General features: G+C 46.4%; 1 protein-coding gene across 1 annotated transcript; it reads right to left on the bottom strand.

Moving 5' to 3' along the window:
* Positions 1-29,701: 29,701 nt before the first annotated feature.
* On the bottom strand, positions 29,702-51,161 carry LOC142298886 (solute carrier family 2, facilitated glucose transporter member 9-like). The gene is made up of 12 exons (XM_075341797.1): positions 51,138-51,161; positions 49,460-49,558; positions 44,848-45,008; positions 42,998-43,122; positions 39,748-39,877; positions 39,251-39,399; positions 38,126-38,313; positions 36,757-36,867; positions 32,265-32,366; positions 31,473-31,548; positions 31,256-31,383; positions 29,702-29,893 (listed from the first exon to the last, which is right to left on the bottom strand). The coding sequence occupies exons 1-12, from the start codon at positions 51,159-51,161 to the stop codon at positions 29,702-29,704; spliced, it is 1,485 nt and encodes a 494-aa protein (XP_075197912.1).
* Positions 51,162-72,089: the final 20,928 nt, after the last annotated feature.

The following is a 72,089-nucleotide window of genomic DNA, read 5'->3' as shown; positions in this document are numbered from 1 at the left end:
TCCTGACACCATCTACTGCCCTGTACCACATTTGTAAATAAACTTTGAACACTTTTTGCAAACTACTTCTGAGTGTGCGGTGATTAGAATTATTGATTAAGCCGGTACTCTGACATTGAGTTCTCTTCAAGTGAGTTCATAAGAGTTCACCTGAGGTGAGTTCACTGAGGTCACAGCTGGGGTACTGTAGGAATCGACAGCTGTGACCTAGGGTGAACTCACTGACATCTCTGCTCACAGCTGCGGCTCCATTAGTGTGTCCCTGATTCCACAGTGATTGGTCATGTTTTCTAATGTAATCACACACTGCGACCTCAGATGTAGCAGAGAAGTCATGTCTGCAGATTACATTGGACCTGCAGGCATGTTTTGGGGGTTAATAAAATGAAGAAAGAGGGTTTTTAATTTTTTTAAATAAAGGATTTTTCTGTTTTGTGTTTATTTTTTTTATTTACTTGATTAGTATTGGAGGGGGTCTCATAGATCCCTTTGCATTAGTAACCTCGTTCTTGATGACGGCTCTGAATTTTTAACAAATCACAGTTGTCATTATCCCTTTATATTACACCGATTGCCACTGCACCAGGGAAATTGGGATGAGTAGGGTAATGGAGGGCAGCTGCAGGCTGCTATTTTTAGGCTGGAGAGGGCCCAATAACCATGGGACTCCTCAGCCTGAGAATAGCAGCCCCAAGCTGTCTGCTTTATCATGGGTGGGTATCAAACTTGAAGGTGATTACATGACATTTTTAAAAATCATTTATGTAAGTAATTAAAAGAAAAGCCACAAAGACTCTTGTATTTTGATACAGAGCCAAGATAGCACACACAGCTGGTGGCTTGTGAGATATAGAGCCTGAAAGTCAAAAGTTCAAAAATTGTTACCCTTTTGCCTCTCAGTGTACATAAATGCAATGATAATGTAGTAATTAGACCATAGGAGGAGCGGCATCATTCCTATAGAATACAATCTCTGCCATTGGTCCATTCTGTAGAAGAAAGACCGCTGACTCTGGCTCCTTTACATTATGTAGCACCAGACCTTCTTCCCATTTCTGCATCCATGTAATTAGGGTTTGGACCTTTGCTGGCCTGCCTGTGTAGTATTGACAGATATTCTGTTTTTATCACTACTTAACTTGGCCTTTCTACATTCTCTTTTTTTTTTTATTAACTATTCTTATCATGCATTTAAAAAAAATTACCACTAATGCAAAGTTTTGGAATGTACAAATATCAGATATCAAGAAAATCACTGCCAACTATGAGATACAAAAGAGGGAGAAAAGAAAACAACTTAAAAAAAAAAGAATAGAAAATAAGAATTATAAGTGAGAGGACAACGTAACTTATCTGTAGCCATTGGACCATGTTGTAAAACGCCTACTGTGTATCTGAAATTGATTCTAATATCATTTAAAATTTTCTCATGATAAATACATTTTAATGGAAACTTAGCCAGGCAGACATCCAAAGACATGAAACTACATGAAAATGTAGATTGTGAGTCTCGATGGGGACAGTGATGATGATTAGTGATGAGCGAGCATGCTTGTCACTACTCGGTACTCGCACGAGTATCACTGTACTCGGGCTGCTCGGCGGGGACCGAGTAATCTCGCGATACTCGTGCTTTACTCGTGGTCTTCATTTCTGCATGTTGGCGCTCTTTTGAGAGCCAGCCCTCATGCAGGGATTGGCTGGCAGACCACTGCAATGCCACAGCCCTGTTAGTTGTGGAATTGCAGTGATTGGCCGGCCTGCACAGCGTCACCGAGCCTTTATATCGGCCGGCGCGCTGTGCTCTGCTCACAGCTATTCTGACAGTGAGTGTAGGGAGAGTGTCGCTGATTCAGGGAAAGCTTTGCGGCCCTTTATAGCTTTTTCAGTTGCAGGGCTGCAAACAGTGTGACCAAAAGTCCTTCTCAGGACTATTCTAGTTGTATACAGGCAGGCAGGGTATAGCCAGGTCGGAGTACAGTAGCAGAGTCCTTCTCAGGACTATTGTTGCTATATACAGGCAGGGTATAGCCAGGTCTGAATACAGGCTAGTGACCAAAAGAGTCCTTGTCAGGACTATTGTAGCAGTATACAGGCAGGCAGGCAGGCAGGGTAGTGGTGACCGTATACCAGCCTTCATATCTGGGGCTGGTGTACACAGTGTAAAACAGTCCAGATAGTGTCTGACTTGTCTGTACTGTAATTGTCGCTCCCCAAAAAAACCTGTTAGTAGGTTATTATTGCGTCCGTGCTTGGTTTTTAAAACCGCACGTGTGTGCCTGTTGGTGGCAGCGTACAGGTGCACTGGTGTGCGTTTACCAAACTATTATATAACGCACAAGTGTAGTGTATAATACACGTCAGTCAGCAGTGGCTGATAGTGTCAGAGTTCTTAATTTTTGCTCCTAAAACCTGTGTTAGGTTATTATTGCGTCCGTGCTTGGTTTTTAAAACCGCACGTGTGTGCCTGTTGGTGGCAGCGTACAGGTGCACTGGTGTGCGTTTACCAAACTATTATATAACGCACAAGTGTAGTGTATAATACACGTCAGTCAGCAGTGGCTGATAGTGTCAGAGTTCTTAATTTTTGCTCCTAAAACCTGTGTTAGGTTATTATTGCGTCCGTGCTTGGTTTTTAAAACCGCACGTGTGTGCCTGTTGGTGGCAGCGTACAGGTGCACTGGTGTGCGTTTACCAAACTATTATATAACGCACAAGTGTAGTGTATAATACACGTCAGTCAGCAGTGGCTGATAGTGTCAGAGTTCTTAATTTTTGCTCCTAAAACCTGTGTTAGGTTATTATTGCGTCCGTGCTTGGTTTTTAAAACCGCACGTGTGTGCCTGTTGGTGGCAGCGTACAGGTGCACTGGTGTGCGTTTACCAAACTATTATATAACGCACAAGTGTAGTGTATAATACACGTCAGTCAGCAGTGGCTGATAGTGTCAGAGTTCTTAATTTTTGCTCCTAAAACCTGTGTTAGGTTATTATTGCGTCCGTGCTTGGTTTTTAAAACCGCACGTGTGTGCCTGTTGGTGGCAGCGTACAGGTGCACTGGTGTGCGTTTACCAAACTATTATATAACGCACAAGTGTAGTGTATAATACACGTCAGTCAGCAGTGGCTGATAGTGTCAGAGTTCTTAATTTTTGCTCCTAAAACCTGTGTTAGGTTATTATTGCGTCCGTGCTTGGTTTTTAAAACCGCACGTGTGTGCCTGTTGGTGGCAGCGTACAGGTGCACTGGTGTGCGTTTACCAAACTATTATATAACGCACAAGTGTAGTGTATAATACACGTCAGTCAGCAGTGGCTGATAGTGTCAGAGTTCTTAATTTTTGCTCCTAAAACCTGTGTTAGGTTATTATTGCGTCCGTGCTTGGTTTTTAAAACCGCACGTGTGTGCCTGTTGGTGGCAGCGTACAGGTGCACTGGTGTGCAATTTCCAGAAACTTTGATATAACGCACAAGTAGTGAATATACACGTCAGCAGTGCACAGCATTGCAAAATGCGCAAGGGCATTGGCAAGGAACAAGGAAGTGGACGTGATGGTGGTGCAGGCAGAGGCCGAGGTCGTGGGCAAGCTCTAATTTCGCCACAACAAAGGGCCACATCTAGTCGCTCGCACGTCCTGTCCCAAATTCTTGGGGACCGCAGCAGTACACCGCTCTTGAACCAAGACCAGTGTCAACAGGTTGTTAGTTGGATAGCGGATAATGCTTCCAGTCAGATTGGCACCACCACAAACACTCTGTCTTCCACACGGTCAAGTGTCAGTAGCCGTGATACTGCACCGCACATTTCTGAACCTGATCCTCCTTCCTACCACCAGGCTGAGTACACGTCCTCCTCGGACATTAATGATCCCACACTTGGACACTCGGAAGAGCTGTTCACGTTTCCATTCACACATTCTGGCCTCTCGCCAGCTCATATTGAAGTGGGTCATGAGGAGATCGTCTGTACAGATAGCCAAATATTTGAGCAGCCACGTTCTCACGAAGTTGGCAACGTGTCTCAACAAGTGGTGGACGATGATGAGACACAATTGTCAGCAAGTCAGGAGGAGGAGCAGGGTGCGGAAGAGGAAGACGACGTGGTGGATGATCCAGTAACTGACCCAACCTGGCAGGAGGATATGCAGAGCGAGGACAGCAGTGCACAGGGGGAGGGAGGCGTAGCATCACAACAGGCAGTAAGAAGCAGGGTGGTGGTCCCAGGCAGAAGTCAGGCAACCGTTCCCCGTAACAACACGACGACACAAGGTGCCTGTACAAATGTTAGGTCTTCACGAGTCTGGCAGTTTTTTAAGTTGGATCCAGATGATTCAAAAAAGGCCATTTGCAACACCTGCCGTGCCAGCATCAGCAGGGGTACCAAAACTAGCAGCCTGACCACCACCAGCATGATCAGGCACATGTCAGCCAAGCACCCGACTTTGTGGGAAGTACAACAGAGTCGAGGAGCAGTGCTTGCTGATGTCACTGCTACGTCTTCGCTGGTTGTGCATGCGAGCCAATCCTCTGTCCATGCTGCCTGCGAACAAGCCTCCTCCACTCCTGCACCTGCAGTTGCCTACGCAGAAAGAACACCATCATCAAGCACGTCCTTGTCCCAGCGCAGCGTTCAGTTATCCATTCAGCAAACCTTTGAACGCAGGCGCAAATACACTGCCAACACCCCACATGCCACAGTTCTAAATGCTAACATTTCGCGACTGCTTGCGCTGGAAATGTTGCCTTTTAGGCTGGTGGAGACAGAAGCATTCCGTGACCTGATGGCGGCAGCTGTCCCACGTTACTCGGTCCCCAGCCGCCACTATTTCTCCCGGTGTGCCGTCCCCGCGTTGCATAACCACGTGTCACAAAACATCACACGTGCCCTGAACAACGCTGTTTCACCCAAAGTCCACCTAACCACAGACACGTGGACAAGTGCTTGTGGGCAAGGCCGCTACATCTCGTTGACGGCACACTGGGTTAATATTGTGGAAGCTGGGACCCAGTCTGAGCGAGGGACGGAACACGTCCTTCCCACACCAAGGTTTGCAGGCCCTACCTCAGTCAGTGTTTCACCCACACTCTACAGCTCCGGAATGTCATGCTCTTCAGCCTCCTCCTCCTCCTGCGCATCCTCATCCACTGTGCCCTCCACACCAGTCACAAGCTGGAAGCACTGCAGCACTGCCTCGGCGAAGCGGCAACAGGCTGTGCTGAAGCTAATCTGCATAGGTGACAAACCCCACAATGCAGAAGAGCTGTGGACAGCTCTGAAACAGCAGGCAGATCACTGGCTCACACCTCTGAACCTAAAGCCAGGAAAGGTCGTTTGTGACAATGGCCGGAACCTGGTGGCGGCTTTGAGGCGAGGCCAGCTGACACATGTTCCATGCGTGGCCCATGTGCTCAACCTCGTTGTTCAGCGGTTTATAAAGTCATACCCAGAGCTGTCTGATCTGCTGGTAAAAGTTCGCCGCCTGTCTGCACATTTTCGAAAGTCACCTACTGCTTCAGCCGGCCTTGCCGGCTTTCAGCGCCGTTTGCATCTTCCGGCTCACAGACTGGTGTGTGATGTCCCCACGCGTTGGAATTCAACTCTGCACATGTTGGTCAGGATATGTGAGCAGAAGAGGGCAGTTGTTGAGTACCTGCATCACCTAAGCCGTCGGGAAATGGGTCAAACTCCACACATAACACCTGAGGAGTGGAGATGGATGTCAGACCTATGTACCATCCTCCAAAACTTTGAGGACTCCACCAAGATGGTGAGTGGTGATGACGCCATTATTAGCGTCACCATACCGCTACTCTGCCTTCTAAAACGGTCCCTTTTGAAAAACAAACATGATGCATTGCAGGCGGAGCGCGATGAGTTGCAGCAAGAAACAGTAGTGGGTGTGGGTGATAACACACAGCCCAGCCTCGTCTCATCACAACGTGCAGTGGAGGACTATGACGAGGAGGAGGATGAAGACATGGAGCAACTCTCCGGCCAAATTGAGGATATGACATGCACACCAGTCATATCCTCGATTCAGCGTGGCTGGCCAGAGGACAGGGTAGATGAGGAGGAGGAGGAGGAGGAGGAGGAGGACAGCATGTTCAGTCATCTTGTTGGTCAGGCTACTGAAGTCCTGGCTGTTAAGAGTCTGGCGCACATGGCTGACTTTATGGTAAGCTGCCTGTCTCGTGACCCTCGCGTTAAGAACATCTTGGCCGACAATCATTACTGGTTGGTAACACTGTTAGACCCACGCTACAAGGAGAACTTTTTGTCTCTTATTCCCGTGGATGAGAGGTCAACCAAAATGCAGCAGTTTCGGAAGGCCATACTCACGGAAGTAGGCAAAGCATTCCCCTCACAAAACGCTAGCGGCATAGGTCAGGAATCAGTGGACAACCGAGGCGTACAGCCGAGAGAGGCACAAGTCCAATCCGCCAGAGGTAGGGGAACAGTCTTTAAGATGTGGGACAGTTTTCTCAGCCCCTCACGTACCACAGCCCCTGAGGTGCGGGGTAGTGCCACAAGAAATCCTAAGTTTGCCCAGATGCTGAAGGAGTACCTTGCAGATCGAACAACTGTACTCCGACATTCCTCTGTGCCTTACAATTATTGGGTATCCAAGCTGGACACGTGGCATGAATTGGCTCTCTACGCCTTGGAAGTCCTGGCCTGCCCTGCTGCTAGCGTTTTGTCAGAGCGTGTTTTTAGTGCCGCAGGTGGAATCATTACAGATAAACGCACCCGCCTGTCAACTGAAAATGCTGACAGGCTGACTCTGATAAAGATGAACAAGGGTTGGATTGGGCCAGACTTCACCACACCACCAGCAAATGAGAGCGGAATTTAAAGTTTGCCATGTACCTCCACTCACCCATGGGTACACTTCTCGACTTTGGATAATCGCTGGACTGCTCCTCCTTCTCCTCATGCGCCATCATGATGACCGTTACAATAGTTAGGTCTTTGTTTCAGGTATACCCCCAGTGGTAAATTTTTTCGCCCATTCTTTGCAGAATGGACATTACAACGACAGGAGACCCGCTCCTTTGCAATGGGAACAATGTTTTGAGGCCCTCATGCACGTCTCTACCCAGGGACAACGTGTAGCCTCCCAATTTTTGGCTGCCCTGCCTAAGGGCTATACTGAAATACACCCACTTCCTTAAAATGGACACTTAATGTTTTGAGGCCCTCATGCACGTCTCTACCCAGGGACAATGTGGAGCCTCCCAATTTTTGGCTGCCCTGGCAAAGGGCTATACTGAAATAGACCCACTTCCTTACAATGGGCACTTCAGGTTTAAAGGCCATCATGCACGTCTCTACCCAGGGACAATGTGGAGCCTCCCAATTTTTGGCTGCCCTGCCTAAGGGCTATACTATAATACACCCACTTCCTGACAATGGACACTTAATGTTTTGAGGCCCTCATGCACGTCTCTACCCAGGGACAATGTGGAGCCTCCCAATTTTTGGCTGCCCTGGCAAAGGGCTATACTGAAATAGACCCACTTCCTTACAATGGGCACTTCAGGTTTAAAGGCCATCATGCACGTCTCTACCCAGGGACAATGTGGAGCCTCCCAATTTTTGGCTGCCCTGCCTAAGGGCTATACTGAAATACACCCACTTCCTTAAAATGGACACTTAATGTTTTGAGGCCCTCATGCACGTCTCTACCCAGGGACAACGTGTAGCCTCCCAATTTTTGGCTGCCCTGCCTAAGGGCTATACTGAAATACACCCACTTCCTTAAAATGGACACTTAATGTTTTGAGGCCCTCATGCACGTCTCTACCCAGGGACAATGTGGAGCCTCCCAATTTTTGGCTGCCCTGGCAAAGGGCTATACTGAAATAGACCCACTTCCTTACAATGGGCACTTCAGGTTTAAAGGCCATCATGCACGTCTCTACCCAGGGACAATGTGGAGCCTCCCAATTTTTGGCTGCCCTGCCTAAGGGCTATACTATAATACACCCACTTCCTGACAATGGACACTTAATGTTTTGAGGCCCTCATGCACGTCTCTACCCAGGGACAATGTGGAGCCTCCCAATTTTTGGCTGCCCTGGCAAAGGGCTATACTGAAATAGACCCACTTCCTTACAATGGGCACTTCAGGTTTAAAGGCCATCATGCACGTCTCTATCCAGGGACAATGTGGAGCCTCCCAATTTTTGGCTGCCCTGCCTAAGGGCTATACTGAAATACACCCACTTCCTTAAAATGGACACTTAATGTTTTGAGGCCCTCATGCACGTCTCTACCCAGGGACAATGTGGAGCCTCCCAATTTTTGGCTGCCCTGGCAAAGGGCTATACTGAAATAGACCCACTTCCTTACAATGGGCACTTCAGGTTTAAAGGCCATCATGCACGTCTCTACCCAGGGACAATGTGGAGCCTCCCAATTTTTGGCTGCCCTGCCTAAGGGCTATACTATAATACACCCACTTCCTTAAAATGGACACTTAATGTTTTGAGGCCCTCATGCACGTCTCTACCCAGGGACAATGTGGAGCCTCCCAATTTTTGGCTGCCCTGGCAAAGGGCTATACTGAAATAGACCCACTTCCTTACAATGGGCACTTCAGGTTTAAAGGCCATCATGCACGTCTCTACCCAGGGACAATGTGGAGCCTCCCAATTTTTGGCTGCCCTGCCTAAGGGCTATACTATAATACACCCACTTCCTGACAATGGACACTTAATGTTTTGAGGCCCTCATGCACGTCTGTATGCAGGGGCATTGGTGAACCTCACAATTTAGGACTGCCCTGGCAAAGGAAAATACTACAAAGACTCACTTCCTCAAAATGGGCACATTAGACTCAAGAGGCCTTCATGTACGTCTCTTCTCAGGGACATCGGAGTGCCACACAATGTTTTCACGTAAAATCTTTCATGTATTGATCTCAAAAAGTAACATACACCAGATCTATCTCACTATTGGGTATGTGCCCTTAACATTTCCGCCATGAAAAATCATTTTGGGGTCATTTTGGAAGGTTTTCTGGTGAGTCCGTAAAAATGGCGTAAAACGCGGACAAAATTGTTCACAGCTGTGACTTTTGAGTGATAAATGCTTCAAGGGGTCTTCCCCATGCTGTTGCCATGTCATTTGAGCACTCTTCTGAGACTTTTGTGACATTTTTAGGGTTTCTCCATGCTGCCGGGAGGTCATTTCACAAAAATACTCGGGTCTCCCATAGGATAACATTGGGCTCGTTGCTCGGGCCGAGTACACGAGTATCTTGGGAGGCTCGGCCCGAGCTTCGAGCACCCGAGCTTTTTAGTACTCGCTCATCACTAATGATGATGTCTGTAAAGTGCTGCGGACTATAACAGTCCTAAATAAGCATAATAAAAAAAATAACAATAATAAATCTTTACTTGGCAATGGTTACTCTGACAAATCTATGAATTAACTGAAACTGTTTTAAACTTTTGGAAAAACAAATTTTATTAATTCTCCTTTTTTTAACATAATGACCCAGTTTTCCACAGCAAGAAGTGTTGAGTATTTGGGGAGTTTTAACCTCAGTATTTGTAGTCAAAACCAGGAGTGGGTAAAAAATGCAGAAGTGGTGACGTGCTTCTATTAGGCTATTGTGGCACCCCAGGGTTGCCACAGTAACAACACAAAGGGTTAACTCCCCACACACAACACCAAGACCTCCTGGCCAGAAGGGGGAGACCAAGCTGCTTCCCTGTACATTCTGCTGGGAGGGAGGAAATGGTCAGAAGTAGTTTCAGAGTAGTTTCAGTTTGGAAGTTCAGTGCAGAGCACTGAGGAGAAAGGATCTGTAGGTTGGAAGCTGGCTTTAGCTCACCTCAGGATCCACTGACCAATTCCAGGCCTAGCTGAGGGTCTGAGGAAAGGAGAAAGCGTACACAGAGGAACATTCCTGGGAGGCAGAGCATTGCAGAGCTCATCCCCAGTGGAGCACACAGAACGGATGCTGGATCCGAGACTGCAGGTTACATACTGCACAGTGAACACCAGAGAAGTGAGGATTCCACATTCTCTATCTGTACCACAGACACAAGCAACAAACGCAGAGTTCAGGAACATACTAGTAAGGACTCGAGTTGCCTGTCAGGTCGGTACATAGGAGCAGAGCAGAGCACAGCCGGCTGCATAGTTCACACAGCGGCAGGGCCACAGACACACAGTGCAGGCAAGGAAGCCAAAACGGCCCGGCTGGGTGGGAGAAACCCTGAACCCCTCACAGACTCCGTGGACAGTACTCTGCTGAATACCATCATCAGTAAAGGACAAAGAAACTGCAAAACCGTGAGTCTGCCTGTTTATTGTGCTCGTGTCCTGCACTCCCCCCATAGACTAACATACTGCCCCGGGGAAAAGGCTCTACCCGTGGGGAGCCGTCCCATCTCAAGCTGCCTTCCATCACCCCGGAGGTTCTGCAGCAGCGGTGGTCATCTCTGATCACATTCCACGGGTGGCGTCACGAACATAACCCCCCTTTTTATTGTGGAACCAGGGAGCACAGACCGGGTCACGACACCGTGATCCCCTTTCCAGAAGCGACCCCTTGGCCCGGTTCTGGGTATCCCCTTTACCCCTGGCGACACAACTTTGGCGTCACGAACAGGATGCGGACTGGACCCGGCTGCAACCCGGGTGACGTGTGCCTGTAAAGACTTATTGCATCGCATAAAAGACTTGCACTGTGAATTGTTGCAACAAAGAACGGACTTTAAACTTTGCAAAGATACCTGGAAAAATCCAAAAACATCATTGGTAAAATTTTCCAGGCGCCATCTTTAATCACGCCATTACCTGCTACGCGCGGGAAAACATCGCGCCTAAACTAAGACTCCGCCCACTGCTTGCAGAGGAGGTGCGCTCGGTGCTGCGACCTGAACGAAAACGCAAAAAAGTGTCCCAGGCTTGCTGTCAAGAAGACTGGTGAAATTAACTAAGGGGGCGCAAAGATGTCGCAGCAGGGAGACGCTGTTGTACCCGGCGGTGCAGCAGCACCTATCATGCCGTTCCTGATGCCGTACACCCCGGGTGCAGTGTGGCTGCCGCAGTACTCAGGTGAGCCCAACACACTTAATGACTTTATCGGAAAGCTAAAAATCTACTTCAGCATGTACCTCCTGACAGAAGCTCAGCGTGTTGGTATGCTTATGGGACAGTTAACCGGCAATGCCCAGCGGGAGGCTACATCCTGGCCGGACGATGCAAAGGACACTGTAGAGCATATAATAGCTGGACTAAAAGCAGCTTTTGAATCCACTGCTGGCAGCCGGGCTAAAATGAGGTTCTTTTCATGCAAGCAAAAACCTAGAGAGAGCGCAAGAGACTTTGCCTTAAACTTACAGGAGGCGCTCAGAGCACTTAAAGTAGCAGAACCTGCCTTAGCCCCTGGAGCAGATAAGCTGCTGATAGACCAATTCCTGGATGGACTCTCATCCCCTTCCCACCGGGGACAACTGAGCATGATGGTGATCCAGGATCCAGGACTAACATTTGCCCAGCTAAAGGATAGAGCCATCCGCCTCCAGCAGGTGGAGGAGCCGCAGGATATAGACTCTGTTCAACACCTTACAGTGGCACCCCAGCAGCCAGTAGTGCCGGTGACATCGGCCATGTCAGCGGCTGCTGCTAACCACCTGGAGCCGATCACTAATGAGGCTCTACATCAAAAGCTTGAAGCCCTTACAGACACTGTTGCTTCCATGGCTAGAATCGTCCAGGAGCTGCGTGGATCCAAGTCTGCACCCAAGATTGAGCTGGCGACCAGCAAGGAGGATGTCCCATGGATGAGGCCTAGGAGATACCAAGCGACGAGAGGACGACCCAGCGACCGCTACCAGCCGGATGGACAGCCCATTTGCCGCCGTTGCAATGAGCCAGGTCACTTTGCCCGTGAATGTGCTTTAAATGGGGATCCCCTGGGGAGGCGGGCCGCTCCTCAGGAATGAACTCTCAAGGTCCTTCACCCTGGCACGACAAGTATGTGGGGGGACGTCCAGTCATCCCCATCGTGCTGGATGGCATTCCGCTCAACGCCTTGCTGGACACTGGTTCCCAAATATCATCAATTCCGCATGTCCTTTATAAGAGGTACTGGGCTGATTCAGACATTAGCAGTGGTCCATCTAATGTTGCATTGAATATATGGGCTAGCAATGGTGAATTAGTACCACAGGTTGGTTTCAGAGAAATGACCATTAAGATTGGGAGAGTAGAATTGCAGAATCAGGGTATTATCATTGTTGATGTTGACCGACGAGAACGTGAACCAACTATGCTGCTAGGAATGAATGTAATTGAAAATTGTTTTGCAGAGGTAATTACTGTCTTGCAGCAGATCGTCGAGACTGCCAAACCTGGGCAACAGAGACTCCTGCAGAAGGAAATTAAAGCCTTGATGCTGAAGCAACAGGTAGAAATGTCAGGAGGTGAAATTGGCAGTGCAAGGGTAAGTGACCCAATACCTATTGTAATTCCTCCCAAAACTGAAATGCTGGTCTGGTGTAGAGCCGCAATAGGCATCAGAGGGCGAGACTATCAGGCCCTGGTAGAACCCGTGTACTCAGACAGTAGGCCCACTGTACTGACGGCCAGAGGAATAGTTGAGGTACATCGGGGAAGAGTGCCAATACGCCTTCTAAATTGTGGGGAAGATGAGGTCACCCTACCAAAGTATGCTACCATGGCTAAGCTATATACGGTTGATAACAACGCCATCACCACCGTTGAGCCCTTGAAGCCGTCAAGTCAGGCGGAAGACAATGGCTCAGAGGGAAAGCTGGAGGATTGGTGCCAAAAGCTACATGTAGGTACCGATTCTACACCCTCCCACCAAAAGCATGGAGTATACCGAGTAGTGAAAGAATATGAACAAATATTCAGCAAACACCCATTAGACTTTGGGCAGATCAAAGGGGTAGAGCACACTATACCCACAGGTAACCATCCACCCATAAAGGAGAGGTATAGATCAGTACCACCGGCTCACTACCAATGCGCCAAAGACATGCTCAAAGGAATGAAAGAAGCAGGGGTAATAAGAGACAGTTGTAGCCCCTGGGCAGCCCCACTAGTGCTAGTTAAGAAAAAAAATGGGACCATGAGGATGTGTGTAGACTACAGACGGATCAACCGCATTACACACAAGGATGCATACCCATTACCTAGGATAGAAGAGTCATTGGCTGCATTAAAATCCGCTACTTACTTTTCCACCCTAGATCTGACTAGTGGGTATTGGCAAGTTCCTGTGGCAGAGGCTGATAAGGAGAAGACAGCGTTCACCACGCCGATGGGCCTCTGTGAGTTCAATTGTATGCCGTTTGGACTCTGCAACGCGCCTGGTACCTTCCAGCGAATGATGGAGTGCTGCCTAGGACATAAGAACTTTGAAACTGTCCTCCTGTACCTGGATGACGTCATAGTCTACTCCAAGACCTATGAACAGCATCTCCAAGACCTGGCAGAAGTGTTTGAAGCCTTATCTGGATACGGCATGAAAATCAAGCCATCCAAGTGTCACCTTCTAAAGCCAAGGGTACAGTACCTGGGACATGTCGTGAGCTCAGAAGGGGTAGCACCAGATCCTGAAAAAGTTACCGTGATCAGAGATTGGCCGAGACCCACCAGCGTGAAAGAGGTGAGGCAATTCCTGGGACTGGTGGGCTACTATAGAAGATTTATAAAAGGGTTCACGAAGCTAGCAGCTCCCCTACAAGACATCCTGGTAGGACAGTCAAAGAAGTCTGCAGCCCAAAATCCTCCTTTCCAGTGGAGTGATGAGAGGGAAGAGTCCTTTAAGAAGTTGAAGTGGGCACTGACAGGAGAAGAGATCCTGGCATATCCAGATTACCATCAACCCTTCATTTTGTACACGGATGCCAGCAACGTAGGACTGGGAGCAGTATTGTCTCAAAAGCAGGAAGGCAAGGAGAAAGTTATTGCCTTTGCAAGCAGGAAGCTCCGGCCTACAGAAAGAAACCCAGAGAATTACAGCTCCTTCAAGTTAGAACTACTGGCAGTAGTTTGGGCTGTAACAGAGCGTTTCAAACACTACTTGGCAGCTGCAGAATTTACCATCTTTACTGACAACAATCCGTTGACCCACCTGGACTCTGCAAAACTAGGTGCACTGGAACAGCGATGGATAGCCCGACTGTCAAACTACAACTTTGTCATCAAGTACAGGGCAGGCCACAAGAATGGGAATGCAGATGCCTTATCCCGGATGCCACACTCGGGGGACATGGAAGAGGAAACGGAGGGACTGGAAGAAATTGAGCTGCCGGCCTTTCACCGTCCTAAGGTTGGACAGTATCAACCGAGTGTCTACCAAAAACAACAGCAGGCAACTCTCAACCCATTAGCACACCACGGATGGGCTGACACACAAGACAGCGATCCAGCTGTGAAGCTAGTGAAAGAACTGCTTACACAACAAGGTGCATACCCTAATCAGAATGCCCCAGCTGAGACGCAACATCTCTGGAAAGAGAGAGGTAAATTGTTCCTGTACCAAGGGAAGCTCTGTAGAAGGCACACCAATCCAAAAACACATGAGTTGGTCTGGCAGATCATCGTGCCCAAGAGAGACGTCAAGATGGTTCTGGAAGCTTACCACGACGGTGCTGGTCATTTTGGTTGGAAAAAGTTGGAAGTGCTCTTAAGAGAAAGATTCTACTGGGTTGGCATGAGAAAATCAATTGAAGATTGGTGTAGAAAATGCGGACCGTGCAACCTCAGAAGAAAGGATCAACAGAACCAGAGAGCTCCACTCCAGTCCATAGTAACCAAGCAACCACTCGAGCTAGTCGCATTAGACCACGTCAAGTTGTCACCAAGCCGGTCCGGTTATGTTTATGCCTTAACCATCGTGGACCATTACTCACGCTTCTTAGTGGTGGTACCCGTGAAAGACCTTACAGCTAGAACAGCAGCTAAAGCATTCCAGACGTACTTTTGCAGACCCCATGGTTACCCAGAACAAGTCCTTGCAGATCAAGGTCCAGCTTTCGAATCACAGATCTTCCAAGAATTCTGCAACATGTATGGCTGTAAAAAGATCCGCACAACAGCATACCATCCCCAAACAAATGGCTTATGTGAGAAGATGAACCATATTGTGATTGACCTGTTGAAGACCTTACCAGAGTCAGAAAGAAATCAATGGCCAGAGAAATTGCCAGACTTGGTGGACTTGTACAATCATGTCCCGGTGAGTTCTACAAACTGCACCCCCGCTTACCTCATGCGTGCAAGGCCCGGTAAACTGCCAATTGATTTAGATATGGGAATTCTGAAGCCAGATGCAGAAGTTCAAGAATCCAATTGGGATACCCTACGTCAGCAGCAGTATCGCCAAGTACAAGAGTGCGTAGAGAAAAGTCTCCAACAAGCTAGGGGAAGACAGGAGAGAAACTTCAACCAGCATGCTCTAGCAACCCCATTGCAACCTGGTGACCAAGTTCTCAAGAGGAAACGGCGCACAAACAAATTGGATAATCAGTGGGAAACCACCCCATATACAGTCTTACCATCCAGTATGGATAATCCCAAAGTGTGTCTAATCAGTAAGGATGAAGGAAGGACATCAGCTGTCGTGTCAAGAGATCAACTCAAACCGTGTCCTGAAACCCTGAAAACACCAGAAGTCACCTTACCCATACAGGTACAACCTGTCAAGAAGGAAGAAGATGTATTCCATACAGTCTTAGGAGATTTCCCAAAAACATGGCCAAATTACCATGGAGCAGTAGTAGTCCCAATGATCGCCTTCCCCCAAGTGGTGGAACCACAATCAGAACCCATACCACAAGAAGTCCCAAGACATGAAGAACTGGAAGTTGAAACCGTAGAGGAAGAACAGATTCCTGGTCCCAGTGAGCTTGCCAGTCCTACAGTCAGTCCACCATCCTCACAAGTACCAGAAACACCAAATAGGTACACTTCCACCCACACCATTATGCTAAGTAGACCCAGTACACCAGCAGTACGCAGGTCACAGCGTAGTACTCAGGGTCAGATACCAGCAAGATATAAAGACTAATGTGAAATTGCATATAAAATGTACATATGTTATAATGTTTATATGAAAAACCGTAACAGTTTATTGTACAGAAAAGGTGAGAGAAGAGTGGTGTAAGGTGTCAGCACGGAGAGTTACAACTTGATCACATTGTTGGTGGCCCGAGGGCCGTGAGGTCTACTGCACTTATGACCAGAGTAGAGACACCTTTAAGAAGTGTTTGGTTATTGAAATGTTTATTTAATTGCAACGTTAAGACCAAAAGCCCAGTACCTACAGAGACTATCCTGTATGAACACTTATATTTTTGAACATTTTGGACTCTTTTTGAACTTTAAGGTTTTTGTATTTTTTCCTTTTGAGACTCTGTATTTATATATACGCTTGTTGTTCATAACTTGTTTGTTTCTTTCACAGTCCCGGAGTACTGTTCTTCACTAAGGGGGAATGTGGCACCCCAGGGTTGCCACAGTAACAACACAAAGGGTTAACTCCCCACACACAACACCAAGACCTCCTGGCCAGAAGGGGGAGACCAAGCTGCTTCCCTGTACATTCTGCTGGGAGGGAGGAAATGGTCAGAAGTAGTTTCAGAGTAGTTTCAGTTTGGAAGTTCAGTGCAGAGCACTGAGGAGAAAGGATCTGTAGGTTGGAAGCTGGCTTTAGCTCACCTCAGGATCCACTGACCAATTCCAGGCCTAGCTGAGGGTCTGAGGAAAGGAGAAAGCGTACACAGAGGAACATTCCTGGGAGGCAGAGCATTGCAGAGCTCATCCCCAGTGGAGCACACAGAACGGATGCTGGATCCGAGACTGCAGGTTACATACTGCACAGTGAACACCAGAGAAGTGAGGATTCCACATTCTCTATCTGTACCACAGACACAAGCAACAAACGCAGAGTTCAGGAACATACTAGTAAGGACTCGAGTTGCCTGTCAGGTCGGTACATAGGAGCAGAGCAGAGCACAGCCGGCTGCATAGTTCACACAGCGGCAGGGCCACAGACACACAGTGCAGGCAAGGAAGCCAAAATGGCCCGGCTGGGTGGGAGAAACCCTGAACCCCTCACAGACTCCGTGGACAGTACTCTGCTGAATACCATCATCAGTAAAGGACAAAGAAACTGCAAAACCGTGAGTCTGCCTGTTTATTGTGCTCGTGTCCTGCACTCCCCCCATAGACTAACATACTGCCCCGGGGAAAAGGCTCTACCCGTGGGGAGCCGTCCCATCTCAAGCTGCCTTCCATCACCCCGGAGGTTCTGCAGCAGCGGTGGTCATCTCTGATCACATTCAACGGGTGGCGTCACGAACATAACCCCCCTTTTTATTGTGGAACCAGGGAGCACAGACCGGGTCACGACACCGTGATCCCCTTTCCAGAAGCGACCCCTTGGCCCGGTTCTGGGTATCCCCTTTACCCCTGGCGACACACTATATTCACATAATGCGTTTAATTGTGCGTTTTGAAATAAGCAGCGTGTCAATTCTTTCAGCAATTTTCCCCAGTGTAAGGCCCCTTTTCACACGTCAGTGATTCTGGTACGTTTGTGCTTTTTTTTATACGTACCAGAATCACTGACATACGCAGACCCATTATAATGAATGGGTCTGCTCACACATCAGTGATTTTTCACTGAACGAGTCTCCGTGCAGCGTGCACGCGTGGCCGTGATTCTGCACGGAGACAAGTCAGTTTTTTTCTGGCATCACTGATGACCCACGGACCACACTATGGTGTGATCAGTGAAACACGTACCAGAAAATCACGGACATATTAAATATTAAATATTTTCAACTTACCTTGCCTGCGATTCGCTCTGCAGCCTCTGCTTTCGGCAGCTCCTGCCTGGCTCATGAATATTCATGAGCAGGAAAACCCGACCAGGAAGTAAGTGCTGAGAGCGGTGGGCGGACGCTGCAGAGGCGGAGACTTCAGCACCATGGACAGCAGGAACAAAGGCAGGTGAGTAATGTCCATATGCAATCACGGATCACGGATTGCACATGGACAACTCATGTGTGTCGTGAATCACGGAACACAGAGGGACATGTGCGTGTTTTACACGTCAGTGAAGAACGTCAGTGTTTTTCACTGATGTGTGAAACGGGCCTAAGCAATGGCTGAAAAAACCCAGCTGTGTTTTTAGCTGCTTTTGTGGTGAATGAAACTAACTTTATTCATACATTCACTGTGGACAAATAACATGACAAAAACAGCAAAAAAAAGCAAAAACTCAACAATGAAACGCATGTTTTGTTCCTGCCAAGAGGTCAGGTTTTGCTGCAGAAAATCAATGCATTAAAAACACACTGTGTGAACATAGCCTAAGGCCCTGTGCGCACTAGAAAAAGGATTTTTCTCAAGAAATTTCTTGAGAGTGAAAGATTAGCGCACCTGCAGTCAAAAAAACATTTTTGACTCATTTTTGGTGCATTTTGTCTTCCGCAGGTTGGTCCCTGCGTTATTTTACCATTATCTATAGCAAAAAACGCAGGTACCTGCAGAAAAGAAGTGACATGCTCATTCTTTTTCTCAAAAAATTCTGCAGAAAAAAACGCAGTGTGCGTACAGCTATTTTTTTCCCATAGGTTTTGCTGGGGAATGTCTGCAGAAAGGTTACAGCCATTTTTCTCAAGAAATTTCTGCAGCAAAAACGCGGGTAAAAACGCAGCGTGCGCACAGAGCCATTCATTTTCTTTGATTGTTCTGCTCCTGGTTTTCTGTTGCAAATACTGAGGTAAAAAACTCACCAAATACTCACTGTGTGCATGTGGCATAATATAATTTTGCAGTGTTTTTTTTTTATCAGATCGTTTGGAGTCCTCTTTACTAAGGGCATGTGTCCACGGGAGCTTGTTTCTGCGGATTTTGCCGCGGAAAACCTGCGGACTTTTCTGGATTTTCCAGATAAATCCACAGGTTTTAGCATGTACAGACACTCCCCATGTTATCCTATGGGACATGGGGAGTGTCTGTGTCCATGCTGCGGAAAGTGCGGCTGCGGAACATGGTGCGGATGTCCGCATCCGCAGGTATAATTGCATGTCAATTATTCCTGCGGAATTATCTGCGTAAATCCCGGCCCTCCGCTATGGAGATAGAGGCCGGGACGTCCGCAGGTAATTCGCATGAAAGTCCACAGGTTTACCGCAGCTATATCGCTGGAATCCCGCAGCTAAAAATAGCTGCGGATGCCGGCGGGCAGCTGCGGGAAACATGCGCTCGTACCTGCGGATACATCCGCAGCTACAAACTCCCGTGGGCACATAGCCTTACAGTGGAAAACCCCTAAGCTTTTTTTCAGGTTTTTTTGTAACACATTTTTAGAAAAATATTCTAGTCTGATCCTTCAGAAACCAAATATATGCTCAAGTCCACCAAATGTAACTTGAGGATACTAGCCACTATAACTTACACGAAGAAAACTATATAATAAGTGGCAGTTTTTCAGTTACAAACCAATAGTGTACAAAGCTACAAAGGCATCCAGGGGCAATGTGACTCTAAAGGCCCAGTGTCCACGCTGCGTATTTTGATGCGTATTTTGATGCAGATTTTCAGAAATCTGCAGCAAAATCTGCATGTCAATTGTGAAGCCAGCAAAGTCTATGAGAATTCACAAGTGCTGTGCCCACGTTGAGTATTTTTCCCTTGCGTATTTGGTGCAGATTTCTTTTTTTCGGCACCAAATCTGCACCAAATACGCAAGGGAAAAAATGAGCAACGTGGGGACAGCACTTCTGTATTCTCATAGACTTTGCTGGCTTCACAATGTGAGTCGCCCATCACAGCGCTGCAGCGGTCGCCTGCGGGACACTGCGGGGACTTACCTGTTGCCAGAAGGGTCCCTACAGAGATGTCAAGTTCACTTCTATAGGAGTCGTGACACCTCTCTCGGTTTTGCGGTCAGGGTGATGGGGGACCGCCACTGCAGTTTAGCGAGCGTCTGGGGCTGATGGTATTTGCAGTCTGGTGGTATGGCCTCCCGAGAGTGAGGCTGGCCCCAGGGGCTCAGGTGTAAGTGCGTAGAACCACAGGTCGCAGAAGAACTCACACACAGTCCAGAATGTCTTTCACGGTTTTTACTCACGTTCAGTTGTTCACTGTGAGGTAACCCGGGCGATGCTGAGACAAACTGCAGGGAGAACCAGGTATCCTTCAGGCTGGTCCAGGGGTGTCTGTCAACTCGCCTTCCTAGCCCTTCTTGTTTGAGATGACCCCTAACTTGAAGTATTGCGGGAATCACCCAGGGAAGTTGCAACTGCCTTTCTCCCCTTTCTGGCCCGTTTGCTGGCAGCGTGGACCAAGTAAAGATGGCTTCTTGCCCTATCTCACTTATGGGCCTCCTTGTTGCTGCTGATGCTGCGGATTCTGTGTTGGTTGGTGAGGCACATCCAGCACCCTCACCGGCAGGTTTAGCAGACCGAATAATTGGCTTGCTGCTCTAGGGACCTGTTTCCCCGTGCGTGCCTGGTCTACCAGGAGTCCCCGTTCTCAGTCACCCCGCTTCTTCCTGAGGTGCCTTTCAGGCTGACTGTGTGGCAACCGAACTCCCCCGTCGACAGCCACCACACGTGCAGGGTCTGACTAGTGACACCGCGCAGTCCTCCTTCTGCGACTGCACACTGCGCTTCCTCACTTCAGACTGGTTCACTACTGCCTCCCCTGTGTGCCTGCCACTGCAACCTAGCAACCAGCTTCTCCACCGCACCACCAGCTGAGATGTGGAGGCCACGCCGACTCCTGGGTCTGCCCAGGGGTCCCCTCTAAGATGTGTGTGAGACCTGGTCACTATGTGTCTGTGTGTCCACACCCTATTCCAGCCATCAGGATTACCTGTTTGCACTCACCCAGCGTGGGTGCAGTACTCAGTGGCGCCTGACCAGGTCAGGGGCGCCACAAATGGACATGCATATTTTGCTGCAGATGTCTGAAAATAGCCATCAAAAATACACAGCGTGTGCACTGGGCTTAAGGCTATGTTCACACATAAAGTATTTGGTGCAGACATTTCTGCATTTCTTAGCAGGAAAAACGCAGGGAAAAAAGAATCATATTTTTGATGCATTTTTGCTCCACAGATTTTTTCCATACATTAGTATAGGTGAAATCTACAGAAAGAATGCAAAATTCACATACTGATGATTTAAATCTGCACCACATCTGCAAGGAAAAAATACTCAACATGTGCATGAGACTTCTGTTTCAATATTTTTATTAATAAAATATCTCATACTTCATACAGAACACATATTTCCATCGTAGTACATCATATTATTGTTATACAAATTCTCTCAATAAAATTTACATTTAAACCTCTTAATTTTACTAATTGTATTTATCTAATATATAAAGCTGAATGTGTGTGTGTGTGTGTGTATGTCCACTAAAGGAATCTGCACTGTTGCGTTTACAATGACAAAATTGTGCACAGATGCCTCGTGACTCAGGGAACGTCATAGACTATGTTTTGAGGGGAAAATTTAGCCCCACGCTTTACAGTTATTCACCATAAAAACCTGCTTACATTAAAGTCAATGGAGCTGGGAGCTACAGGTCATTAATAGGAGCCAAGATTGGTTGCCATAGGAACGAGGGACTTTCATAGTATAAGTGTGGCGCCCTGGACAAGCCAGGGGCCACAGGTAACATCACACACACACCCCCACCCCCAGCAGTTCACAGCAGACATCCCAGTGAGACCTGATTTCTTCCCTTGGGTTCAGACAGGCACACCAGGTGGGCGGAGTCAGGTAGATGGAGACACCCACCCAGGAGTCTAGCTGGTCTGAGGCAGGAAACAGGTCCAGACAAGTCCAGGCAGAGGAAGAGAGAGGAGGTCTGCAGAGTGGCAGACGCAGACTGGGGCCTAGGTTGGAGCCTAGGGCCCTCGTGTAGAGAGTCATGCAGACGGTAGTGGCCGTCTGCAAGAGCCGGGAAGATAGTCTGGTGGAACCGTAGGTAGCCGGGGCTGGGCGGTGGCCCACCGGTACCGAACCGGGGAGCCAGCTGGAAACCGGAGCGCAGGAGGAGCGTACGGAAGGTGCAGGAAAGGACTTACATTACCAACCGAGGGTCAGGGGAAAAACACCGTAGCCGTCTGTGGGACCCGTCCATCCAGCCGTTTGTTTTACCGGAGACTCTGTATACATCATTGGCTGAGTGAGCACCACCGTGCCGTGCGGCACAGCGCTGCCCCCGCGACCCTGCACCTCACCAGGCCCCGTAACCCACCTGCCATCCATCCCTATACCTCACCGGGCCCCGGGACAACCAACCCCCCTACCCACAGAGGGGAGAACCAACACCCAAGCTGCTCCCTGTCATCGCTCCCGGGATCCCCGTTCAGAGCAGCGGTGGTGTCACAACCTCACCACAACTGTGGGTGGCATCATGGACAATAAATCCCCAAAACCATTACCCCTTTTCACTCACGGGCGAGGAACGCCGCTCGAGTCCCCGGGATCCGGCCCACCGCTCGAGCCACCACCGAGCAGCAGCCGCAACAGCCGGACCCGAGCAGTGGGAGAGCGCAGCGTCCCCTCCTCCGCCCGCGACACACAGACACACAGAGACTGACACACACACACAGATGCACAGAGATAGAGACACACAGAGACAGACACATACAGTCACACACACACACACACACACAAAGACAGAGACTCAGAGACTGACACAGACAGACACACAGAGACAGAGGCACACAGAGACAGAGACACACAGAGACAGACACAGAGACACTCACACAGAAACACACAGAGACACACAGAGACAGAGGCACACAGAGATAGACACACAGAGATATTGACACACAGAGACATACACATAGAGACATACACACAAACACATGGACACACAGGCACAAAAAGAGAGAGAGAGAGAAGCAGACAGAGATAGAGAGGGAGACAGGCAAACAGGGAGGGAGACAGAGAGACACTTAGTTACTATCCCAGGCGACGCCGGATACTACAGCTAGTATATATATATATATATATATATATATATATATATATATTGTGAGACTGTGACCGGGGTTATCTATGACGGCCGGTATGTCTCGCCCCGGTTGTGCTCACTCCATGATAGAAAGCAACTCCACTCCAGGGTTAATGCTGTTTCCCTACAGGCTGAAAGAAGGGTTAAAAGGAAACAGGAACAAGGGCGGGGTGTGCCGAGTGTGAGGGAGTGAACACAACTCCCTGAGTTCTCTGCCGGAGAGGCACATGTGTACTGTTGTGGACTTTTGTTTGGATATTAAACCGTGTGCTGTGACCCTTGGTGCCTGGATCCCGTGTCTTCTGCTGCGCAGCCGACCACGCTCCCTCACATATGGTGGAGAATCGGCGGGCATGCCAGCCCGGTGAGGTGTAGCTTCCATTTCTGGTGACCCGGTAGCACATGTCCTGGATTCAAGCGGCTATACTACAGCCAAACCCGGCGACACCATGGAGGAAATACTAAAGCAGCAGCAACAGATCAATGCACACCTGCTCCGGTCGTTGGATCATCAGCAGCAATCTTTGAAATTGCAGGATCAAAGGCACCAAGAACAGATGGTTCTACTGGCCAAGTCGATCCGTGCCGGACCGGCAGCAACAACCCTGGGACCGGGTGACGACGGCAGCGTCCGGAAAGCGGTGAGACAAGCGTTGCAAAAGATGACCCCGGGGGATGATGTGGAAGCGTTCCTGGCGGTGTTTGAGCGGGTGGCCGAGCGGGAAAAGCTGCCGACCCCCCAGTGGGCTGAGGTATTGTCGCCCTATCTGACGGGGGAGCCCCAAAAAGCGTACCTGGACCTCTGTACCGAGGACGCCATAGAATATGCGACTTTGAAAGCCGAAATACTGGCTCGGTTGGGGGTAAATACCTATGTACGGGCTCAGCGGGTAAATCAGTGGTTCTATGAGGAAGCCAAACCCGTACGCTCCCAGGCCTATGACTTGTTGCATCTCGTAAAAAAGTGGTTGCAGCCTGACACTCTGAGCCCGGCGCAAATGGTGGAAAGGGTAGTAGTTGATCGTTTTGTGCGCACTTTACCCGTCACCATTCAACGGTGGGTAGGACAGGGCGACCCGAGTACCCTGGACCAATTAGTGTCCCTGGTAGAGCGGCATGTGGCTACGCAGGACTTGATACGGGACACTGAGACTTTGCGTACCGCCCGTCGGTCCGGCCCCTCCAAACCTAGGGCCAAGGACCCACCGCCGACACCGGTGCAGGAGTCCGCTACCGTCCCGTCTGAGGCCGCGCCCGCCGTCCCTGAGGTCCGGAAGGTTCTGTACCCTAAACGACAACTCGTCAAGGGGGTTTCCTTCCCTATTAGATGTTGGCGGTGCCAGCGGGTGGGACATATGGAAGCCCAGTGTCCACTCACCACGGAGCCCATGGATTGTGGGGTTACCCGGCGGGGTTCAATGTATGCTCAGGTGGTGTGTACCGCTGACCTGGTCTCCCCAGAGACTGAGCCCCACTTGTGCCAAATACAGGTGAATGGATGTCCGGTTACAGGCTTGTTGGATTCCGGAAGCTTAGTGACCCTTGTGCGATCAACCCTAAGGGCTAAAGTAAAGGCCACAGGACGTACCGTGGGGGTGGTTTGCATACATGGGGAGGACCGCTGAGACTATCCCACGGGGATTGTCACCATCACAGCACCTTGCGGTCAGGTGCAACATGAGGTGGGACTTATTAACACTCTTCCCTATGACGTGATCCTAGGAAGGGATCTGCCCTATTTTTGGACTTTATGGAAGGGACCTCCTAAGTCCCCTCAGATATTGGTCAGTCCGGGACCTGAGCCCTACAATCCTGAATCCGGGACGCCTGCCGTAGGGGTTCCCATGATAGGGACAGAATGTGAACCCGATAGGTCGCCCCTAGAGGTATTGGCAGGAGAGGCTGAGACGGTCGAGCCCATCCCGGAGTTGGAGGCGTCCCCGGATACGTTTGGGACAGCCCAACTCCAGGACCCTACATTAATACATGCCCGGAGTCGGGTGACAGTAGTTGACGGGGTGGCACAGCTGCCCGGTGCCCAAGTAAGGTACCCCCATTTCGCTCTTAAGCAGGATTTACTCTACCGGGTAGATGAAATACGGGGCGTGGGGGTAGAGCAGTTGGTGGTGCCCCAGCCGTATCGCCAGCGGGTCCTCGAGTTGGCTCATAAACACCTGATGAGTGGCCACCTAGGGGTCAAGAAAACGCAGGAGCGAATATTGCAAAGGTTCTTTTGGCCCGGGGTCTTTGGGGAGGTAAAACGGTTCTGCGAAACCTGCCCGGAGTGTCAGCTTACCGCACCCCTGACCCACTTTCGCAGTCCGTTGGTGCCCTTACCCATTATAGAAGTCCCTTTTGAACGGATAGGGATGGATCTGGTGGGGCCCCTCGTAAAGTCTGCTCGAGGGCACCAACACATCCTAGTGATTGTTGACTATGCCACCCGGTATCCAGAGGAGATACCTCTCAGACATACTGCGGCGAAGCTTATAGCTCGGGAGTTGTTTGCTGTGTTCTGCCGGGTGGGGTTGCCCAAGGAGATCCTTACGGATCAGGGGATCCCATTCATGTCTAAAGTGACCAAAGAGCTATGCCGGCTACTCCAGATCAAGCAGTTGCGTACGTCTGTGTATCATCCTCAGACGGATGGGTTAGTAGAACGATTCAATAAAACCCTGAAAACCATGCTCAAAAGGGTGATCTCCAAAGACGGGAAAGACTGGGATATGATGCTTCCCTATTTGATGTTTGCCATACGAGAGGTGCCACAGGCATCCACGGGGTTTTCGCCTTTTGAGTTGTTATACGGGCGACATCCCCGGGGATTGTTGGACCTGGCAAAGGAAACATGGGAGCAAGAGCCCACCCCCCATAAAAGTGTGATTGAACACATTTTAGGAATGCAGAACCGCATAAGCGCGGTCATGCCAATTGTGAAGGAGCATTTACAGGAGGCTCAGGCCGCGCAAAGCGGCCGCTACAATAGACAAGCCACCGTGCGGACCTTTAAACCCAGGGATCGGGTGTTGGTTTTAATCCCCACGGCGGAGAGTAAATTCCTGGCTCAGTGGCAAGGCCCCTACGAGATAAAGGAAAGAGTCGGGGTGGTCAACTATAAGGTATTGCAGCCCGGTAGGCGGAAACCTGAACAAATATACCATGTCAACCTATTAAAACCTTGGCAGGAACGGGAAAGCCTGATGGTTGTTTTTTCCCCATCTCCCTCCTCTTCGGGTCGTTCACATCCGGCTCCAGCGACCTCCGGAGAGGACGAACCGGAAGTAAGGATTGGAGAAGCCCTCAACAAGACACAGAGGCGAGAGGCCAGACGGCTGGTTCAGCAGAACCCCGATGTTTTCTCCGAGCTGCCTGGTAGGACCAGTCTGATACGACATGATATTGTCACCGAGCCCCACCTGAAGGTACGCCTGAAGTCATACCGCGTGCCGGAGGCTCGAAGACAAGCCATATCAGAGGAAGTGAAGACAATGCTACGCCTGGGGGTCATCGAAAAATCCCGGAGTGAATGGGCTAGTCCCATTGTCCTAATACCAAAACCTGATGGCTCCTTAAGGTTCTGCAATGACTTTAGGAGATTGAACGAAATATCCAAGTTCGATCTCTACCCCATGCCCCGGGTGGATGAGCTGATTGATAGGCTGGGACAGGCGCGATATTTCACCACGCTCGACCTGACCAAGGGGTACTGGCAGGTGCCACTGACGGAGTCCGCCAAGGAGAAAACCGCTTTTGTTACGCCGGAGGGTCTCTTCCACTATGTTGTCTTGCCTTTTGGGTTACATGGCGCTCCGGCCACGTTCCAGAGGTTGATGGACTTGGTGCTGGAACCCCACCAGGCGTATGCATCAGCGTACCTTGATGACATCATTATTTACAGCTCCGAGTGGCAGACCCACTTGGAACAGGTACAAGCGGTGGTGGACGCGCTTCGAACAGCCGGATTGACAGCCAATCCCAAGAAATGTGCGTTGGGATTCACGGAAGCCCGCTACTTGGGCTACGTGATAGGCCAAGGAGTGATTAAGCCCCAAATTAACAAGGTTGAGGCGATCCAGAAGTGGCCTAGACCCCTGACCACGAAGCAGGTTAGGGCCTTCCTGGGTATCGTGGGGTACTACAGGAGGTTTGTAAAAGATTTTGCGGCACTATCAGCCCCCTTGACGGACCTTCTCAAAGGCAAGAAGTCCGTCATGGTGCGCTGGACTCCGCAGGCCGAGGACTCCTTCCGGGCCCTGAAGGGGGTTCTGTGCGGACAGCCCGTTCTTGTAAACCCTGATTTCCGGAAGGAGTTCATAGTACAGACTGATGCCTCTGAGGTCGGCCTGGGGGCAGTGCTGTCTCAGGTGGTTCAGGGGGAGGAACACCCCGTCACCTTCTTAAGTAGGAAGCTCACCCCTCCCGAGCGGAATTATAGCGTAGTGGAAAAGGAGTGCCTGGCGATCAAGTGGGCCTTGGAGTCCCTACGCTATTACCTGCTGGGACGGCATTTTCGCTTGGTGACGGATCACTCTCCACTGGTCTGGATGAGGTCCGCCAAGGAACAGAATGCCCGGGTTACCCGGTGGTTCCTTTCTCTGCAGAACTTCCGGTTTACGGTTGAACACCGGGCCGGTAGGTTGCAGGGCAACACCGATGCCTTGTCCCGCGGCCCGTGTTTGATGGCGGGAGTTCAACCCCGCACGCTTGAACTGAGGGGGGGGGTATGTGAGACTGTGACCGGGGTTATCTATGACGGCCGGTATGTCTCACCCCGGTTGTGCTCACTCCATGATAGAAAGCAACTCCACTCCAGGGTTAATGCTGTTTCCCTACAGGCTGAAAGAAGGGTTAAAAGGAAACAGGAACAAGGGCGGGGTGTGCCGAGTGTGAGGGAGTGAACACAACTCCCTGAGTTCTCTGCCGGAGAGGCACATGTGTACTGTTGTGGACTTTTGTTTGGATATTAAACCGTGTGCTGTGACCCTTGGTGCCTGGATCCCGTGTCTTCTGCTGCGCAGCCGACCACGCTACCTCACAATATATATATATATATATATATATATATATATATACACTTATATATATATCTCTCAATTACTTATGTTACTTCTGATGTGAAATACTATTATCTTATGATCGTATTGCTCTCAAGAAATTGCAATATCATATCCGCTTTTAACTTATTAAACTAATTCTCATTCACTTTGATGGCATCAGGATTTCTTTTAGGTTTTGTGACACACCTGCACTGAAAAATGCCTCAAATCTGCACCCTGAGTCCAAAAGACAGGTCCCCGGCAGTTTCTCTCCTTTTTTCCCCTGACTGAAATGTGGGGCTTTCCAGTAGTTGTTTGAGTGCCCCCTGACTGCTGTGCCCCATGCAATTTCTCCCTCCTCCCTGTTTTTTAACAGCCAATGATTTCTGCTCTCATCCTCCTACTGCTTCTCCCCTTTATAACCCTATTCCCTGCCTCTTCCTGTCTCTCCCTACTTTGTGGGACCCGGAGGCAGCTGTCCCACTCTCCCTGCCTTTGTCAGCGTTGATGGTTTTGGTACGAAAGCTTACATGCGGCGGAAGTCCGGCTGTGACACAATGATTTGTACTGGTCTTGGCTTTCAGAATGTTGTATTAAGTCACAGTACCGGTCAATTCAACAATTCTCATGATTTTTGGTACAAAAGCTACCTGTGCCTGGAGTTCGGCTGCAGCATAACGCTTTGTACTGGTTTACTGCGGTTTATTTCAGTGGTTGTATTTTAATATTTTGGGCTGAAACCGACCACCATCCACTAAAAGATTTGGTTATTAAATCTCCAGATAAAGAGAGTTATGTTTTATACACCTGAGTGTGGTTTTTTATTACATGGGACGATCAGTTATAGATTTCTTGGGGTCTCAGCAGTCTACTCAGAACTGTCCGTCGTTGGGAGAGGACTACTTGTTCTAGTCATCCTAGTTCCATCGTTCTATTCTAAAGTAGGTTTTCTCTGAAATGATTCTGAGTGAAAAATAAATAGAAGCAATATAGGAGCAGGTCTCTGATTCATCCAGCCCATGGTCGGAGAGTATACTTATATATAACACAGCTACAAAGCTTGGAACAGATCAATACATTAATGTTGACTGAAGTTCAGAAACAGCTTGAAACTTTTAACTTGTGGTATAAACCATTCAGCCTTCATCCAATAACATGAATGTATACACTGCTATTAGATATAATCAAGCTTGTGTACTACATAGTGTTCAGATATATTACAGTCTTACAAACCTGGATCTTTCTAACCTTGCATTCAAGGCAAGGCGAGACGTTGCAGCCGGCCACACACGGAGGAAGCTCAGCCCATAGAGATGGCCAATTGTGGCACAATTTTGTTTCACAATCGTGCCACCATTAGCCCACCATAGGCGGAGCTTCAGCCGTGATACCACATAACAAGCAGCAGATGCACAGTCTGACCTTACCCTTACAAAGTGAATGGGACGGACATCAATGCTGACCACCTGGAGCTGTCAGAGCTCTCTACAGCCTGGTCTTCTTTGTCTCCTCTGGTCACTTGTAGCCTCTATCTTTCATTTGCATTGTATCCAGTCACTCTTATATGCCTGCAATGACATTAGCTTTATATACAGGGCATCTTCTGGGTGTTTTCTCATTGTCTTAAAGTCTGCTGCACAGTACGCCATCAGCTTTTGGCTTCATACGTTTCCTCCTGAATTTCAGATTATTGAATTCCTGAGAAATATCTGCTATGCTTTTCCCCTTAGTTTCAGGAACAAAAAAATATATAACAGTTCCTGAAATGATGATAACCGATAGGAAGAGAAGGAAGCAGAAATGCTGTAGAGTCTCCTAGAAGATAAAACCCAAGACAATATGATGAGCGTTTAGGAAGATGTTACTCAATGGAAGTCAAAGATCAGTGATATGTCAGTTTTTAGGGTCCAGCTACGCGGAAATTGTTGACTGAAGCTGTGGTGGAAATTCCGCAGTAAAGTCTCCAACTGCAGAGCCGCACTAATCCAAACAGATTGTAATGTGGATTTTTTTGTGGAAATGTATTGCAAAAGGAGACGTCCATAATGATAACCCAAAATATAACTAGACCTGAGGCAAATTTTACACTTGTAGCACAAACTGATTTTTCACTGCAGATTTCTCTTGCAATGTGTGGATGAGATTTCGCAAAATACCATCCACAATACTGGTACTGGAATGTGCAACAGATTTTCTGCCTGAAAATTCTGGATCGTGAAATCCGACCAAGTGTCAACAATTTCAGCAACATTGCTTCTACACTTTTCCATTCTACATGGAAAATGTACTTTTTTTTCCCCAGTTTCTTAGTAATCTGGTGCAAAAGTAAACTGCTGAAAACAATGTCAACCACTGAGCTACCCATATATAGCGTATATAATATATGTTGATATATCACCTAAAATCCCAATAACCTGTTTTTATATAAACTTTGTAATAGAAAAGCAATAATCTTTATTCAACTTTTGGCTATATGAGCAGTGTCTTTCTTACAATGCATAGCATTGTACTGTGCTGATCCTTGCTAATTTTGCATGTGCAATGACATTTTTTGGCATGTGTAACTTTACGCTATACATGCTATATATCATTTATTATTACTTTTTTCTTGTGTGCCATTACTGTAGGCAACATGTCAATTAATTGTTATATTAGTTGTGTTGAGCTCTTTAAATTGTTCTGGTTTTATTGAATTTTTGCAAACAGCAGAAAGATTGTACATTTTGTTAATAAACTGAATTTAGTTATTTTTGCTAGGTTTCAGTGCATTACATCCCTGTGTAAGTCGGCTAAAGCTCAGGATCTACTTTTACAACTTGAGGTTGAGAAGGTTGTCTACATTTCTACAATTATTTATTACTGAAGAACAACAAGACCTTTAAAAGATGACTGGTCAAACCAAGTACAGACACTCGGTGCATCATGGCGGAGCAATCATTTAAGCGCACCTTCCCATCTGCTTGTTTTCTGTCTATCTCCTCCCTTCTATGGCGCTATGAAGCCAGAGCTGTCAATCAAAGAAGGGAAGGAGGAGATACAGAATCTTGCTCAATATTAATCATATCTGTACTGGCTGTTTAATACTATGTGAAAATATTGGTAATATAATTTGCTGTGTGTAAATAGAAGCCGGAAAAAGGAGCTCGGTATAAACTTAGTATATGAGTTCGAACTTACCACAATATATGGGAAAATCATGCCCAGGATATAGAGCCCTACCCAGCTGAAAACTCCTGAGATGACAAAGGCAGGAACACGAGGGGCCTGTGCAAAGATTTCCACACACGTAGATATTGTGGCTCCAGCTGTAAATAACGGGAGTCAGATTTACGAAATAGAAAAACATGATATATGCAGTATCTTACTGCAAGTCCAACAATGTCCAACCACTTACCTGGCCCAGCTCCATACAGAAAGATGAAGGTAAAGGTGAGGCTGACACTGCAATATGGCATCCACGAGAATTTTTCCTAAAATACAAGGCCAAAAAGAGTTTTTGTTCAACACTATTCTGTAGTGGAAATAATTGATTAGTTGCTGATTGAAAACATTAAAAGATGATTTTACCTCCGACTTAACGAGAAGATGTCACTACTTAGTGATTTAGGATGAAAGACTCCCTTTATGACTGGAGTCCCACTAGCATGTGACTCGCGGGAGGATCACATCGCATTACTGGCTCCGGTCGACGGCTGTCCTGCCGGGAGCATTTCAGCTGCTTAGAAATACATGAAGCTAAGCCTTTTCTGTCAGGAGAGAAACTGGCCAGTCTAAGCGATGCGATCCTCATACTTGTCACACACAAGTGTGACTCCATCCCAATATCTAATGCCTTCCAGTCAATCAATGGGAGTCTGGGTCCTGAGACACTGTTGCTCAAAAAGCTGCTCTGTTCTGCTTCGGCATTAGCACTTGCACAGAGTGGTAAATGAGCCCAATAGAAAGTGTATGAGCCCTCTGTGTACAGGCTGATAGATTTTCTCAGAAGCCATGTCTTGTATTGTTATGTGCAGTTACACATGCAGGAGCTTAGCACTTATGGATGAGCACTGAGATGACAAGCGTTTTTTGGGCAATTGAAGGAATCTCAGACCCAGAACTCAGATAAAATGATAGATACTCTTTAAATGACTTATTATAAGACTTCATGAGAGTGTTTAAGAATATCCCCTAAAACAGTATCTACCTGCATTGCAAGTGTCACAGTCAGAAGCCCTAGGGTCAGAGCCATAAGACTATAGCCTCCCAACAGTAGAACTCTTCTTCCAAAGCGGTCAATCAGGAGACTCTACGAGAAGAAAAACATGCAATTATACTTGCAAAAGCATAAAGTTTCCAGCAATGGCTGTATCATACATATTGTCTAAAGCAGGGGTGGGGAACCTTTTTACTGCCGGGGGCCATTTGGAATTTTCTACTAACCTTTGGGGGCCGCACAACATTATCAACTTGAAAAATAACCCTGCTATATTTGGTCAAACGATTAATTAGCTCACCCCTACTGTGGAGGCAGGCGCTGCTTCTCTTTGGTGCGGCTGTGATGTTCGGTGATATTGATCATCTTGTTTCTCACAGCTGCTTTTCCAGGTTTGTCTCGGTCTGGAGATGTTGGGGGCATATACATCACAGGAGGGGCTGGGGCATATACATCACAGGAGGGGCTGGGGCGCATAAATTACAGGAGACACTGGGAGTACATATCACAGGGGGGGCTGGGGCACATAAATTACAGGAGACACTGGGAGTACACATAACAGGAGGCGCTGAGGCATATACATCACAGGAGGGGCTGGGGCACATAACTTACAGGAGACACTGGGAGTACACATCACAGGAGGGGCTGGGGCGCATAACTCACAGGAGACACTGGGAGTACACATCACAGGAGGGTCTGGGGCGCATAACTTACAGGAGACACTGGGAGTACACATCACAGGAGGGGCTGGGGCGCATAACGTAAAGGAGACACTGGGAGTACATATCACAGGAGGGGCTGGGGCGCATAAATTACGGGAGACACTGGGAGTACACATCACAGGAGGGGCTGGGGCGCATAACTTACAGGAGACATTGGGAGTACACATCACATGAGGTGCTGGGGCGCATAACTTACAGGAGACATTGGGAGTACACATCACAGGAGGGGCTGGAGCATATACATCACAAGGGGGCTGGGGTGTATACATTACAGGAGGGGCTGGGGCATACACATCAGTAGGGGGGCATGGACAGCCCTGGCAGTGGCACAGACAGCCCTGGCGGTGGCACAGATATGACTGGGGACAAGGACAGCACTTAGTGGCAGCACGGACTGCACTAAGTGGCAGCACGGACTGCACTAGGTGGCAGCACGGACTGCACTAGGTGGCAGCACGGACTGTACTAGGTGGCAGCACGGACTACACTAGGTGGCATCACTAGGGAGACACAGACAGGTCTGGGGCAGCATAGACATCAACAGGAGGGCACGGACAGGGGGCATAGACAGCAGTGGGAGAGTACAGACAGCAGTAGCAAGTTCAGAGCAATGGGGGGTACACAGTACTGAGGGGTGGCACACAGCACTGGGGAGCACGGACAGCATAAGGGGGGCACAGACAGCACTGACCGTGGCATGGACAGCACTAGTGGCAGCATGGACAGCATTAGGTGGTGCGGACAGCACTGGGGGGCATAGATATCACCCAGGGGGTACAAACAGCACTAGTGGGGCACGGACAGCAGTGGGGGGGAGTTACACAGCGCTGAGGGGGTACACAGCACTGGGGGGTACACAGCATTAGGGGGTACACACTGCATTAGGGGGTACACACTGTACTAGGGGGTACAGAGCACTGGGGTACACACTGCATTAGGGGGTACACACTGCATTAGGGGGGTACACACTGCCTTAGGGGGTACACACTGCATTAGGGGGTACACAGCACTGGGGAGGACACAAAGCATTAGGGGGTACACACAGCATTAGAGGGTACACACTGTACTAGGAGGTACACAGCACTGGGGGGTACACAGCATTAGGGGGTACACACAGCATTAGGGGGTACACAGTTCTAGGGGTACACAGCACTGAGCGGGGGGGGGCAGCGATGGGTTGAGTACTCACAGTGAGGGGGAGGGGGAGTCACACACAGACATAGCACAGGTCCGGGAGGCTGGAAAATCTGCTGCAGCTCTTGTGTGACCTTATCGCAGCGTGCTGTTTACCCCGCCCACCAGAGCACACTAGCACAGGCCGGGGTTAAGCCTAGAATGTATGGGCTGCAGTCAGGTCCTGGAAGTCAGGATCTGGAGAGAGCCCGTACATTCTAGCATCTACCCTCAGGGCATCAGGCAGTGGGATTTAAAGGGCCAGCAGCCCGGGAAAAGTGCTGCTGCCGCAATAGCACAGCGTTCCCCGGGAATGTGCCTGGGGGCCGCATAAAAAGTCGTCACGGGCCGTATACAGCCCGCGGGCCGGAGGTTCCCCACCCCTGGTCTAAAGGCATGCTCTGAATATAAGTACTATATGCATTCGTGGCGCCCCAGGACCTGGTCGCCACAACAGCATTGCCCCTCCAAAGGGTTAATGCTGAGCCTGGAGGTAATTGGGGGGTCTATTGGCCAGTAAGTTTAACATCCAGCGCAGTTCTCCCTCAGACCAGCAGGGGGAGCTCTGAACCTGGAGTTCCAGGGAGCATTCCCTAAGTCTGGCCTGAGGGAGGAGTTAGTGGTCAGTCTGTAGAGAGAAGTCAGAGCAAGCAGACGCAGAGTAGTGCTGTCTTGTGGAACTGGGGCCTGGAGCTGGAGTAGCTTGGCCCAGTGAAGCAAGATTTGCAGAGAGGCACAGAAGAGACTCAGACATCGGAGTCTGTGGTTGCCAGGGTATAAAATCCTTCCCTGGTGGCCGAATCCGGAGGGCAGGAGAGCTGCAAGCCCCCCTTGCCCAGAAGCAATCTGAAGGTACAGCTGCATCCCAAGGGCCCGGTGTGGACTCCTGCAGAGAAGTACCAGAGAGGGCCTGCGCAGCCTACCACACAGAAAAAGGGACGAACCACTAGTCCCAGCAGCAAGAGGGCCATTGCTAAATTCAGAGTGCAGGGTCCTATAGAAGAAAAGGAAAGATCAGGGAGCAGGCCTCATATTCAACTGGCCAAAGAGATCACCCCCAGGCACTTCCAGGCCGGCCGGATCATCTTTACCATCTGTGACGGTCTCCCTGGACTAAACTTCTGCCAAGTAAAAGAGGAGAAGGTAAAGAGACTACTGTTTGTGCCTGTTTCTTTCACTGCCTGTCGGCCCTGCACCGTATTATTCACACATCACACCATAGACTCTCACGAGCACCAACAGTGCCCCGGGGTACCGCTCCACCTGTGGGGAGCAGTACCACCACTGCTGCCATTCCATCACCCCGGAGGCCTCATACAGCAGCGGCGGCTTAATAGCCGCATACCACAGGTGGCGTCACGAACACAAACTTTATTCATCAAGCCATATTTAACTGACACCCACTAGGGCCACGGAGTCGGGCCCCACCACCACTGACTACCCCCGGATTGTCCGGCCCGGCATCGGGTGTCCCATAGCCCTGGGGTGGGCGAGTCACATTTACTATAACAGTATGGTTTCTGCGTTGTGGCAAGTATTGGCAATTCTATATCTGATACAATCTGCACGACTACACAAGTGTTGTTGAATGGACAGAATACAAATATACTGTGTTTCTCCGAAAATAAGACAGGGTCTTATATTATTTTTTTCTCCAAAAGATGCACTGGGGCTTATTTTCAGGGGATGTCTTATATTTACCCGTGAACAACAATCCACATTTAATCTTTAACAAAAAAATCAATATTTATTTAAATACAGTATAATAATATCATCACATTCTGGAACATCAACATTTTGTGTCAATCTGGTTCAGATGCACATTTTCTTATCTGATCTGCTATTCACGTAGTATAGAACCAGTCCTATAGTGGTGGGTATATACCATATTTACAAAGGTTTAAATTACTTGCTTACATTTATTATTCAGTATGTTCTGTTAAGTTTACCCCTAAGAGAAAGCAGAGACCCACTAAAAAAATTGCATTTACCAGACCCCAAAGAGTTGGGAGTTGGCAAGTGAATGGTCTCTCACATACAAATCTGCGTTGCAGTCAGGTCCCCTTGTATTCTACAGCAATTGGCTCCCCCTGGTGAATAGAAGAAGTATCGCTCGTGCGGAGTGATACTTGTACCCGATCTGTTTGTGAGAGCTGCAGTGAAATGCAGCTGGAATAGCAAGGGACCTGACAGCAATGCAAATCTCTGTGTGAGAGCCCATCCACAATCGGCACTTGCCAACTGTAATTGTTTGTGGTCTTGTGAGTGATTTGTTTTCTTTTTTTGGGGGTGGAGGGGAGGAGTGTTTGCGTTTTTTGGGGGTGTCTGCTTTCCTTGATGAAGAGTCCTGCTGTATTCTTTAACTTTTTTAAGCTGCTTAGACTCCCTTAGCTCACTTTAAGCGATGTTAAAGTTACAGAAAACAAACCTTTAAACTCGGATGTATAAATTCATCTTTAGCAGATCTTTAAAAAGCAAAACAAGTATATACAATATAATATATTCTGCTAAACAGTACATGAAATCATTCATATACGGGCTGGTCAGCAAATACAAAGGAGCAACATATGACTGACGAAAAGACTTACACAGATCATAGCAGAAACAAACTCAAAAGCACCAACTCCTAAAGAAACGTATGGAATCTGGTCCTCAGGGAAGCCGGCCTCATGAAACACGTCATATGCATAGAAGTAAATCTGTTAATTCATAATTTAGAAGATATTCAGTAAGTGGAGCAAAAGGAGACACAATTTAGTTATATCTAGGCCTAGACTTTGCATCATTGCCACTATGTGGACAATCCAACAAATACGAAATGGTTATATAGGAGAGGCTTCCCCAGTACAATCATAAGGGCTCACGCAGACGTCAATTTTTTTCATGAACAAGAAAAACTGACAACGTTTTATCAGCGATTTTGATCAGTTTCATCCAAGTTTTATCAGAGTGTGGCCTGAGTTTCATAAGTTTTCTTGTATGTGGGGAACAAAAAGTTTCTCTACTATTTTCCTATGTTAGACTATGTTCACACAATGCGTTTTTGCTGACTTTTTTTCTGCTGAAAAAGCTGATCTCTTGGCAGTAAAAAAAACATCGTTTTTTCCTGTGTTTGGTGTGTCATTTGTCTACAGTACATGGTTTTGCTTAAAACCAATGAAAAGCACATGCATGTGTGAACATAGCCTAATAATCCGTGAAAATCACACTATACATGGATGGCATCCAAGTGTAGTCTGATTTTTTCATGGAAGCATAGATCTGCATTGCCGATTTTGTTCTGACACGCAGCCTCAGGATACATTCACATGCAGAATTGTTGCAGAAATTTCTGCAGCTGCCTTTTGTGTAAATGACATTTGCATAGACCTATAGACATGATGCAAAACAGCCTTAAGCGGGCTTTACACACTAAGGTACCCGCCCCCATCTGTTGCGCGACACGGGCAAATCGCTGCCCGTGCCGCACAACATCGGCCAGACCCGTCACACATACTTACCTGCCCGGCGACTTCGCTGTGACCAGCGAACCGCCTCCTTTCTAAGGGGGCGGTCCGTGCGACGTCACAGCGACGTCACTGAGCGGCCGCCCAATAGCAGCAGAGGGGCGGAGCTGAGCGGGACGTAACATCCCGCCCACCTCCTTCCTAACGCATAGCGGCCGGGAGGCAGGTAGGAGAGCTTCCTCATTCCTGCGGTGTCACACGGAGCGATGTGTGCTGCCGCAGGAACGAGGAACAACCTCGTGGCTACAAATCCCGAGGTAATAAACTCACTAAATACTTAGTGTGCACATGGCCAGATTAAGGCCACAAGTTTAATACTTCTTTTATGGTAACGAAAAAATGCAGTCAAATGATGGGCTGTAAGTCTACAGGCTACGTCTTCTTTCATGGACAAATTTAATTTCTCCTTTTTTTATGCTATGAATTTGATGGTTTCAAAATGACACTCAACTGCATTAGCGCCACTCAGTTGAAGACTCAAGATTAAGCCAATCATCGTAAGGAGTTGATAACGATTGGAGTGGTCCTTTAATAGCTCCAAGACACCCATGCGTTTTCCTGTCTTTTGGGTATTTTGCTCTTTCAGCATTTCATCAATAACTGGTTGGTGATCTCTATCTCCCCACAACTGTTTCAGAGCTTGACAAAAAAAGAAGAAATGTTAGACTTTGTTCCCACATTGTGGTAGTGTGCCACATGGCTATACACCGCTCATCCACATGTAAAATTAATAAAATACAAATATGCTTTTGCGAAAGAGGCCTAAAGTGCTAAAAAAAACAACCTATGGGTATGTTCAAGTGTGAATTTTACACTATGAAAATCCCACATGTAACCACTACATGATTTATAGATGATATTGGATTTGAAGTATCATATGTACAATTTGAAGTCTCACAGATTTGAAAACATTTAGAGAGGCCAGTAAAGGTCTAAAAGATGAAAAAATAATGACATGGCCCCCTTGTTCACCTGATCTGAACCCCATAGAGAACCTGTGGTCCCTCATAAAATATGAGATCTACAGGGAGGGAAAACAGTACACCTCTCGGAACAGTGTCTGGGAGGTTGTGGTGGCTGCTGTACGCAATGTTGATCGTAAACAGATCAAGCAACTGACAGAATCTATGGATGGTAGGCTATATTGGTCACTAATTTTTTGGGGTTTTGTTTTTGCATGTCAGAAATGTTTATTTCTAAATTGTGTGCAGTTATATTGGTTTACCTGGTAAAAACAAACAAGTGAGATGGGAATATATTTGGTTTTTATTAAGTTGCCTAATAATTCTGCACAGTAATAATTACCTGTACAAACAGATATCCTCCTAAGATAGCCAAATCTAAAATAAGCCCAACTCCAACTTCCAAAAATATTAAGCTTTGATATTTATGAGTGTTTTGGGTTGATTGAGAACTTAGTTGTTGATCAATAATAAAAAAAAATCCTCTAAAATACAACTTGCCTAATAATTCTGCACACGGTGTATAAAAATCAACTTACTTTTTTCCTTGCTATTTGCTAACAATTTTTTCTAATTTTTCCTCTTAATTGCAACTGCAAGCAGTGTTGAAATACCTTTTAGGCAGCCTTCCTTGTCACCTTTTACTAGGAGCAAGTAGGGTGGAGATTCCGGGAAAAAGGGCAGAGCAACCAGCTGAACAAGGGATGAAATGCCGCTACAGAGCAGAACTTGAGGCCACAAGGATTCTGTACCAAATATCTCTCTGTTTTGAGACAAAAGCACATTATATGAAAAGTAAATAAACTGATCACTCCTGGTTATTATGAATATATTAATTACGAATACAACTGTGTATGGTGATACATGGAGTTCATGTGGGTAAATAATATAGACCTGGAAGCCCTCCGTACAGTGCCGTATTCTCCTTCTGCGGGGTACCATACTCTTCATTAAATTAAAGGAACATGCCATTGCCACACTTCTCATGGATTTTATTTGGATGTGTCTCTATATCTCCAGATAAAATTGGGGTGCACAGAGGTACAGTGTAGGCCCAAAGCAGCCTGAACTGAGCATTACTATGATGTGCATGCTTTTTATCAGTGCTTACTTGAGTCCTACAATCTGTCCACAAAGTTTGCCCAGAGTTACAAATAAGGGTCCGGTGGCATTGATGAAACCTCGCAGCTTGCGAGGGGCAGTTTCACCGACATACTGGGCATGAACATTAATTCCCAAACCTAAAAGGAAAGAGACAAAAGACAGTAAGTTTTTCATCCTAAATAACATCACTTAACCCATTGGGCACAGAACTACAATGGCTGTTGTCTATTGAGTCAATGACATCTTCTCTCATCACCATGAATGATTGTACTAAATGGCATATGCGAAATTAGTCTAACCAGTGATTTGCATATATGTTGTAAGGATGGATAACAAATCACATTCCAGTGCTTACAAAAAGCTTCATATCTTCCTTATTAGTAGATTGGTGCATAAAAACAGAAAAGGTGCAAAAAAATCAACCCATAACACAATTATTACTAAGTCCTATGGCGCTCTTGAGCCCTGAGTAAGTACCAACAGTGTACAAAATGCACAGGAAGATGGGACTTTGTCTGGAATACTTGTGCTCCAGTCTGTTTGCACTTTTTCTATTTTTACGGATTGATATACCAATAAAGATATGAAATTTTTAAAAGCACTGGAATGGAATTTTTGTATCCATTTTTATAATGGATTTTCCCTGGGTGATCCACCAGGTTCCTTGCGCTTACAATTGTACTTAAAGGAAATCTGTCAATAGTGTTTCACCACCGAGATCTTTATATGCACGTGTAGTTCTTTCAAAGTCAAATCCAACAATATATATACATGGCCAGTCCATTTTTTTAATTCCTTAGAAATCAGTGATTGAATTGTTACATAAATGAGTCTGTAGATCTGAAGCCTCTGTCACTCCAGCACTTTTATCTTCCCAGCGCCTCCTTCTCCTGCTTACAGGGAATCTGTCAGAAGGTTTTTGCTATTTAATCTGAATAATGGAGTCGATGAGGCCCTGATTCCAGGGATATGTAATTTATTAGGCTGTGTACTGTAATTTCAATACAATCGGTATTTTATCAACAGGAGATTATTACTACAGCACTACATCTCACATGTAGGCTAGACCAGCTAATCTGTGCAACCCCCGCCACACTACTAATTTGCAGCTGGCTCACAATGCACAATGTACAGTACACAGAAATCTGCCAGTCAGTGGTGTAGGTGGGATTATTCATAGCTCAGCAATTTGAGCACTGCTATATCTACAGCAGTGAAACTAAGGGGTACTTTGCATGCTGCGACATCGCTACTGCGATATCGTCGGGGTCAAATTGAAAGTGACGCACATCCGGCGCCGGTAACGATGTCGCAACATGTAAAGCCTAGATGCGCCGATAAACGATCGCAAAAGCGTCGAAAATCGGTGATCTGTGTAGTGTCGGTCATTTTCATAATGTCGCACCAATAGGAGATACGATGTTGTTCCTCGTTCCTGCGGCAGCACACATCGCTGTGTGTGAAGCTGCAGGAGCGAGGAACATCTCCTTACCTGCCTCCACCGGCTATGCGGAAGGAAGGAGGTGGGCGGGATGTTTACGTCCCGCTCATCTCCGCCCCTCTGCTTCTATTGACCGCCTGCCGTGTGACGTCGCTGTGACGCCGCATGACCCACCCCCTTAGGAAGGAGGCGGGTCGCCGGCCAGAGCAACATCGAAGGGCAGGTAAATGCGTGTGAAGTTGCCATAGCGATAATGTTCGCTACGGCAACTATCACAAGATATCGCATGTGCGACGGTGGCGGGTACTATCGCGCTCGGTATCGCTATAATCAGCTAGCGATGTCGCAGCGTGCAAAGTACCCCTAAGGGTTCTAACAAAAGTACACTAAGCAGACCAGTACGTGATGCATCTCTAGAATTAGGCTCTCTGCCCCTACATTATGTTGCTTTCAAATTCTATAGCAAAAACCTGCTGTCAGATTCCCTTTACCTAACAGCTCCTTCGCTATGTTGCTTCAAGCAAAAAGGAGATGGATCAGGAAAAGGAGAATGTGCTGGGTGGGGAATAGAGCTGGAATGACAGAGGACTGACAAGAACTTCCACACCATGAAAGCTATTCAGCCGCATTTGTATATCCATTGAAACACTGATTTATCATGAACAGAGGAACGCTTTGGCCATCTAAAAGTATTGCTGGATTTGTCTTTGAAAGACCCACATGAACATATAAATAGTTTGGGGGGTGAAATTCTTTTGACAAATTCACTTTAAGAAGAGTGTGGCACAAAAAGGCTAAAACAGTCATGAAGATAATATGTCCTCCTTAAAGGGTTGTCTTTCAATTAAATTTCTCCCCTGGCTGCTGTTTGCCATGAAAAAAAAAACGAGCTGTGCTTAGTTTCTCCAGGCAAACCGGCATGTCTGCCGATGCGATTCCCAGTGTCTGACATTGGCTGCAGTACTGACGTATGGACGACAATGCAGCAGCTAATCAGTGAGCTTCGCGGTCCAGAATGGGGCTTTCCATTCTCACTGATTGGCTGCAGCACTGTGAAAGTGAGACTCGCCAGAGGACCCCGGGAAGGTGAGTATAGTTTGGTTTGTTTTGTTATTGCTAACTGTAGCAAGAGCGAGAAATTTAATTGAAAGAGAACATCCCCCTTAGATTTCCCCTTTAGATTTTCTAAATACTAGATTGCCAGAAATATATTCCCAATATGTGGAGAATTAATGGTTATGCTACATTGGCAAGAAATTATTTAAATATATAAGCCCATAGAGTAGTACTGAAATGTTAATAAAGTTACTATGAAAATAGTTTTGGTGCATAGTAACAATCATTATTGTTGTGAATGCGCCATATTAGTTGTAGTAAATGAAAACATTTTCTGTAATTTCCCAGAAAAATGACTTGTATCAGATGTTTCTACAGCAAAAAGACTGGACATTTTAGATTTTGACTTTAAACGGAATCAGTCAGCAGGTTTTTGTTATGTAAGTTGAAGACAGCATGCTGCAAGGGTTAACACAGAGAATTCAGGGATGGCTGTCTTGCTATGCTACATGACTAAACCTAAAAAATTCTAATTGTGTCAGAACAGCTGTAGCCAGTAATCTAAGTGATAGATTGTTGGATTCAGGATCTCTTTGCCTACATCAAGTTACTCTCAGATGAGGTAGCAAAAACCTGCTGACATAGTCTCTTTAAATATTCTCCTTATTAATGCTTCCTTTCTACTTGGGGAAAATCTATGACGCTTTTACAGATATTCTGAAACGGCAATCTTATTTGTAATAAATTATTTGGCACAAACCTGAATAGAACCCAGAGAGGAATCGTGCAGCTACAATCATTTCAATCCGGTCAACAGTCTGACTGAGGCCCATAAGAACAGCACTGACCAATGGCAGCACGGCAATACACATTTGACACTTCTTCCTATAAGAGAAATATGGACAATAGTATATTATAAAACTATAAATATGAACATAGTGTGATTAGATTTTACTAATTTCAGGGAACACTGTTTAGCTGCAGCAGTTACATGCTATCTGAGGCGGTTATGACTTCTACTCCCTTTTCTGGCTCGAAAGTGACTTGCCATCTGAGATGGATTAGAGACTCCTACTCTTTGTTTCTGGCCCGGATGTGACGTGCCCTCTGAGGCGGATGAGACTCCTACTCTCTTTTCTAGTTCAGAAGTGACTTTCCATTTGAGGCGGATGAGACTCCTACTCTCTCTTCTGGCCCGGAAGTGACGTGCCTTCTGAGGCGGATGAGACTCCTACTCTCTTTTCTGTCTTGGAAGTAATATGCCATCTGAAGCGGATGAGACTCTTTTTCTCTTTTCTGTCTCGGAAGGGACTTGCCATATGAGGCGGATGAGACTCCTACTCTCTCTTCTGGCCCAGAAGTGACATGCCCTCTGAGGCAGATGAGACTCCTACACTTTTTTCTGACTTGGAAGTGACTTGCCATCTGAGGCGGATGAGACTCTTAAGCCTGCTTTACACGTTGCAATTTCGCATACGATATCGTATGCGATTTGCAACACCCCCATATTATGTGTGGCACGTTCAATTTGTTGAACGTGCCGCACATACGATTAACCCCCGTCACACGTACTTACCTTCCATATGACCTCGATGTGGGCGGCGAACCTCCTCTTCCTGGAGTGGGAGGGACGTTCGGCGTCACATTGACGTCACGTGGCAGACGGCCAATAGAAGCGGAGGGGCGGAGATGAGCGGGACGTAAACATCCCGCCCACCTCCTTCCTTCCGCATTGTGGGCCGGGAGCCGCAGGACGTAGGTAAGATATGTTCATCGTTCCCGGGGTGTCAGACACTGCAATGTGTGCTACCCTGGGTACGATGAACAATCTGACATGCAATTCTAGAGAAAGGTGCGATGTGTATGCGTTGAACGTTTTAACGTTCAATCGCAATCGCACGTACCTGTCACACACTGCAATGTACTTACAATGCCGGATGTGTGTCACTTAAGATGTGACCCCGCCGACACATTGTAAGATACATTGCAGCGTGTAAAGCGGGCCTTACTCTCTCTTTTGGCATGGAAGTGACGTGCCCTCTAAGGCAGATGAGCCTCCTACGCTTTTTCTGACTCAGAAGGAATGTGCCATCTGAGGCGGATGAGACTCCTATTCTTTTCTGGCTTGGAAGTAACATGCCATCTGAAGTGGATGAGACTTATATTCTCTTTTCTGGCTCGATCAGTTCAAGATTGTGCTTATATTTGTATATACAGTATCTACAATATTAGTAAAGAAAGAATTCAGGTAATTTTAGTTCATAAACAGCTAACTGTAAAACGTGTCTATTTTGCGAAAATGTAAAGTCTAGTTATGATAGAGTCCTGTACTATTTCTGGTGCTGTCATCTCTACAGTTCAGAGGAGGAAGCAGAGTAGCTGAAAATGAATTTACTAAACAATAAAAGCAATAAATACATTTGTTTCAATAGCTATTACTGGGAAATGACTGGGCAGTTTATCAGATAGTCTAGATTAGATGATTGTAATTATAGGACAGTCATGAAACAAGAGATAAAATACAAATGTAAGTAGAAAACAAATAAAACACAATAAAATATGCAAACGCTCAGTTTCAGTTGGATTTTAACAAGATCCACATTCACTTACTTCCCAAACCTTCCCGTTAGGTAGCCTGAAGCAGTGGATCCTATTAGCCCACCGATGCTGAATATAGATACCACCAAAGACCAGATCAATGTAAGTGATCCATCAGTGATTCTAGTCCCGTGTCTTCTTAACAATGTGTCATTGATGAACTGTTTGATAAACTGATGTATAGAGACAACACATGAGATCAGTACAGTTTGTTCTGGAAGATGGAATTAATAGAAATTATAGTCCAGACTTGCTGGTGTCACAATTCAAATCTCCTAGCGCTCACTACTTTCTCCACATTTTTTGTTTTTAATCTTCAATGTATTATAAAATACTGTGCAATACTTTAACTAGTCACCATTCATTTTTTGTGCCTAAAGGACCTAATTCATACCTGTACATCTCCATGGTAACAGACAACAAATAAAACCTGGCTAGTCAGATCTTGTAGTCAGACTCCTGTGCTTCTCTCAAGAAATAGGGGTGAGTCTGGTCAGCATGTGACTGCCGATCTCCACAGTGAGGAGCAGGGAGAGGAAACAGGCAGATGGATACATAGAAAAATAGTGTAGACTTTATAACAAGTATTTTACCTGACCCCAGAGTTTACTCACATTCAGACAGCTCAGCACTGCTGTATAATATCGTTCATGGTACTTTTGATTGTCTTTGTGTGCTATAAAATGACGAGCAAGATTCCCTCTCTATGTGTTAGACGTTTTTCACGGACGTGCCAGAAGTGCGTTTTGCCCTCCGTGAGCCGTGTTTATGGCACACGTGTGTTCTTCGTGTGTTATCTGTGATAACACACGGAGAATGGGAACTTTCTCCTCACCTGTCCCTGGCGTCGCTGTCCGTGGTGCTGATCTTCGGTCTCCGGTCCTGCAGACTCCCTGCTGCTGCTGTTTCCGGCCGCAGTGAAGTGAATATGCAATGAGCATAATGAGCGGCGGTCGGCAGCAAGTGACAGCAGTGCTGGAGAAGGTGAGTAAAAGATTTGTTTTTTTTTCTCAAACACTTGTGTTTTCTCCGGCGCATGTCACACGGAACACCTCCGTGATCCGTTTGCATTCCGTGTGACACCCGTGATGCCGGAGAAAAACGGACATGTTGACGTGTGGAGCACACGGACACACGTATGCTCCACACGTACACACGGTCCACGGCAGCACACGCACGTGTGCGCAGACCCATTGATTTTAATGGGTCTACGTATGCCCGTGTCCCGGTACATGAGGAAACGGACCTAACACGTACCGGAGGCACGTGCGTGTGAAGGGGGCCTTATACTGTGTATGGTAGAAACCACCACAGCTAGTTTCCTCTCATTAGCTCAAAGTAGATTGGAAATTAACCAATTGCAGTTTAAAATCCTGCTATCCACTGCTAATTATAGTTAAATGGAACCTGTCAGTAGGATTTTGTGAACTTAAGTACAAAAAGGGCCATATTGGTGAAGTCATACTGATTAAAATGATACCTGGGGTGAAGAAATCTGATTTGTAGATTTTGTGTAATGAGTGTTTGAAATTTTTTTATATTCATAGCTTCTTGTATTGAGGTGGGCCTGTGGGCCGGGACTTTTGGTAGGATCTTTGGATATGCCACAAACTGTCCACTACCTCTGCTGTTTTTCTGGTTTAACTTGTCTTTCTGGTATAAATTTGAAGTTTTGCGCAGAATGATCTCCTAAAAGTCTTCAGGAAAATGGTTCCAGATGGTGGCGAATGCACAGCTTTAGATGTCGGCTCAATGACAAGCCAAGATGGCAATCTGCACATGTGCTGCCACAGGTGCCATTTTACTGAAGACTGCTGGGAGAATAATCTGTGCAAGAGCTGCCAATGGTGCCATTTTCCTGAAGACTCCCAAGAGATTAGTGTGTGCAAGCGCCACCCACAGGTAGGATGGTGCCTGTGCAAAAATTAAAGGAAGAAGATTAAGACACCATGTACAGCAGAGGAGCTGTTGAAGAGCTGAAGACCCTACCTACAGTCTTGCCTCACAGGCCCGCCCCAATTCACGAATTCTGATTGCAAGGAAACGTCAAATACTCATTACACAAAATCTACAAAGCGGATTTTTTCACCCCAAATATCATTTTAATCAGTGCAATAATACCAATATGGCCCTGTCTGTACTTTATTTTGCAAAATCCTGCCGACAGGGTCTCTTCAATCTTGCTCAGTTTCAGAAGAATGTTTTCAACCCTTGCCTGGGCTAATTGTATTCCTGTTGTCAGACATCAACCTGCATTTTTACCACTGTTTTGTGATTCTGTTCATGTTTGGGGCCTACTAGTTTTGACACAGCTTCCTGATTACCGTCTTCCAGCTCACTCCATTGGCCAGCAACGGGTGGCTATGGCAACTCCAGTGGCCCAAACTCAGAGGTCCCTGTATGAGTCCAAATCCCTGTTAAAGGGTGAAGGACAGGGCAACCCTTGGGATCTGGTAGACAGAGTGACTAAGTGGTAAGTCTGCCCATGGAACCGGTTTAAGAACTGCTGGACTACCACGAACATTGCCCGAAAGACAGTCAATTTGAGCTATCTCTGTTAGAAGCAACTACATAACACAGCCTGCACCAAGTATAGTGCGAGCTCACCTCCTGAGCCCGCTCTATATATCCACACTCAACGTGTAATGTAAATTTATGTTACATGTCAGAAAGGTTTTAAACAATGAATGTAGTGGAGTAGCGGAGTATTTCGTGCAGAAATTGTCTGCATCTTCTGGCAGAAAACGCACACAAAAGGAGTTGCATTTTTGCCGCATTTACGGTGCTTTTTTTATCATATGTTTTCATAATGAAATCAATGGATGGAAGGGCTGAAAAACTTAGGCAAAAATGCACCAAGAATTAACATTGTTCAGATTTTTTCTGCAACCAAATCTGCAAGGAGAAAATACTTCAAAATTCTCATTGACTTTGCTGGCATATGGATAGGTATGTAGATTTGTGAAAACTGCACAAAAAAACCCGCATCATTAAACACTAAGTGTGCACATGGCCTTACTGGGATCGGATTTCCAGTGATCAATAAGTTATCTCCTATCCTATATATATACGTTGTAATGTGCAAAGTTGGTAAAATCCTTTTAAGGATATGTTCTCAACTATCTTGTTAACTGTTTCCAATAGAAACTAGCAAAATTGTAAATTCAATTCTGGGGGATAAAAGAAACTGTAACTCAGATCTGTACAAAATAAGTAATGTTGCGAATGTATACAAAACGTCACAAGACTTCATACAGACTATATTAAACTGTACATCGATTTTTGTAAGTATACATGTGTAGCGCCCCACGGGGCAGGTGCATTTAACCTACTCGTCGCCGGGCCGTCGACTGTCATCGTCATGGGCGGCCTAGCCCGACTCCGTTGACCGAGGCATACAGAAGATGGCTGGGGAGGGAAGATGGGGGTAGTAGTAGGATAGATGTAATGACGTCACCTATGGTATGCGGCCAGTGAATGGGCCGCCGCTGCTGTCACTGTTTTCCGGGGCAGATGGTAATAGTAGCCAGGGATGGTATCACTCTCCATAGGTAGAGCGGGCCCTAGGGAGGATGATGAGGGAAATAGTGATGGCGGCGGGGAGCGGCAGTACGGGTAATAAAGAGTCAGAGTCTATAGCTGTGGTTCCAGGTTGTTTACTCACTTTACGGTGCCGCTCACCCAGGTAATACCGGTCACTTACTATGATGGGCTCCGTCAAATCCAAATCCCTTTAGAGATCAGTCCAGTTTGGTGTTCGATGGCTTTCTCCTTGTAACGCCTGTCTGTGGATCCCTTGGCTTGAAGCTACGAGGGGACCCTGGGTTTCACGAGATGTACTCTTGTCCCTATCTGCAGGTGCAGTGGTTCCGATCTGGGGTCCGGCTTGAAGCGAGACCCCTGATCCTATATGGCACTGTGCTGTCGGGTGCTGTGTGGTCAAGTAAGCTTAAAACTTTCCCCGTCCAGGCAGATTCTGGAAAACCAACATGAAGTATGATCTTCCCTAGGGTCCTGCCACCCTGTGTGGCGTCAGTTCCGAGGGGAGCCGATCCACTCTCGCCACGGCAACCGTGTGAACTTTCTCCTCCTTCCCACTGTAGCATCTCTGAGATGTGACTGCTCCCTTCCTGTCCTGCTGGAAAAACTCCTAATTGTTGTGTTGGCTCCTGACTCCCCCTGCTGGCTGCACCTCCCCCCTCCCAGGTCCTAAGCTAGTGGCATTCTATAAATTCCACTCTGTTGGCGACCCCTTTATTACCCGACCCTAGCCCAGTCCCAAGTGGGAACATGGCAACCTGGTGTGTATTTGAGTGTGTGATGTGGTGAAACCGGGACTGACCTTCTCAGGAACCGGGTTTAGCATTACATCCAATGTTGGGTGCAATACTCTGTGGTGACTGAAGCCTCAGGGGCGCCACACATGCACTATAACTGAACATGGACAATTATGACTGAATTTAGGACATAAACTGACAAAGTTCTGTAATATCTGCTTGATATAACAGCCTAACGCCACAGCAAATTAATAGATAGGTGGAAACTTAGAAGAAAATCATTCATTATTGCACTAGTGGAGTAAAGTTTATACCAGACAAATATGAAAAAAGATGATTGTTCTCACCGGAGAAGGGGAATTAAGCACTGACATGTGATAACCATATTGAAATGTACCGCCAATGCCCAACACAAATATCAGCAGGAACAGGTTCCGGTGCTGCACCTGGCAGAAGAGGAAGAAGAGAAGATTGTAATACTATGATACTCTGGAGATACAGTGATAAGTCACTGCCGCACATTAGTATTTAGGCTTGTTCCTACATTTCAGATTTACTGCAGGTTTTCTCTCTCAATTGCATAATCCGCAGTAGATTACTGAAGCAGCAAAGAGGATAAAATGGTTCAAATCTCATCCACACAATGCAAATAATGTCCCTTAGGAACTTGATCTGTGCTGAAGATATAACACGTCAATTTTATAGGGTGAAATCTAGAGCAAATCTGCACGGATTCTGATGCAAGAGAAAACGTACATACTGAACTGAAAAAACGATAATGAATAGAGTTTGAATATTTTTGTCATATAAATCCTTATGCAAAAACTGACCAATATACTGATATGGGAAAGTATCTACAGGCAGCTTTTATAGAGCCATAATCTTCATTAATAGTATGGTACAACGTTTTCAGTCGGTAAGGCTAGGTGCACACTGTGTCTGTGCTCGTAGCCCACAATATATGTTGGAAGGTTATCCAAACATGTGCTGTAACATTCCTATAGGACATAGCTCACCAGATGAAGGACAAAAGCATGTTCTCTCAGCCTCTAATAACTGGCTTATATGTGCCTATATGCCATTTGCTTTACTGCATAGGAAGGCACAAAAGACTGCTGCTTACAGGTTCTTACATTAGATGTTATGGTAGACGGATGCCTAGACATCTATCTTGACTGTGGCCACTGTCAGGCACGTGCCTCCTGAGTGTACCAACAATGGGGACAAACGCAGTGTGTTCTAATATAGAGCCTATGTCACTATATACGTACTATGTATTAATTATACAGGTGTACACAATAACTGTCTATTTGAAAAACTAAGCATGCAATACTTTCCCCCGATATGTGGATGTAAAAAGATACATTACAAAATCTGTAAAAAATATAGATGCATTAGTAATTAATCAGTATAACATTTGTTTTGGTAAGAGGATGTCCCATGTAGTTCAATTTTACCCCCTATAAAAGTAGCTCAAGTTTTTCAGATTAGTAAGGGTATTATTGTGTTTTTGGAGCGGAACCAGAGCAGAAGCCTCAATTTTTTCAGTTTAGAGTTTTTGAGGAGGATTTGGAAAGTTTTCGCTCAGGTTCTTGTTTCTGCTCCAAAAGCTTTAAAAAAAAAAACCCTCAGCGTTAATACAAACTAATACTAATATAATACTTAATATAATAATTATAATAATTAATAATAATATAATATAATACTTCTGCTATACTGATGACAATGACACACTGCTGCAATATGATATCACTCTTAATATGCCCATATTGCAGAACAGTATTCCAATCAAATCAAATAGGCAGAATAGTAAAGGCAACATCATGGCTAGCTATCAGGCCATCACCTTGCAGGACCTACAAACAAGACTCAATGTAAGAATACAGATTCAAGAATAGAAGAATAGAGAGGAGGTTGTCCGTCATTTCAGGAATCTGATTGAATATTAAGAATGTACCCATTAAGATCAGATAAATGGGATGTAGGAGCCGTACATTTTACATAAGTATTATATAGTACACTCACCAGCTCTGAAGACATGCTGCTCATAGTTATTTCCAATGAAATTGTTTGTCCTTAAAATGACAAGTTCAGATCTGTGATAAGACAATGCAATGACAAGTGCACAGTCTGATGGCGGCAAGGAATTAGAGTAAGTTTTAAGGCACCAACTGACCACATGGCAGAAGATAGAGGTATGGAGTATGACAAAACATTAACAGCCGATACACAGAAAACCTCAGGTGGTCAGTGAACCCAAAACTTTGCTAAGCAAGTACAGTACATTGATGCGGAAATGGAGTGATGTGCAAAACTTAGAGGATGCCAACATTTACAGTACTGCTCTCTCTCCCTATTTGTCACTGTGTGACTTACGTTTCATATATAATACAGTAATATTCATGATGGTGATATAAGCTCTATATTGAGATGAATCCTGGTAACTACATCATGAAGGGTTTGTATAAACGATTTGTCTGGTTTTCCAATAGGCCATTTTGAAAATAGTAGACCTAAGTCCCATGCTTACGACCCTAATTTATTATCTACAGCTGTGTGCAGGCGCAAGGAGCCTCCACAACTCTGAAGACCCTGGCAAAGCAAATCTGCCATCTTGTGGCAACAGCTGATTATAGCTAGGCTGAGGACTAAAAATATGGTATTACGTAAGACAGTGGTGCCCAACCTTTCTTACCTTAAGAACCACGTTAGTATAATGACAATGAAGAGCTGTCACACTGAGGCAGTAGATTTACATCCAGGGGTTCCTACCTTAATCCCTTTCAATATTGTCTCCTCACGCATTCACACCACACCATTACATTCAGATTTATGCACCCCTATAACTGGAAGTATCACTCAATCACATACAGATCTGCTTTTTTTGTGCAGGACTAATCACAAAAGTCCTCATTTGAAGATCTTCTCTTCATAGCTGTTTGCTAAACCTGGTGCTGATCCACCAGGCTGGAAAATAAAGGCCACTTTACACGCTGTGATATCGGTACCGATATCGCTAGCATGGGTACCCGCCCCCATCAGTTGTGCGACATGGGCAAATTGCTGTCCGTGGCGCACAACATCGCCCAGACCCGTCACACTACTTACCTGCGCTGCGATGTCGCTGTGACCGGCGAAACACCTCCTTTCTAAGGGGGCGGTTCATTCTGCGTCACAGCGACATCACAGCTGCGTCACTGAACCGCCGCCCAATAGAAATGGAGGGGCGGAGATGAACGGGACGAACATCCCACCCACCTACTTCCTTCCGCATTGCGGGCGGGAGGCAGGTAAGGTGAGGTTTCTCGTTCCTGCGGTGTCACACGTACCGATGTGTGCTGCCGCAGGAACGAGGAACAACTTTGTTACTGCTGCAGCAACGATATTAGAGAATTGACCCCCATGTCACCGATGAGCGATTTTGCACGTTTTTGCAACGATGCAAAATCGCTCATAGGTGTTACACGCAACGGCATCGCTAAAGCAACCGGATGTGCGTCACAAATTCCGTGACCCCAACGAGATCGCTTGAGCGATGTTGCAGCGTGTACAGCGGCCTTTAGAGTGAGCCACATATCATGGGGCCATAAGCCATATGTTGCACCAAATTTATTGCAAATATTTTTTTAATTTTCCCATTAATCTGAGTGGAACATGAAGAAATGTATGAATTTTACACTAAAACAACCAAAGATTGGAACTAATTTTCAGCCACTCAGCCCACCCCTAAAGGGAACCTGACAGCTGATACATGCTGCCCGATCCATGAGCAACATATATCAGCCATCGTCTGGAAAATCTCAGCTAGGTATGTCTGATTCTGAAATGGTGTGGCATTTCAGAGAAAAACATACTTTAATTTCCGCCAAGGACCAAGTCGCACAGAGACCTGTTGGACAGGCTGGTCACCCCGCGGCTTTTTCCCGCCTGTTTCCCTTAAAGGGAAGGTGTCGTGTTTTTTATTTTTGTATTAATAATAGTGATTATGAAATCAAGTATTTTTAATACAAAAATAAATTCACTGTTTATTTAGTTTTTATTTAATTCTAGTTTTACTGAAGCACTGTGGGCTGCCATCTTGGATTTGCTATGAGTAACAACAGTTACTCACCTCCTTTATGGCAGCCCTCAGTCTGCGCATTCACTCTGATGGTCGCACCACGACCCTACACTTAATACAGGAGAGCTCCCTGCTGTGACCTGGACGCGCCCCCTGGGCAGTCCAGATCACAGCAGAGTAGATATCGGGGCCATCTTTGTGCAGCTCACAGAGTATGCTGTGTGCTGCACTTTCCCCCTGTCACCTGTTCGGCCTGGGTGAGTATCGTACTGGTGCCCCTCCCCCCACCGCCACTGTTACCGTTTCCAATGACACCCCCTTGCTCTCCCCCCGTGCTGCTGCTGCTACCCTCTCCCCCTTGCGGATGTGCATGCATGCAGACCATTCCATGCGGGCGTGCACGCACGCAGAGCATCGCGTGCATGCATGCAGAGCATTCCATGTGGGCGTGCGTGCATGCAGAGCATTGCGTGTGGGTGTGCAGAGCATTGCAAGTGGGCATGCATGCAGAGCATTGCGTGCCAGTGTGCATGCATGCAGAGCATTGCGTGTGGGCATGTGTGCATGCAGAGCATTGCGTTCGTACATGCAGAGCATTGCGTGCATGCAGAGCATTGCGTACGGGCATGCAAAGTATTGCATGCGGGTGTGCAGAGCATTGTTTGTGGGCGGGCATGTGGCAGAGCATTGCAGGCGTGCATGCAGAGAATTGCGTGCAGGCGTGCAGAGGATTGGGTGCAGGCTTGCAGAGCATTGCGTGCGTGCGGGTGTGTGGCTGAGAATTGCGGGTGTGCATGCAGAGCATTGTGTGCGGGCGTGCAGAGCATTGAGTGCGTGTGGCAGAGCATTGTGTGCGTGTGTGCATGTGGCAGAGCATTGCAGAAATTGCACTAATTCAGACCCTGTGGGAGAAACATGGAGTTCGCCCCATGCGCACCACCCCTTACCATCCTGAAACAAATGGATTGTGTGAGTGCTTCAACGGAACGCTTAAGCAGATTATTAGCTGTTATGTAGAGTCCGAGGGGGGGGAGTTCGAGAAAAACCTGCAGCAGCTCCTTTTTGCTTACCGGGAGGTGCCGCAGGACTCCACTGGGTTCTCCCCCCTTCGAATTGATGTACGGCCGAAAGGTACGAGGGCCCCTAGAGCTGGTACGAGAGAGTTCCCATACTGGACTATGTTCAAAAGTTTAGGGAAAGGATGAGGCACCACATGGTGTTAGCCCACGGGAATTTAGAAGTGGCTCAAGAAAGGCAAAACCGATGTTACGACCGCACTGCCCGACCCTGAGAATTTGCCTGTAGACAGAAGGTCCTAGTACTAGTACCGGTATGGAAAAACAAGCTGCAAGCCATGTGGGCGGGTCCATTCACCATTACCAAGAAATGTGGCAATACTGACTACACTATGGCCCTGGATCGAGCAGGTGTTCATGACCGTACCTACCACATCAACAGGCTAAAAGCTTAGGAGGAACGAGAGGTCACCAGTTTAGCAGTTTGTTGTCCAAAGTTAGATGACCCAGAGTTGGACCAGATCCCAGACCTATTAGTGGACTCCAAAAGGGAAATGGGGGTAAAAGATGTATCACTGGGGGAACAGCTTTGTCCATCACAGAAGCGACAGATATCAGACATTCTCGGAACATATGAATCCCTGTTCACGAGTCAGCCTGGTAGATCCCCCTGGTCCAGCATCATGTCAACATAGGGGCAGCTACTCCACTAACACAACCCGCCTACCAGGTGACGCCTCCTGTGTTGGCAATGAAGAAGGTCAAGGTGGATGACATGTTAAATATGGGAGTCATAGTTCCCTCCCATAGCCCATGAGCTGCCAGTGTTGTGTTGGTGCCAAGAAAGGACAAGAGTACTCATTTCTGTGTGGACTATAGAAGGCTCAATGAGGTCATAATTACAGATGCTTACCCCATGCCCCGGGTGGATGAACTACTGGATAGGTTAGGAGGATCTTGGTTTATATCTACCCTCGATTTGAGCAAGGGATACTGGCAGAACTCACAAAAGAGGCTCAAGAGAAATAGGCCTTCATAATCCAGATTGGGACACTCCTGTCACCTGACTACAGGCTTTGCGGCCCTCAGTCAGTTTCCTAAATCTGGCGTTATTCCATTCTCGGTGGGTGTCCGCCGAAAGCGGGGTGCTGCTGGTTTGGAGTAAGTAGCCCTACAAGCTCTGAGGCACGGACATTCTAATCCCTGGTGAGCCAGCGGAAGGGTGAGAAACTGTTGCCGGTTACATTCTGTGGTTTTGCTGGTTATGTGCCATATGCCATTAATTGTTTGGGGATCCACTAAAAAGTCTTAATATTGTGATTCCCTCATCCTGTGTTGTCTGAGTAGTGTTCCGCCCACGGTTAAGGAGGTCGAGCGTTCAGTTGGGATGAGCCCCGGGTCATGCTGTCATTCTAAAGGCGGCCGGGTCAGCAGACGAGAGCACCCACTGACCCCAGTGTCTCCACAGCAGGTATAGGGAAAGACCTAGTAGTCATTGGCAGCATGCTGGGAGAAGCTGAAATCCTATAACCAATGTTTGATATATGCTTCCCAAATCATTGACTGCATGTATCAGTTGTCAGGTTCCCTTTAATAAAATGTTATGATTTTTATGGGAGTCAATAATGTGTATGTCAGAAACAGAATAGAATACTGATAAAAACTGTTAAAACTGTTAATTTATCATCAGTTTTCCTGTCTGGTTACATCAGGTTGTGAGGGAAGAAAAACAAATATGAACCCATCCTAATAAATTGTGCCTTCACGTATGATTTAATATGTAGAAATTCATCTTTTATGGCAATGTTCACACCTGTGGTTTTAAGTTCTATTTCTCTGTATTGTTCTAGGGACGGAGAAGCAATATTCATGTGGAATATATAGTTGAAACCAGAAGTTTACATACACTATCTGACATACACTATCTGACATGAAATCAGAATAAACCTTTCCCGTTTTAGGTCAATTAGGAACCAAAATTATTTATATTTGCCAAATGCCAGAATAATGAGAGAGAGAATGTTTTAAGGCATTTTTATTACTTTCTTCAAAGTCAAAAGTTTACATACACTGAGTACTATACCTTTAAACTATAGGACAGGCCATGTCCTGTCTTTGGAAGCTTCTGATAGGTTTATTGGCAACATCTGAATTAATTTGAGACACATCTGTGGATGTATTCTAATGCACACCCAAAACACACTGCTTTTTTGGGTATCATCATGGGAAAGTCAAAAGATATCAGCCAGGATCTCAGGAAGAGACTTGTAGACTTCACAAGTCTGGTTCATCCTTTGGTGCAATTTCCAGATACCTGAAGGTGCCTCGTTCATCTGTTCAAACTATTATATTCAAGTACAAGCAAGATGGGAATGTCCAGCCATCATAGCGGTCAGGAAGGAGACGAGTTCTATGTACCAGAGATAAACATGCTTTGGTCAGACATGTGCATATCAACCCAGGAACAAAAGCAAAAGAGCTTGTGAAGATGTGAAGATACTGGCGGAGGCTGGTAAGATTGTGTCATTATCCACAGTGAAACGAGTACTGTATCAGCATGGGCTTAAAGGCTTCTCTGCCAGGAGCAAGTCATTACCCCAAAAGAAATATAAAAAAGACAGATTATTGTTTGCAGATGCACACAGGAACAAAGATCTTAATTTTTGGAGACATGTCCTGTGGTCTGCCGAAACTAAAATTGAACTCTTTGGCCATAATGACCATCATTACATTTGAAGGAAAAAGGGAGAAGCTTTGAAGCCGAAGAACACCATCCCAACTGTGAAAGGTGGTGGTAGCATCATGTTGTGGGGTTGTTTTGCTGTTGCTGCAGGAGGGAGTGGTTCACTTCACAAAATAGATGGCATTATGAGGAAAGAATATTATGGGGCAATACTGAAGCAAGCATACTGCCAAACTGGTAATGTGTTGGGAAGTACTTGTTTAGGAAGTTGCTGGACTGTAGGGTCCGTAAAAGTTACATTTTGGGACTAAACCACTATGGGAGGGGTTAGTATATAGGGACAGAGACAGTTCCTCATGGGCAGTTGGAGAAGACCGAGTGTGTAGTAAGGAGAGGTGTATTGTCTGCAGGCTGTCAAGGCCATGTGTTTTGGATGACTGGTAGCAGGAGAAGAAAGGAGACTGGACTGGAGATAGCATGATCCTTGAGCATTGATTTGAACATTGAATAAGAACTACAAGAGGGATAGAGACCAACTCTTGAATGAGTGGTCCTATACGGAAGGAGCTGGAGTGGAAACTAATGACCAGGCCCCTTAACCATCAAGGTATTGGGTTATCCTCACTGGAGTGTAAACGTAATCGACTACCCGAGCAAATTTTTCCAGAGCATGTGGGAGCACAAGGCTTTACTTGGGCCATGATAGGATAGTTAAAAATACTATACATGGACCTGCTAGAAGGGAGGTGACCTTCACAAACTGTGCTATTATGTTAGGCTGGGGTATGCTGGAACGCACAGGACCAGTAACATCAGGAACAACCCAGCAGGAGCTGAAAATGTGTCTGATGATGCGCTGTAAAATTGTAACATATTGAAAAATATGTCCCTGCTATCTCCCTTGTGAATTTGTAACTCACGAATTGTTGTTTAAGATGAATTGATGGTCTCATAAGTCATCTTAAACAACAATTCCACACACCCAGCCAGAACCAAACGTTTCATGTAGTGTGCTGGGGTGTCCGAAGTCAATCCATCGACCACTACTACCACTCCGTGCCACTCTACATTGACACCCCTTATTCAATTTATTCTTATATTTTCAGAAGGAATAACAATGAAATTATCCAATACAAGGTTCAAAGAAATCCTCTGTTCTGGCTTGTAGATAACAGTACATTTCAGAGGGCTCAATTCAATTGTCCCGGACCGCGTGTAGCAGCAGATCATAATACAGTCCATTCTGCATCGGGACTGTAGGATGGGCAAGGATGGAGAAGGATGGAAGCGCTATTATGTTGCCTTCTCTAAAGGCAAGGCTGCCCAGTCGCAACGCAGTTACGACCACCAATCGAAGCAGAGGGGGCGCGGAAAAGGCAATGTAGATGCACGCCTATGTTACTAATCAAGATTTAGCAACAACCAAGACAGTCATAAAGGACCTAATGGAGTAAGAGGCAACAACTTCAAAGAGCATATTAAAAAGGACAGAAGACGAAGTCTTTAAACTTGCCTCATATTAAATTATATCCCATGGCCCAAGAACCACCAATACAACGCACATAATTGCACATAAAAAACTTTTTAAATTTATTGGGTCAGGCATATAGGTTTTACATGGGATATAAAAAACATCATGAGACGTACAAAGGTTGTATGACACAGAGTGAGGAGCAAAAAATCCCCATGTGGGGCTGCATGGATATAGCAAGGCAAACAAACAGGTATGTTTACTCCCTAGTAGGGTCAGTGTAAGTGGTTTTGACAATAGGGAGTTTACCTTATGTGGACACTCACATGCAGACACACATGGGGAGCGGCTCCAAAGTGCTGAGACGCGCTGAGCTAGCGTGGGCGGCTACTCCGCCGTCACCTGGGCCGGAGTAGCCGCCCACGCTAGCTCAGCGCGTCTCAGCACTTTGGAGCCGCGACGGGTGCTGCAAATGATTTGATATACACTAGTGTATAACACCTACCATTCTCCTTCTTTGTCCACGGTCCCCCGAGGAAGTCATCACGAAACACATGTTGGGACTGCTCCCCATGTGTGTCTGCATGTGAGTGTCCACATAAGGTAAACTCCCTGTTTGTTTATGTGTTGTGGTAATGTGCTTGCGGTTCTCCTATGGATTATTACCCTATCCTTGATACTTTGAGCCTTTGTCTTGCCTATTGTCAAAACCACTTACACTGACCCTACTAGGGAGTAAACATACCTGTTTGTTTGCCTTGCTATATCCATGCAGCCCCACATGGGGATTTTTTGCTCGTCACTCTGTGTCATACAACCTTTGTACGTCTCATGATGTTTTTTATATCCCATGTAAAACCTATATGCCTGACCCAATAAATTTAAAAAGTTTTTTATGTGCAATTATGTGCGTTGTATTGGTGGTTCTTGGGCCATGGGATATGATTTAATATGAGGCAAGTTTAAAGACTTCGTTTTCTGTCCTTTTTAATATACTAATCAAGATTTGAATCGTGCTATGTGACAGGGTCCCAGCGACCGCCATATTGTTGCTGCATCGTTGGGAAGATCTGACTGTTTGACAGCTCACTAGCTACCCTGTAGTGACGTACCAGCAATCCTGACCAGGTCGTATCGTGGTCAGAATCGCTGGTACGTCGTGTAGTGTGACGGTACTCTCACTTGCAAACAAGCATTGTTATTCCAACTAAATACACTGTATACTTCGGCAAACGTGATAACAGCTGATCGGTGGGGGTGTTGGACCCCCATCAATCTGATATTGATAATCCATCTTAAGGATAAGTCATCTAAATCATAGTCTGGGAAAACCTCTGATCTTAGGTGGACCCTCCCCTAAAAAAAATTCACATGAATGGAATATTAATATTTTGGTTGTGTGGTAACCCTGGATTATGCCATATGTCATGTGTATGTGTCAGATCCTTGTATTGAAGCCAATTGATGAATATTATCTTGCAATAAGTAATAATTCTGCTCATATAGACACAATAGCTCCGATTAATCAAGAATGACGATTGATTCATAAAGAGGTGTCCACTTTTTCATGAATCTGGGGTGTCTGATAAGTGACATGCGCTAGGCCAGAAGGCTTATACCAGTCAGGAACTGGAGTGAGATTTCTTGCATATGGAACACCACATTTCATCATGATTTAGATGTGGCGCTACACCTTTTTGGAGTAGCTAGGAGAAACTGGCACAAAAACACCAAAAATGTACTACTGAATGTTTCAAAGCTTTTATGCCAGACTTATGATGTACAAGCTTTAATGAATTGGGCTCATGTAAGGTGACAAAGTGAAATAACGATGCAGCTGTTTAATGAGAGAATTTTGGCATTGTTAACATGATGCATGCATGTTCCTCCCGTGAAACTTGACTAATCACTCATTATATGAGTAGTAACTGGAGGAAAGGTGTGACCAGTGACCTGCAATTGTAATCAGTAACTTACTCAATTTTACCACATCAATGTGACTCAGCAAAGCCTCAAACTACAAGCAATTTATCTATCTCATATTCTGGTAATATCTCAAGCCATAGTGTCATGTCATGATGACTAGGTTCACAAGAAAATACAGAGTAAACCAAAGAGCATAGCACTAAGAAACAGATAAAACTAAAGGTATACAACTGCAAACATGAAAGAATTGCTGCACTGTAGCTGGAAAAGTATTAGTGCCCTCTGCATTATACAGTTAGGTGCAGAAATATTTGGACAGTGACCAGATCTTCGTGATTTGGGCTCTGTAGGCCGCTATTTTTTATTTAAAATGAAACAACAAAGATGTAATTGAAGTGGAGACTTTCAGGTGTAATTAAAGCAGTTGAACAAAAATATCCTGTGAAATATTTAGGAATTGGAACCATTTTCTTACAAAGCCTCCTCATAGCAGTGGCTCAAAAGTGATTGGACAAATTTACTTTACCATAACTTAAATGTTCATTTTTAATACTTTGTAGAGAATCCTTTGCAGGTAATGACTGCCCGAAGTCTGGAAGCCATGGATGTCACCAAATTCTGGGTTTCCTCCTTTGTAATGCTTTTGCTGCCCTTTACTGCAGTTGACTTCAGATGTTGATTTATTTGTGGGTCTTTCTGACTTAAATGGAACCAATCACCAGGATTTTCCTATATAACCTAAAGCCAGTGCAATACTGGCACTATCAGGCTGATTCTTTACATACCTGTAGTGGTCAGCTCGGATCTATAGGTTTTGAAACCCAAGAAAGTAAAGTTTATAAAATCACCAGCTTCTTGAGTGACAGCAGCTGAAGATCAGATAATATCTGGGGGCGTGGTATTCATAGTTATTCAAGTATTATACAAACAATTCACCTTTTCCCTTGCAGGACCTGTGTGAGGTCATACCCAAGTGACCAGAAGGGGCGGGGCCTCAGCCAACAGAAAAATGTTGTATGTAATATCAGTTTTGTTGGCTGAGGCTCTGCCCCTTCTGGTCGAGTGAGTATGACCTCACACAGGTCCTGCAAGGGAAAACGTGAATCATTTGTATAATAATTATGCTAATTCTAACAGAGGTAGGGGATAACCCTAAATAACCTCCAGAGATTATCTGCTCCTCAGCTGCTGTCACGCAAGAAGCTGCCGATTTTATAAACTTTACTTTCTTGGGTTTTAAAACCTATACATCCAAGCTGACCATTAAGGGTATGTAGAGAATCAGCCTGATAGTGCCAGTATAGCACTGTCTTTAAGGTATATATGAAACTCCTGGTGATGGGTTCCCTTTAAGGACAGAAAAACCCACAAATAAAGCAACAATTGAAGTCAACTGCAGTAAAGGGCAGCAAAAGCATTACAAAAGAGGAAACCCAGAATTTGGTGACATCCATGGCTTCCATACTGCAGGCAGTCATTACCTGCAAAGGATTGTCTACAACATACAACATATTAAAAATTAACATTTAATTTATGGTGAAGTAAATGCGTGTGCATATGAGTGTATAGCTGCACCAGCTTCCCAGTATATGATCGAATAGTTAAATTAGAGTAGAATCAAATGCAGCAACAAAAGGGAAAAATAAATTTGTTTATAAGTGGCAGGGAAAAAGAAGAAATAAAATGTAAATTATTTTAATATTTTATTAGTAAGTTAACATAGAAGGCAGGAGAGAAATATTAAAAAGGTAAAAGAAAAAAAATTATATATATATATATATATATATATATATATATATATAAAAACCTTTTTAAAAATGTATTATGATGGAATTATTTGTATGTATATAAACAATCTAAAAATGTTTAAAAAATGAATAGTATAAACAATCTAAGTGCATCTATATGCACACTTCATAAAAATTAAGTAAGGGGTTGCATTCAGAAATGAATGACAATGCCCAATCATATGTAGAAACCTCATACATTAACTTGTATAGACAAAAATAGAATAGAATAGTGTTATGCCAGACCGCAAAGATTTTGTGGGGATCCCAACCAGTCCACACGGTCTGTGCAGTCACACCCTACAAGCTAGACCTAAAATTATGCCATTTCTTTGTTTTGTTTTTTATTTCTATTTTCCATTTTTTTTTGGGGGGGACAGACTTTGTGATCTGTCTAAAGTATATCCTCGAGCTGAGACTTTCACGATGACACCTTCGGCCCACCCGGGCCCTTGGGGGGCCCAGTGTTGGCAGTTTCATCGCCCGCAGCACTGCGATGGGACTGATAGTGAGGTAATCACCCTGAGTTTGTCCTGTTGGGTTCCTGGTTAATGCCTAGGATGTGCATGCGCTCACCTTCCCCGCTTAAATTGGGGAGGTGCACGTACCTTGCCTGCACCCCCTGCTGTGGTCTGTGCCTCCAATGCCCTGCTGCTGTCTATGCTGGTACCGCTCTACCCGATACCTGGAGCCATGCCCAATCTGTGGTGTCTGACTACCTCTGCCCTATGTCTGTAGCCTTGACTGATGACTTCCAGTGTCTGTTGTTCTGTGTTCCTGTCAGTCTCCATGGCCGGGACCAGCCTGAATCCCTGACCCGTTCTGCATGTGTTCCTGAGACCAGCCTGAATCCCTGATCCAACGTGCCTGAGTTCCTAGTCTATTCCTGTTCTGGGCCCGGTCTGATCCTATTCCTGACCCATTCTCAAGCTGTACTGTATTCTGTGTCAGTCCTGCCTGTTGTGAATGTCATCCGAGTGGGCATTGATGTGGAGCTCCCTCTGGTTGCCAGGAATGGTAATGAAGCGAGTTGGAATCTGTGATTCAGACAGGTGATGGAATTAATTGGGAATCCAGGAAATCCTATTGCAGATCAGCCTAGTTTATTTAGGAGAGCATTGTGTGCCTGTCGGTCGCTGGTGATAAATGTTCCTGCCTTCTTCTGAAGATGGCTGGGCGTTTTCCCTTCTGATTTTCCCATTTATTTGGTGCCTGAATCTACTCCAGATAAGTTTACTGTTTCTGTGCTTAATTGCTGGATTTGCACTTAAGGGTGTTTCTGCATACTACATTTGGTTCTGTGTTTGGTTTCTTGTATGTGAGGATTTGTCTTTCTGCTTTTGTGAGCAGGGCAGTCCCTCCAGCAAGAAAGGGAGCTTGCTCCCTGGTCAGCTTTGGATTATTTGCACTTTAGAAAATTACTTGTGCTGTGATTTTGTTTCTTCCCATTATATCTGCAGTTCTGTTTAAAGTGTCAAGCACAAGAGTACCTGATATAGTGGGGGAGAGTCCGTGTGGTCTCAGTATTTTTTATCAGGAGATTGGTATTTTTCAGGGGTTTTTGCTGGCCGCAATCAGTTACCTGTCCTGTCCTGTTCTATCTAGTAAGTCGGGCCTCACCTTTGCTGATCTATATTTTCTATCTGTGTATTGTGTTTTCTTACATCACCGTTGTTACATGTTGGAGGCTTGCTATTTCTTTGGTGACTGCTCCGAGGCAACTTAGGGTTCCTCATTTCTATCTTTGAGGTGTAGCAAGTTTCTCAGGCAGTGACGAGGTGTCTAGGTGTGTTAGGAACATCCCACTGCTACTTCTAGTGTTGTCTGATAGATAGGGGATTGCGGTCAGCTCAGTTTCCAACTACTCTTGTGGTTTTTGTTTTTTCCTTATTAATGGGATTTTTCGTGATTGTCCACGGTTACCAGATCATAACACCTGCCTGTCCTTAGCCTGTTCCCAGTCCTGCTGTCACCTAGCCCCGGCCCAGCTGCCACTGTGTCTGGACACCGCCCTTCCCTTGCCAGGGTGGATCCAGGTCCCCACTTCAGTCCAGTGGGTCCATCTCACCCCTGGGATGCCATTTCCCTGCGCTCGCCACATCATCCTCGGCAGCAAGCATGACAATTACACAGCTGACATCAAACCAAAAAGTATTACTTTGATTGCCACTGCATGAGGGCAATCGGGAAGATCTGAGACAAAACACCAGAATTGGCACATCCAACTTGATGCGAAAATTCTGGGGTGGCTGTGGGCTGCTATTTTTAGGCTGGAAGAGCCCAACAACCATGGGCCTTCCAAGCCTGAAGTTTTTTTTTTTAATTATTTATTTTTTAGGTAAGACAAGGCTAACAACAGCCTTTATCAACACATGAAAGGCAGTAAAGGGTGCAAGTGTACAATATGCAATGTACTGCAATAGCAACTAAACACTGCCTATATGCTTGCTCTACTCTAAACACTCTAATCACACTAATGCCAGTAGCCAAAATGTAATGCCAGTAGCCTGCATTACCGTAAATGGGAGGCAATCCCTGCATGCTGATTGGCTGTCTGACAGCTGCAAAATATGCGGGGCGGGCACTCGAGCATAGCATTCAGGCACCCATGATACTCAATCGAGTAATGAACATACCCGAGCATCCTGATGCTCGATCATGTATTGAGCAGTGGCGAGCACGCTCGCTCATCACTAGTGACAAGATTTGAAAATTGCTATTCGCAGACGCTGTCCATCAAGTCTCATTGAGCTCGGGCTATTTTGCAAAGAAGAATGGGCAAACATTTCGGCCTCTACATGTCAAAGCTGGTGGAGACATAAACCAAAAGTCTTGCACGTCACAATTTTTCAGATTTATATTTTTAAAATATTTAGAAAACCTTGTAACATTTCCTTTACACTTCACTGCCTACTTAGTGTTGGTATATTACATAAACAATAAAATACATTTACATTTGTGGGTGTAACTTGAATATTTCACAGGGTATGAATATTTTTTCAAAGCTCTTTGAGTGATTGTGATGTGAAATTTGGGCTTTCATCAGAGACATAGCAAGGGATTCAGCACAGATGAAGTGAATCACATCTAAATGGACTACCAAAAGAAGTAACACATATTGATAATGCGAAAGGTATACCCAAAATATATTGTGCATCTCAGCACAAGAGAATATTATTGCTGAATACAAATCCCTACACAAAGATGCAGCTATTATTACCGCCATTCAGTGATCACATATCCATAGATACCAGTTCTGCAGGGCATGTAAGAGAAAATAGTTCAGATAATTATAGTGACTCACAGATGACGTCCATTCACCTTTCCCATCTTTTCTATTTCGCCCAGATCAATATGAAAATATCATCTGTAACCTAAATACTGTACTTTAGAAATATTGATGTTACAGTAATACCCCTAGATAGCAACAATGCCCAATGTATGCACCTTTGATGATTATACCTCCCCATGTGCCCCCTTAAAAAGTGTCCCCCTGTGAAATAATAAATCCTGTTCAAACTCCGTTAATAAGTAGTTATGCCCCTTAAGTGCCCCCTTAAGTAGTAAAGCTCAGAGTGCTCCCATATGAAGTAACATTCTCCTGGCTGCCCAAAAAAATTATTAATGCTAGTAGAATACTCCAAAAAAGTAATTATTGTGCCTTTCTTGACCCTCCAAAAAACAATTAGAAATGCCCCTGAATGCCCCCCAAGGCAATAATGCCCCTTAGTGACCCTAAAATGTAATGCCCCACTGAGTGCCACTTTGCAATAACTGAAAAAAATGATATTAACCACATGTTCTCGACAAGCCCATCAACCAAAGTCTTTTCCTTCTATTAGTATTGAAGTGCAGATGTTGTAATGCGATGATGTCATCATGCTACCTGACATCCTGGCCAAGCACCCACTGCCCAGTAGGCCAAAGGCCTTAAAGGGAATCTGTCACCAGGCTTTTGCTCCTCCATTTGAGAGAGCATCATAATGTAGAGACAGAGACCCTGATTCCAGCGATGTGTCACTTATTGAGCTGTTTGAGGTCATTTTGATAAAATCAATGTTTACTCTGCTGCAAATCTAGCAGTTATTCAGATCTCATGAATATGCTGGACTATCTGACAGCACACCAAGTAGTCCTCTAATGATAATCTATTGCTGGTTAAAGAGTGATTTTATCAAAACTACACTAATCAGCCCAGTAAGTGACACATGTTTGGAATCAGGATCTCTGTCTCTACGTTATGCTGTTCTCAGATTAGGGGTACAAATCCGGTGACAGATTCCCTTTAAGTAACCTGTGGCCAACAAAATAGAGAATAGAAAAAAATATTTTGCAACTTTGGCATTTTTACACCAGTCCCAGCCTACTCTGTCATTAGGGCCAAAGAGAGTAGAGTGCCAAAAGTGGTGTTATTTCTTACAAAAATGGACATCAGTCCCAGCCAGGAGTACAGTTGATAGGTTTGTCAAATTCATTAAAGAAGAGCATGCCTCTTAATCAATTTGGCACATCTTACTCCAGTGGTCTCTTCATTAAGCATGTTGTATAGAACACCAATCTTAGAGGGTTATTCTCATTTTCATACATAGGTATTATTGAATAGTGCTTTAAAATATTAGTGGTGGTGGGGGAGCCCTTGTATTACATTTTGTGTGATTTATTCCTTGGCTATCACACTTACTGTTGTCCTGTCTTGTTTTGTTTCATGTATTTTAATGTGTTAAATAAAAGCTAATTTTTATGTATGGCATTCATAGTCCACATTGTTGTCCTATTTTCAAACTATTGAACTATGTGTTACTTTGTATTGTCTTTATTGTCTGTACATGTGAAGGAAGGTGCCAGCCCCAGTCCGTGAGGGATGACTTTGGGCGGGGTGTACAACACTTACTTGCTGCTTCAGGCCGGTGCCCATCACTCCTGCTGCCGATCCTCGATGTACTAAGACACGCAACACCAGAGTTTGCTTGGTCAACCATCTTTATTGACTTTTAGTATTCACACCATTATGACAGACATGCCTTCCTTCTTCCCTCTGTGGGGCACAATTCTTTGTGCTGTCCATGCTATCTTGGACTGCGTTCTCAATGCTCTGGCGTCTGTGCCTCTTTCCCCCTAATACCACACACCTTCGTCCGCTTCTTGGCTCCGACGTCACTCTAGCTGGTCAACTCTCTAAGCCCGCCGGGGTGAGCTGAAGGCTCCGGACCTCCAGAGGTTACCTGTGGATTTCCTGAGTGGCCCTTACATCGAGGCCACACCTTCTCCCTTTGAACCCACTTTTCGATTGCCTTCCTGTGGGGCCCCCCTCTCCTAGCCATCCACCCTGACACTCCTCCCTTTATTACTGACTATACCCTACCACTAGATGGCAGCATTTGGCCACCTGATTTACATTCCCAGCACTGCTACATCCAAAACCTATTCTTCTCTAAAACATTTAAATATCAACGCATGCATTTATATTGTTCAACAACATATACACATAAAACATAGCATATTTACATCATGGGGCATCGCCTTCCTATGAAACACGTCCCCACCAAATTGTAAAGTGCTGTGGAATATGTTGACGCTATACAAATGAATTTATTATTTATTATTATGGATATTGTACCTGCCATATACTGTATATATAAAGAACTAAGGATTAAAGGATTTTTGGCTTCCATGTCTCATTCCTTTTACCAGCTTGTACACCATTATATACCGTATATGCTTAGATACGCTGGTTACCTGTGTGGGGGATTTCTTTATGTCTGCCTGTATGTGGCACTATAGCTTATAGTATATCTGGTCCTAGAGACACTAATTCTTCTACAGTTGACAATAATCTGATATCTGTTGGCTTAAGCCTGGCTCTTCAAGGTCTACTATAAGAGAAAATATTAAGTAATTTACCTGTCTAATCACTTCTTTCCCTTGACATAAGTGAATAATGAATAATGAATTAGGTGAAACTGACTAATGTTGCAGATCAGAGAATATTTCACTTTAGATTCCATGTAATAGTTATGAAACTAGAAAATATGCTGATGCTTTAATATGTTAATTTATTTCTGACTTAGAGGTAATATTCCATTAAATATTACTCCACTGTTGGGCAGTTTAGAGTGATATTCTCATGTTCGCTAATGGGTAAAATTGCACAGTGCTTAGAAAAAAGCCATTTTACATTTATTAGTTAAAATGTTCTTCATTCTCAAAAGTGGAGTCTTTTTTAATGTTATTTCTTATTGCTCATTGCTTAAGAATTTTGACACCACTGCGATTTAGCACTGGTGGCCAAAATGGACAACGCTTACAAGCTCTTTCTAACATGTTTGTAAATGCTGCTCTGAAGCTGGCCAGTGAATGGCCAGCGAGGTGATGCCACTATTTTAAACTCTCAAAAAAGGAGTAAAGGTGGCTTTAGACGCTACGAGATCGCTAAAGCGATCTCGTTGGGGACACGAAATTTGTGACGCACATCTGGCCGCGTTAGCGATGTCGTTGCGTGTGACACCTATTAGCGATTTTGAATCGTTGCAAAAACGTTCAAAATCGTTAATCGGTGACATGCCCTCCTATTCCCAATTATCGTTGCTGCTGCAGGTACGATGTTGTTCGTCGTTCCTGCGGCAGCACACATCGCTTCATGTGACACCGCAGGAACGAGGAACCTCACCTTACCTGCGTCCCGCCAGCAATGAGGAAAGAAGAAGGTGGGCGGGATGTTCGTCCCGTTCATCTCCGCCCCTCCGCTTTGATTGGGCGGCCGCTTAGTGACGTCGCCGTGACGCTGAACGAACTACCCCTTAGAAAGGAGGCGGTTCGCCGGTCACAGCGACGTCACAGAGCAGGTATGTTCGCTACGGCAGCAATCACCACATATCGGCCGTACGATGGGGGTGGGTGCTATCACGCTCGACATCGCTAGCATCAGCTAGCGATGTCGCAGCGTGTAAAGCGGCCTTAAGTCTCTACTGCAGAAGACTAAACGTGTTATACCTGGAGCCACATTGTAATCTACTTCCTCATGTAGGGTATTGGGGAGTGCTACTGCTATGGACAATAAGAAACACGCTGCCACTTTAAGAGACAGAAACCTCCCCGTGTTCAGGGGTAATGGAATGTTCTGCTCCCCCTGCAGAAAGTGTGCTAATGGACAGCCCGAGTGTAAGAAGAGAAGTGAGTTTCTGTTTTGATTTAAGAAGCGTGTGAAGGAACACACAGCCGGTGTGTCTCGGAGGATTGGAGTTTTTCTTCTGAATCGAGAGAGAGACTCACAGATCCCAGGGAACCAGCGAGTAATCGGACGCAAGAAGAAGATTTTGATCTCCTTAACCCGGCCCGGGAGAAGTGCGCACCTCCGGATGAGACTATTGTTGGGGGGCCCCCGGGACTGGATCCACGTCCCCAGCATCACTGTGAGTTGAATATTGTGCACATACTAGGGGCTAAAGTAGGCTTCAGTAGGTAGAACACGGCATCCGTGTGGCCCGTTTAGCAGAGGCCAGAGAGGTTACGTGTAGAGTAGCAATGTACCTGACTGTTTTTTGTGTTTCTTGAACCTGTAATAGTTGGAGCACCGTGCTATTGAGCGGACCAGCTAGAGAATACAAAAGTGTTGTTAAATCACGTTTTGCCACTGTATACCCCGTGCCTGAACCTGCCTTCTCCACATCTTCCCCCGCCTGTTAATAAATACACCCTTGTTGTTCGCACCTCGTCTTGTGTACTGTAACCTACTCTGCACTGCGGTGGTCCTCTCGGCCATCGCTTCAAGTGGCGCTGCGAGGAGGGTACGGTCACCAAGATGGAGGCAGCAGACTGCAACAGCGGGAATGCTAATATTAATGGGGGTGCTGTGGGCAATGGTGGAACCCCTGCAAGGACACTTCCAATGGGCACCATATTTAGTGTGCTACCAAAATTCGATGGCAATAACATGGCACTGTGCGCAGGGCTGTATTTTGCCTTCGTGCTGCCCTAGGCACTTTAAGTGGTCGCGCCCCTTATTGACAACGTAAAACTGAGTTTTCGCACACGACATCTGTTTAAGGCAGATCTACTCTGTAAAACACTTTAAAAAGTATCAATGAGAAATGAAGGGCACTAACACCCCCCAATGGGGCTTACCACGGGCACATCAAAACATAGCATGAGTATAAAATATTCCCACCATCCCCACTTATATACTGTGACTGTCACACTGCCCCTAATATACTACACACTGCCCTCCCTTATAAATTATATCCACCACACCTTCCTCAATTATGAAATATGATCTGCACATTGTCCTCACATCATGCTGCCCCCTCCTCACAATGTCCCATGCATGCTGCCCCCTCCTCACAATGTCCCATGCATACTGCCTCCTCCTCACAATGTCCCATGCATGCTGCCCCCTCCTCACAATGTCCCATGCATGCTTCCCCCTCCTCACAACGTCCCATGCATGCTGCCCCCTCCTCACAATGTCCCATGCATGCTGCCCCCTCCTCACAATGTCCCATGCATACTGCCTCCTCCTCACAATGTCCCATGCATGCTGCCCCCTCCTCACAATGTCCCATGCATGCTGCCCCCTCCTCACAATGTCCCATGCATGCTGCCCCCTCCTCACAATGTCCCATGCATGCTGCCCCTCCTCACAATGTCCCATGCATGCTGCCCCCTCCTCACAATGTCCCATGCATGCTGCCCCCTCCTCACAGTGTCCCATGCATGCTGCTCCCTCCTCACAGTGTCCCGTGCATGCTGCCCCCTCCTCACAGTGTCCCCTGCATGCTGCCCCCTCCTCACAGTGTCCCATGCATGCTGCCCCCTCCTCACAGTGTCCCATGCATGCTGCCCCCTCCTCACAGTGTCCCATGCATGCTGCCCCCTCCTGACAGTGTCCCATGCATGCTGCCCCTCTCCATGAGCTCCTAATGCTGCCTTCCTCTTTTCCATAATGACACCTCCATGCTGCCCCATTCATCATACTAAGACCACCACACTAGCGCTTATGCTGAGACACACACACACACACACACACACAACTACCCCACTCTTGATATTGACTCCCCTACATTGTTCCACTCCATACTGAGCCCACACATGCTGCCCCTTCTCCATAATGAGCTCCCAATGCTGCCCCCCTCTTATTCTGAGTCCTTACACTCCCCCCCATCGATATTGTCATTGCACTATCCCTCAACCCTTGTCCTCTGTCTCTAGCATTGGCCCCTCTCTCCCATTCCCCCAGCAGCAGCCTCTCTCCCCCCGCCTCCAGCAGCAGCCTCTCTCCCCCCAGCCTCCCCCAGCATCAGCCTCTCTCCTCCCAGCCTCCCTGCTCCCAGCTTACCCCAGCATCAGCCTCTCTCCTCCCAGCCTCCCCCAGCATGAGTTTCTCCAGCATCAGCCTCTCTCCTCCCAGCCTCCCCCAGCATGAACCTCCTCCAGCATCAGCCTCTCTGCTCCCAGCCTCCCCCAGCATTAGCCTCCCTGCTCCCAGCATCAGCCTCCCTCCTCCCAGCCTCCCCCAGCATCAGCCTCCCTCCTCCCAGCCTCACCCAGCATCAACCTCCCAGAGCATCAGCCTCCCTCCTCCAAGCCTCCTCCCCCCCCTCCCAGCCTCCCCCAGCATCAGCCTCTCTCCTCCCAGCCTCCCCCAGCATCAGCCTCCCTGCTCCCAGCTTCCCCCAGTGTTACACCTCGTGGCTCTCCTGTGGCAAGGAATGAGACAGTCTCCTTGCCTGCCACGAGTGCTCCTGCTCAGCAGCGCCGAAGGTCTGCCAGACTGCGCAGAGTGCAGGAGAAACCTCCTCAGAGAAGCAGCACAAGGGTGACACCTAGTGGTACTCCTGTTGCAAGAAATGAGGCGGTCTCCCATTCCTTTCCTGCCGCAGCTCCTCCTGCTCAGCAGCCTCGAAGGTCTGTGAGGTTGCGCAATGTGCAGAGGTTTGCTGCTCAGGGAAGCAGTGAGACTCCCGTTATCTCTACACATTGTGAGACCGAGGATCCCGCCTCTATTTCCCAGAGGCAGGAGGGTGAGCATGTGCTATGCT

Source organism: Anomaloglossus baeobatrachus, chromosome 1 (genome assembly GCF_048569485.1).
Source record: "Anomaloglossus baeobatrachus isolate aAnoBae1 chromosome 1, aAnoBae1.hap1, whole genome shotgun sequence".
NCBI classification, from domain to species: domain Eukaryota; kingdom Metazoa; phylum Chordata; class Amphibia; order Anura; family Aromobatidae; genus Anomaloglossus; species Anomaloglossus baeobatrachus.
This window is presented reverse-complemented; position numbering and strand designations above follow the sequence as displayed.

What these genes read in the sequence shown, in the direction of transcription:
- LOC142298886 (XM_075341797.1), bottom strand. Translation starts at nt 51,161, where the DNA reads ATGAGCAGCATGTCTTCAGAGCTG. An exon ending in TTGTTTCTGCTATGATCTGT is followed by an intron (nt 32,367 to 36,756) that starts GTAAGTCTTTTC and finishes TTCTTCTCGTAG; the next exon opens with AGTCTCCTGATTGACCGCTT. An exon ending in CTGTGACACTTGCAATGCAG is followed by an intron (nt 31,549 to 32,264) that starts GTAGATACTGTT and finishes CTTGTATTTTAG; the next exon opens with GAAAAATTCTCGTGGATGCC.